General features: G+C 45.3%; 4 protein-coding genes across 5 annotated transcripts; 1 reads left to right on the top strand and 3 right to left on the bottom strand.

The window, feature by feature from the left end:
* Positions 1–5,342: 5,342 nt before the first annotated feature.
* On the bottom strand, positions 5,343–19,573 carry arhgef37 (Rho guanine nucleotide exchange factor (GEF) 37). Its single transcript, XM_079268102.1, has 14 exons — positions 19,492–19,573; positions 17,465–17,961; positions 16,265–16,394; positions 15,336–15,483; positions 15,026–15,225; positions 14,746–14,876; positions 13,697–13,801; positions 13,180–13,293; positions 12,787–12,956; positions 11,391–11,538; positions 11,160–11,288; positions 9,306–9,501; positions 8,418–8,587; positions 5,343–5,609 (listed from the first exon to the last, which is right to left on the bottom strand). The coding sequence occupies exons 2-14, from the start codon at positions 17,948–17,950 to the stop codon at positions 5,391–5,393; spliced, it is 2,346 nt and encodes a 781-aa protein (XP_079124228.1). The 5' UTR covers positions 17,951–17,961; positions 19,492–19,573; the 3' UTR covers positions 5,343–5,390.
* Positions 19,574–24,723: 5,150 nt separating this feature from the next.
* On the top strand, positions 24,724–35,678 carry elp1 (elongator acetyltransferase complex subunit 1). Its single transcript, XM_079268609.1, has 36 exons — positions 24,724–24,801; positions 25,577–25,779; positions 25,957–26,109; positions 26,272–26,353; positions 26,775–26,855; positions 26,965–27,050; positions 27,131–27,321; positions 27,488–27,611; positions 27,702–27,795; positions 27,913–28,143; positions 28,237–28,407; positions 28,677–28,755; positions 28,842–28,997; positions 29,113–29,219; positions 29,394–29,497; positions 29,583–29,636; positions 29,734–29,839; positions 30,165–30,280; positions 30,383–30,456; positions 31,077–31,155; positions 31,294–31,373; positions 31,468–31,605; positions 31,782–31,867; positions 32,083–32,231; positions 32,743–32,866; positions 33,014–33,111; positions 33,456–33,657; positions 33,749–33,810; positions 33,897–33,959; positions 34,047–34,107; positions 34,211–34,324; positions 34,562–34,661; positions 34,765–34,892; positions 34,974–35,125; positions 35,346–35,424; positions 35,524–35,678. The coding sequence occupies exons 2-36, from the start codon at positions 25,630–25,632 to the stop codon at positions 35,589–35,591; spliced, it is 3,942 nt and encodes a 1,313-aa protein (XP_079124735.1). The 5' UTR covers positions 24,724–24,801; positions 25,577–25,629; the 3' UTR covers positions 35,592–35,678.
* Positions 35,679–36,356: 678 nt separating this feature from the next.
* LOC306777081 (putative carboxypeptidase X1) lies at positions 36,357–47,857 on the bottom strand. Of its 2 annotated transcripts, XM_079268039.1 has the most exons (14): positions 47,584–47,857; positions 43,190–43,299; positions 42,857–42,996; positions 42,496–42,580; positions 41,564–41,723; positions 41,363–41,454; positions 40,724–40,847; positions 39,525–39,721; positions 39,267–39,446; positions 38,440–38,637; positions 38,267–38,363; positions 37,871–38,010; positions 37,642–37,744; positions 36,357–37,388 (listed from the first exon to the last, which is right to left on the bottom strand). In XM_079268039.1, the coding sequence occupies exons 1-14, from the start codon at positions 47,834–47,836 to the stop codon at positions 37,081–37,083; spliced, it is 2,187 nt and encodes a 728-aa protein (XP_079124165.1). In that variant the 5' UTR covers positions 47,837–47,857; the 3' UTR covers positions 36,357–37,080. The 2 variants fall into 2 exon arrangements, with proteins under 2 accessions (XP_079124165.1, XP_079124166.1); XM_079268040.1 differs by lacking the exon at positions 42,496–42,580 and having other exon boundaries at positions 47,584–47,724.
* Positions 47,858–49,002: 1,145 nt separating this feature from the next.
* Positions 49,003–54,525, bottom strand: smu1a (SMU1 DNA replication regulator and spliceosomal factor a). Its single transcript, XM_079268364.1, has 12 exons — positions 54,419–54,525; positions 53,871–54,081; positions 53,416–53,568; positions 53,123–53,233; positions 52,854–52,982; positions 52,632–52,751; positions 52,400–52,516; positions 51,904–52,031; positions 51,675–51,801; positions 51,325–51,492; positions 51,042–51,194; positions 49,003–49,900 (listed from the first exon to the last, which is right to left on the bottom strand). Exons 1-12 carry the CDS (start codon positions 54,442–54,444, stop codon positions 49,802–49,804), a joined length of 1,542 nt encoding a protein of 513 aa, XP_079124490.1. The 5' UTR covers positions 54,445–54,525; the 3' UTR covers positions 49,003–49,801.
* Between the last annotated feature and the right edge of the window lie 15,402 nt (positions 54,526–69,927).

Genomic DNA, 69,927 nt, shown 5'->3' with positions numbered 1-69,927 from the left:
TGAAAGCACAAACTAGGTGTTGAGGTTTGGCTCACCAACAGAGGTGAGGGGGGGGGGATATAATAAATACAGTCACAGCAGTTTTCCCCCATTTGTATCTGGGAAACATTTGCCTGCGAGCTGCTTTACATTCACACAGCAGGTGAACGCTGCTGAACTCATCCCGAAAAAAAACAAAAAACAAAGCTCTACAGCATATAAATGTGTTTGTGTGTGCACTCGCTGCAGCTTTTCTATTGTGCATTCATTTTGCACTCCGGTGTGTGTGTGTGTGTGTGTGTGTGTGTGTGTGTGCGTGCGTGCGTGTGTGTGAAGATGAAATAAGGTACCTGCCGTGAGCGGGTCAAACTCACATCCGCCGTGCCGGAGAAAACAAAATGACGGGAGGGACGGGAGGTGAACAAAGCCAGGAAGAGAGGAGACACTGAAGTAAACACCAGATTTTCTTTCCGATTAGCTGCGGATGATGTCGTGACAGCTAAAGAATCCAACCGGCTCGGGCAGCAGGCCGGGTCTCTGCAGAGGGACAGACCTGCAGCGAGGAGACGCGTTTACTCTGCAAACACCATCCGTCTGCAGGAATCTGACAGAAAACTAGTAAACTGCTCAGCTGTGGGTTTCTGTGCCTTGCTTAAGGGCACCACGGCGGTGGTGGTCAGTGTGGCATTCAAACTAGCGACCTGCGAGGTGTGCAGTTTTATGTAGAAAATGAAAGAATCTTTTTTACTAAAGGTTGAACTTTGAGGCCTCGTATCAGCTTCAGATAAACTTTGTAGTTTTTGCACAGAACTAAAACAGACACTGGAGTCACATGATGAAGGGATCTCTTAAAGTCCAGCATGGAGAAGAGGAACGATGACAGGAAGTTAACTGGTCTCAATGTTCATCACCTGACTGTTGTTTGGAAAACAGACTTGTTCTTTGACGGAGTAGCCAACCCATAAGGCACCAGTTGTTTTTGATTTGATTTTGAGGTCAATAGACCAAATGAGGTCAAAAGGATTGTACGTCACGTCACCGCACGTCACCTCACCGCACGTGACGTCACGTCACGTGCGGTGAGGTGACGTGAGGTGACGTCACGTGAGGTGACGTCAGGTGAGGTGACGTCAGGTGAGGTGACGTCACCGCACCTGACGTCACCTCACCTCACCTGACGTCACGTCACCTGACGTCACCTCACCTGACGTCACCTCACCTGACGTCACCTCACCTGACGTCACCTCACGTCACGTCACCTCACCTCACGTCACCTCACCTGACGTCACCTCACCTGACGTCACCTCACGTGTCGTCACCTCACGTCACCTCACCTCACCTCACGTCACCGCACCTCACGTCACCTCACCTCACGTCACCTCACCTGTCGTCACCTCACCTCACGTGTCGTCACCTCACCTCGCGTCACCCCACGTCACGTCACCTTTCCTTTATATAGGCTTTATACCACATGAACACATTGTTCAATATGTTCCGACATCATTGATCACGAGCAGTATCTTACTACAGTGGACCCTGAGGTCCATGACCTTAACTGTGAGTTCCAACATCTACCAATAGTGAAAATAACCACTAGTCACAGAGGGTTCAATTGGAAGAAAAATATTTGGAAACTAGAGCTGATCTGATCTACAAACAACAATCCCGGTGCGGTCGTTAACGTCTAAATATTGTGATATTAATGTGAGGTGACACAAAGACACTGAGCAGGTTTCTGTTTAGTTGTATTGAAGCCACACAGTCAGTTCACAGCTGGCCTGACAGGTACCGCTGCTGCACCGCGGACACGCCCATCTGCTGTGTGAATACACGGGGGTGTGTGTGTGTGTAAGACTGTGTGAGAGTTCAATTTCACAACTTTGGCAAAACTTCAAAGACTTCATGGTTAGGCAGCCCTGCGGTAGTTAAATAAGTTAAAACAAGTCAGTTACTGAACAGAACATTGTAAACAGGAATGCTGTACAGACTGCAGAACCAGATATTCAGCAGGTTGAACGTGTTACTCTTCACATGATGGTTTGACAGCAGGTTAATAAAAAAAAGAAGAAAAAAAAGCACATGTGAACTGAACAACATGAACAGAATGTACAGCTCTTATACTGACAAAGGTAAAGTACGCAAGCACTTCTCAGTCACACTGACCACACAGGCTCTCACTCAGGTCTGCTGCTCCCTCTAGTGGTGGGCGGTTCACCTACATGTCAATGGGATAACCCACCTTTGCTTCGTGCTCTCGCTCATGTTTGAATGGCTCTCAATGTTTTGAAAGTTTTCTCAGGGAAAAATAAAAATGATAGATTCTAAATTGAAGGGAGCATCGAAAAGCAGCTTCTCCCAGTTCGTTTGTCATTAATGAGGATTACAATTAAATACCAGACAGCTGGAATAGAGTGCTGCAGGTAATGAGTCCTAAAAACCCAGCGTCGAGTCAGCATTTTAGCACTTCTGGTTCCCTCGTCTCGAAGTCGTGTTTTTTTTTAAAAATGTGTTTTTGGCTAGTGCCCGAAATAAGGTGTGTGGTGAACTCAAGATAAAGAGATTTAAACGTTTTGTTCTATGACATCAAATACGTCAGATATTACCCCTCCGGTGAATTCTAAGTGTCTTAAAAAAGGCGGTCACTTCAAAGTGTCTGAATGAGACGACGAAACGTCCTCGCGGGAACACTCGTGGTGTAAATCTTTTAAAGCCTAACTTTAGCTGATTGTGTTCACGCTCCAAGAATCATAAAAGTGGTGAATTATCTTAATAAACAAAACGTGTAAGTATCATAAACGTGTGTTGAGGGTGCTGAGCGCTGAATGCTATTTTTTATCAACATTTAATGGCGGATTGTTCCTTCCGCCCTAAACTGGCCTTCGAAGCGGTGGAAGCAGGTACAACGTGGTCGTGTCGGGGGATTTTCTTTCTCGTCCTTCCTCGCGCTAACCCTGGAGGACATTTGGTATTTTGGTATATCAGTGACATCACACACACACACACACACACACACACACACACACACACCGTCCCTCCCTCTGCTAGCTGAAGCTGCACTGTACACTGGATCCAATCCATGCAGAACACCACACTTTCAGGAAACGTCTTCTGCAGTCAGGCAGACACCGCCGCGTTGGACGGAGAATAAGACAATAAAGGTTATTTACAAATTCACAGATTTAAAAGTCGCTTCATCCTTGAAAGGAGATTCAAATTCTACTCTTAAAGCAGGAAAATGATTATTTGTTTTGACACCGTCTGGCAACTACAATTAATTGGCCGCGTCTTTATCTTAAATACCAATTTAGTGGCTAAACAGGGAAATATTTTCAGATGCCTATTTTGATCTTAGTGGTGTTTGTTATGTTTTGCTGCTTAAGCTCTTCACATTTAATCCATTTTGTTTTGGAATAACGGCGGCATTATTTAGCATGCCGATCATGAACATATAAGGAATCTCTCTTAAAAGTGTTTGAAATCACTTTGACCTCACAAAAGACATGTTTGAGTTGAAATGTTAAATTATAGATTTCATACAAATGTCTAAAAGGATAAAATGATGAAGTGATTTTGGGCAGACGTGCATGTAAACTGAAACTCGACTGCGAGGCCGTAATTCTAGATCCAACATGGTGAGACTGCTGACATGACTGCTGACATCCGGATCTTTTAGCTGTAAATAAATGCAACACATAACAAGCTAATGGAGAAATGGTTGTCTTGGGATGTTGCACTTTAAAAGTTAAATGTATAGAAACAAAATGTTCCTTGAAAGGTACTTTGTTTGAGCACAGAACGTCTCTTGTCATGAAGATCTGTCGACTCTGTGGCAAACCAACAGAAGGAGCTTAAATCCTGCTGTAGCTAAATGTCTCCACAGTCCATCAGACTGGAAGAGATGCCACATCGTCAGGCGCTTGTTAAATACGGAAGAAAGTCGCTTCAGTCCTCGCCTGTACTATTTAAGATCCATCGATCAAAACCTTTCTACGCCCCAAAGAACCCTTACGGAGAGATTCAGTGTCTTACTGCACGAGGAGCTGAGCAGGAAAATGCACCGTGAGACAGGAGGAACCGTTCTCTCACATCCTTTTTCCATCGTCGCTCCGACTCTTTCACATCCCCCCCCCCCCCGTCTCCCCCACTTGGCCCTGGAGACATTTCACAGGTACACAGCGCTCTCATCATCTCAGACTCCATACAATACTGCTCCTACCTCCAGGTGAGGAGACTCCACACACACACAGTTGCTTTTAGCTCGCTAAAACACGGACTAATGAGAACATGCACGCTACCCTTTTCAATCCTTTTTGTCCCGCAGAGGATCATGGGATATCTCTTCTATCAGAGGTCAGCTCTCACCCATGATTGAAGATTGTCCTTCAGCGTCAAGGTGCAGAGCAAGCATCTGTCCAAAGTGCTCATGAGCAAGCACCGTACAGCTAACCAGCACCAGGACTGTCAGCTTCCTTCATTCTTTCCAGTGTTCCACATGTATTTATGTATTCAGCACTCTGTGGGATCATGGGATCAAGCAGAGCCATCTTAAAGCTCGACGTCGAGGTATGAAAGGTACTCCTCGCCCACGAGTGTTTCACAGGTTTACTTTCCACATCGAAACGCCACAACAGTGCAACAGTGTGACGGCCTTCTGTCGCACACGTGCTGGCGTCACACTTCATCGGTGGCTTTCTAGCGTTTGTCATCTTCACTTATACAAACGGATAAAAAGGACGCCGACGTAAACTAATAATGGCGACTTGATAAAAGTCTGACGCGTGCTTCGTCCGCTTCGTCAGCTTCGTCCGCAAGACGACAACTTTTAAAACGCTTGTTATCCGAATGGAGTTTGCGTCGATCAGTGCCGGGCTTTATAAATATGGCAGCGCCGCTACTATTCATACCATAGACAGTCTGTGGTTTATACACAGACACTGAAACACATTTAGGTTTGACCGGTCTCTGTACAGATAGACAATACTAAAATATTTGTTCCTCCATTTAACACTGTCAGTAACAGGAGAATCTCAACGATGCGCTTTTGCGCCATGTATTCACGCAAATATGAAGCAGATTCCACGTCCCGTTATTTGCAGCTCTTTGCGTTTGGTGCGAACACTACAAAGAGCAGGCCGGTAAGCCCTCACTTGTAAACAGTTACCACATTACTTCATTCCATCAAGAGTCTCGGGATAGAAGCTGTTCTGTGCTGCAAAGCCCTTCGAGGCCACTTTGTGATTCTGAGCTACATAATAAATTATTTTGACGACTTTTACTTTCCTTCTGCACAGGAAGTGGGTCGAGCTTAAGTCCGAAGATAAGCGAAAACAATCCAGCCGTCAAACTGAAGAACGATAATGGAGACGGTATGAATCCTCTGTCGCACTCTACGTGCTTCCTTTCCTTCCCTCCTAGCAGTGGGGCTGGTACGTGCCGGGTGGCCCGGCCCCCATAGGCGTGATTGTGAGGTAGTTGGAGGGCACGTAGCCTCTCTTCCCACCTCTCGACTCCACCAGGCTCCACTCAGGGTTCCCTCGTTTGTCGTGGCGCTCCAGGACGCGAACTGGCTCGCCGGCCCGGAGAGAAACTTCGTGGTTTCCTCTCGCTGTGAAGTTATACGCCGCCAGCACCTGGAAGAGAGGGATGACACATATTCCATCAACATTTAAGTAAATGTAAATATCGGATTAATCTCAGAAACCCCAGCATGAAAGGACTCAGTTTGGATCCACAATTAAGGGCGCAAGTAACACAACTCACACAAAACACACCACTTCAAGACATGACGTCAGATACATGCGCACAGGGACAAACGCGAGCACACACACAACCACACATCTTTGTAACATTCTGTGAAAAGGTTAAACCCACGAGTTCTATCTTGACAAATCCCATCACCACACACACACACACGCACACACACCTCCCTAATGAGGCCCGTGTCGGAGTGACAGAGTGCTGCAGCAGCGCTAATAGCCGGGTTTAGCCGGCTGCTCGGTGTCATTAACAAACCCTTTACCTCCGCTCACCTCTCAGCTACGACATTAGCTCTGCCCTGACGGTCTACACCAATCAGCATTTCATGAGCATTTTGCTTTGGCGGAGACGAGGAGGAGAAAGCGAAGTGGCCACGGCCGTCAGCTGCAGGTGAACACTCGCTGCAGCTGTGTGTCTGATGGAAATTAAATAAAGAGTTGAGAGGAGCGCGGTGTAGCTTAACGTTCAGTGTTAATATATGGACACGACAACATGGAGGGGCCACAAACCTGAGAGAGACTTAACCGAGTCTGCCTGCGTGTCTACAGGAGTTCATATTGTTGTTTGTTATAGTCTCTCTGTCACAGAGGAAGTTGCAGTCAAGATGAGTTTGGCACCTCAGTGCGGCTGCTGCTCTTTAAAGGTTGACGGTGATGCATCATCTCTAGTTTCATCAGCCACCAACAAAAGAACGGTATCGATTTTGAAAACTTATATTTTAGAGTGGACGAAGAGCAGAAAGGAGAGAAAAGATGCTTAAAAACATCTGGAACAGTGAAGACTGCCGGTGTGTGTGTGTGTGTTTTGTATACGAGCAGACTCAGGGTCATGAGGGATGAACGTTGGGACACACACACTTAAGTAATACACTCTCGAGTCACCCTAAAGGTGCAATGTGTAAGATCTGGACAGATTTTCAGTTTGAAACATTTACACATGAACCAACATAATCACCAGAATGTGAAGCGGTTAGAGTGTTGACGTTATGTCACAGACGTCCATGTGTTGTGTTGCAGATATCTTCTGAGTATAGCGTGCTAACCAGCTAGCCCCGAGCTAGCCCCGTCCTGTCTTGTAATACCGCTTGTCCCTCTAGAGGTGATAGTGAGTCCGTGTAGCGTCCAGTCTGTCCTCAGTCCGACATGAGAGGACGCAGAAGTAGAGCTGTCCCGAAGGCTCGTCAACAACACGTCCATGGTCCGTGTTTCTTTGTTTGTTTGTTGGATTAAATCCAAACGGGAAAATGAGTCGTCTCGTCGTCTCGTCGTCTCATCGTCTCGTCGCCTCGTCGTCCCGGCGGCTGCTTCGCCGAGAGTAGAGCGTGCAGCCGCTTCGGGAGACGTCGCTACCTTAGATTGTATGGGCCGAGTACTAGAGGTGAGGTGATGGGCCCTATTTCTTTGGAGCAGGTGGCTTTACACAACTAAATGCCTCACCCCAACCTTTACCCTGGCCTAGAGCTAACTCTGTCCTAAACCTGAGGACCAGGTCTGAACCCTCATACAGGCTTTTGAAGAAGTGATCATGTCCTCACTCTGAAGGTCTAAAGCTCAAACCGGTCCTCACAAAGACACATGTACCAGGACGCACACACACACACACACACACACACACGCGATGCCGAACGCATTGCTGCTTTCTCATCCCCTCACCTAAATCTCCCTCCCTCCCGCGTACACACCCACATAAACCATCACAAATGTACAAGCCGCTCACACTCGCATGTACTGCACATGTAAATCATTCCCACAACACACACGCGCACACACACACACACACACACAGCGCGGTATAAATTCACTTCAAGCCTTCACACAGTGACCCATTTACAAGGTTAAGCAGCCAATTACGGACCTTTCCATTAATAACACACACAAATGCCAGTGTGGCCTCTTACAGATATGGGAACACACATGATTACACTCACACATGGCTGACCAGAGGGATTCTCTCTCACATACACACACACACACACACACACACACACACACACACACACATAAACACGAGTCTGGAACGTATCATTAAGATAATGGACACACACACACGCACACACACAGTTTGGAGTCTGATGTCAGATCATTTAGAAACAAGCTGAGGTCCAAGTTACAGCCATAGACTCTAAATGGACCATAACCTGAATGAACATCATGCTGTATTGAAGAAGACTTGAAACTAGAGATTGAGACATAAACTCATGTTTACAATGTTTACTGAGGTAATAAATCAAGAGAGAAGTAGAGTCATTTTCTATAGACTTCTATACAACCAGAGGAGTCGCCCCCTGGTGGACACTAGAGAGAATGCAGCTTTAAGACATGAAGCTTTTCAGTACCAGAGGTTGCCGCTTGTCTAACAAGCAAAGCTAATTATCATGGAAGGCCGTTCAAGTTTACGAGTCTATTTCACTAACGAGGCCATAACATAAGCAGATTGTTACATTAGCAAGACAATGTTAATGTCAAAATATTTCACTTCAATATTTGGGTGGTGTAGTTTTAACATGAACTATGCATCTTGAGTCATTAGGGAGCTTTGCATCAAGATAATTACTTCCTACCTCATTAATATGCAGAGTTAAGCAGCACAGGCAGGAATATGTGTAGTGAGAGTCAAGTTTACGTCATTTAGGTACATTCAATCAATTAATCAATCAATCAACTAATTAATCAGTCAATCACCTGGAAGCAGGGCTGGCTCATGACCGTCAGTGGCCGGCTCTCTGGGGTGTAGGAGTGTCGTCTGATTGCCGTCATGCCCTCGGGCAGCATCAGGTGTGGAGAAGGAGGCGGGTCGTCTGTCGGCTGGTGATAGCGAATCAGCTTCGAGGAAGGAGCGTACCCTCGTCTGCCTGCGTGCAACATACGCAGATAAAAGGTTATTATATATGTCAGGGCTGCAACTCACAATTGTTTTCAGTATCGATTGATCTGCAGATTGTTTCAGGAAGTTAATTCATTATTTGATTTAAAAATATCAGAAAATTCGTAAAAATGGACACTTATCCAGAGCCCAAGCTGACAAGAGAGGATTACGAAATGTTTCATCAATGATCAAAAATGCTGGTTTCATTCTCTACTTTTGTAATATTTAGTCAGCAGCACTTAGAGATCTTAGTATCAATCCTAATTTATATGGAATCTTTTTGAAACGTTAAATCAAACAAAAACAAAACCCTAAAATCTCACGAACAACATCTGATAGTAACAAAAACCAAAAACCAAAACAAAAACTGTTCTTGAAGCCAATTCCATTTTCATAATATGTCCACAAACTAAAATTAGCCACCTATCTGCCAATGTGCCCAGTTTACTCATCAACTAGTACAACTGTACCTGTGTATAGTTGCAGTGACACGTAACCCCCACAAGATGGCGCCAAACAGTCACATTTAGCAAAAGCTGCATTGGAATATTTCTTTCAGCAACATCCGCAGCATCTATTATGCTTTGGTTTCTAGCAGCCACTCATTCAATTAAACTCTGGTTCATGGTTCTTACTCTCAAACTAATTAGTAAAATACCAAAAGGTCTGAACCAGTAACCCAGTAGCACCATGTTGGTTCTTACCTCCTGCGTCGACCAGCCATCTCCGTTTGTCTCCGCGGGTGTCCGCCTCACTGATGACGGCCACCAGCTCTCCACTGGCCAGGTTCAGGTCCAGGTCCCGGCTGCCCACCACCGTCCCCATCACCTGGTAGATCTTCCCAGAGCCGTGCTTATCGGTCAGCTGCTTCAGACGGCGCCGAGACGATGGACTCAGAGGCTGACCGAATAAAAAAACATGAGGAGAAAGAGAATGTGGAGTGAATAGATTCAATATTTAAATAGCCCTGAGAAAGGTGAAGAGGAGGAGAAAGGCCCGAGCAGAGTAGAAAATGGTCAATCTAGTAATGCTCAGCCTCTAACGGAATACAGAAAGCCTCAATTTAGCAGATTTATCTCATTTAACAGATGCTGCTGTTGACCAATTAAAGTCCAGTGTTTTGAGGCCTTCATATTTGTAATTTAAATCCTCTTTTAAATGAGCTCTTTGTTGACATCATGAATAAAACGTCTGAGACAGTTAAAGGCAGCAGGCTGAGTAAAGTCCTCTCAGAGAAACCGTCAAACGTTTCCCGTCGCTGGATACGTGAGTCACAATCGCCTCCTCTGTGACTGATGTGTTGTCGCGAGTGACGTAAAGCTGCAGGTATGACTCGCTGTGATGAAGTGGCACATTCTTCATCTCGTACGACATGTTTGACAGCGATGAGCAGATACTGTGCATCATCTGTCACAAGCTGTTATTCAACTAAACCTCAAAGTGATCACGACACGACTGCAACCTGTCGATTCTGTGGCTTTAAAGAACGTGACTCAGTTGAAGACGTGTAGTCGAGCAGGTGATACAGGTTAAAGACGTGTGTTTAGCTCAATGACATCAAGAAACCAAAGGAGTAATCATGACAGCAATGAAGAAGCCTGTTGAGAGTCACTGTCCTCTCAACAAATACGACACTGCTGCTACTCTAGAGTCGTGCACTCACCTGCTGGTGGTGCGAGATGAGAAGTCAGGGGATCAGGGGATCAGGGTAATTAGGGTTCATCCTCTGGGGACCATGAATGTCTATAATTATTTATGAGGGCAATCTATCTGAGCGCAGGACCGAAGTGTTCCTCGAGCCACAATGCTGGCTTGGCTTAAACTATTTTTGAAGCTTCATTCATAAAAGGTTGGCATTCAAATTCTAAATCAATGTTTGAATGCTCTGCAGGTTTATTTAATCAGTTTGTAAAGACAGTATTTCTGCACAGCTGCAGATAAAGATCAGGCCACACCAATATTACTAGTATTATTATTATACTAGCATTCATAGAGTTCAATTCCAGTGGTAAGGTAAGTATGACGGGTAAGAATATAACGGCAGTTTTGTCTGGTTTTTATTTAAAACAGGAAGCACCACGTGTAGCAGGTAGTATAAATGTAATACGAATGATAAGAATACTCTGTTGTGATCAGTGTAGAGGTAAACAACAGGTGTTAAAAACGTGTAAATGTGGCCTTTCATGCCTGGTACTTTCGCACAGGACGTTGGTGTCTCTTGGGACATTTTGTCCCTCACCTTCTGTGACACCGTTCTATGTTGGAACACGTGTGAATGTTTATCCAACATGTCAATGTCTTTTAAGCAGATAAAAGGTTTGATGCACCTGTTGTTGTATTACGGAGCTCAGGTGTCCAATGACACGTCCTCTAATGCGTTTATCGTGCTCACTGTCGTCTTGACGATATTGTTCTTTTACGGTCCGTCTACCTTTGACTTATAAAACTCGGCCTGGGCTTCAGAGGGTTAATGAGTTAAATTACCCAGCATTCCTGGTCAACAAGCCAACAAAGCACACCTGTGAAACGTCAACTGCCTCAGCTCCATCTGTACCCACCTGGGCGTAGGGAGCGTTGAGCGTGTCCTCCACACTTCGACACAAAGTCTCCAGCCTCCGCGCACCTTCAAGCACAGCACACTCCGCCCACTCCCAGAATGCACTGCGGCTGAGAGAGCTGTGAGAGAGCTGAAGAAAAAAAAAAATGAAAAGCAAAGTTTTTTTCGATGAAACATTTTGAAAAGTCTCATCTTTATCCGTGTGGATAACACATCGTGCGTATGAGATCACCTGCTGGGCGAAGCTCTGGAAGAGCTGCTCCATGTCGGAGGCGAGGTCTTTGTGCAGACAGCTGAACGTCCCCAGCATGCTCCAGATCATCTGCAGCGCCAAGCCATTAAACTGGGGGAGCTCATTGAGGAGCAACGCGTTGATTGTCCTGTGAGGAGAGGAGAGGAGAGGAGAGGAGAGGAGAGGAGAGGAGAGGAGAGGAGAGGAGAGGAGAGCTTTACAGGTAAGGTTAAGTGAGCCACACCCAACATTTGGGATTTAACTGTTGTTTAATCCTTCCATTGATCGGGCTCACCCTCATCTGAACATCAGGGTGTGATCAGATAGACCGTGATCGTTCAAATAGAGCCACTGTCTGACTCGACACGCTGACTCAGAGAAGCCTGGACTTTGTTGGTGGAGAAGTTAAGAGTCAAATAGCTGAAAGCTACAATTAAAGTGGATCAGTCGACTTAAACTGTGTGACAAAACCGGCGGTCGAACTAAAAAAAGATGCTCAAAAATCGGACAAATAAAAAGAACACAAACTCCAAACCACGGTGGAAGTCCAGCCTGTAATTAACAAACTCTCTCTCTACCTCCGTCTCTCTCTCTCTACCTCTGTCTCTCTACCTCTGTCTCTCTACCTCTGTCTCTCTCTCTCTCTCTCTACCTCTACCTCTGTCTCTCTCTCTCTACCTCTGTCTCTCTCTCTCTACCTCCGTCTCTCTCTCTCTCTACCTCTACCTCTGTCTCTCTCTCTCTCTCTCTACCTCTACCTCCGTCTCTCTCTCTACCTCTGTCTCTCTCTCTCTCTCTCTCTCTACCTCTACCTCCGTCTCTCTCTCTACCTCTGTCTCTCTACCTCCGTCTCTCTCTCTCTACCTCTGTCTCTCTCTCTCTACCTCCGTCTCTCTCTCTCTCTCTCTCTCTCTCTCTCTCTCTACCTCTCTCTCTCTCTACCTCCGTCTCTGTCTCTACCTCCGTCTCTGTCTCTACCTCCGTCTCTCTACCTCCGTCTCTACCTATGTGTCTGTCTCTACCTATGTGTCTCTCCCTCTCTCTCTACCTGTCTCTCCCTCTCTCTCTACCTGTCTCTCCCTCTGTCTCTCTCTCTCTCTCTACCTCTGTCTCTACCTATGTGTCTGTCTCTACCTATGTGTCTCTCTCTATCTCTCTACCTGTCTCTCCCTCTCTCTCTACCTCCGTCTCTCCCTCTACGTCTCTCTCTCTCTACCTCTGTCTCTACCTATGTGTCTCTCTCTCTCTCTCTCTACCGCTCTCTCTCTCTCTACCTCTGTCTCTACCTATGTGTCTCTCTCTCTCTCTCTCTCTACCGCTCTCTCTCTCTCTACCGCTCTCTCTCTCTCTACCGCTCTCTCTCTCTCTACCTATGTGTCTCTCTCTCTCTCTCTACCTGTACGTGTTGGCCACATCCTGTTCCTCGTAGCTCAGGTTGGATTTGGCTTCGATCAGCTCGTAGTCGAGCAGCTTGTCCAGCCTTTTCCTGATCAGGTTCCTCGGGCCCACCAGGAGGTCACGGAGGGCACACAGCGGCTTGTGGATCAACGTCCTCATCCTCTTCTCCTGCAATGGTGGTGATGATGATGATGATGATGATGGTTATCGTCAGACAAACGCTGTGCTGGTTAATGCAACTGTCGACTCAGACTAGCAGTGTTTTCTTGAGATACTTTCTGTATGTTTAACTTCAGTGCAAGTAAATATGCAGCACATGTGCTTGTAGTATTTGTTTTACTGAGGTGTTCAAGTAAAAAACATAAGGTATGAGAATGGCAGATAGACTCACAAATGTAGGCAGAATCCACTGTCTGAGAGCGGTCGAGATCTCCTTGTAACAAATCGGGTCCTTCTCTCCGTCCATGTCCAGGTCGAACTCCTCTGTTTTGCAGGACAGAAACCGCTGCACACCAACAAAGAAGAAGGAGGAGGAGGAGCTGTCAGGGTCTCTGTTTGTCAATAATTACAGCAAGAGGACAACAGAAGAACAGGCCTTGGATGAGTAGGAAGATAAAAGAGGATACAGTGCTGATCCTTGTTGGTTGGGAATAGAAAGAGGAAAAAGACCTCGGGGGCCTCTGAGTTTGCACAGTGTGACTCAGGAACACATGGCGACATGTTTAAGAATAAATATCCAGTTATGTTCCACTTCTCTTCTGGTCTTAAGTGACCAGAATGTCTCAGGACGGGCTGCTGCACCCTTCTAAATTTAGCGTAGATCAGAACTGTGGACAGACTCTGGATTGTACCTCATTGTGTGTCAGGCGAGAAGCCTCAGATGAAGTACTATCCACTAGTTAGCCTACCTGTAGGTGGTACAGGTACGTCTCCACGTTCTCAAGGAGCTCCAGGATCCCGTGCTCCAGAACATAGAAGAAACCTTCCAGAACGTCAAACTCCTCGTCCACCAGCTGGAGAAGAACACGCAGGGACACAAACGTTTGTTTGTCTGATCACATCTTCTCAGTCTTTATTTATGAAATACATTGAGGTCAGAATGGCTACCAATGCATACTATTGGTTACTTGTGATGTTGATGTTCAAATATGAATCATTTAAGTGTCAGTTAAACGCTTACATACAGTAAATAAAGACAGAAAATATTCTCCATATGCTTTTTATTTACTTTGGTTGCAAGATGTCAGATTTCTGGATCAGAACGTAGTTTAGGAAGCTACGATTAGATTTTTTTTAATATAATCACTTTTACCAAAGTGCAGTTATGCAACATTGGTACATTTTGTCATGATGATTTCTAGACACATCGCTCATTGACGTTCTCCTTCTGAGCTTTACAACGTTCATCATTAAAATGGGAACGGTGCTACGAATCCATTCTGTCCTCCGAAGCCGAGCAGCTCTAGTTTTATATCACAGAGTTAAAGTAAATAGCTTTCAATGACTGAATAAATGCACAGAAAATCATTTTCCTGCAGTGTGATTCCTTTATACTCTACATACAACACACCTGCAACCTACATACTGTATGAGAAATGTGAAAAATAGATCAAAAGGCAACGTAGGGAAATGCAATCCTGTGAGCAGCTATTAAAGGAGGCCACAGGAGACGTGCGCGGACGCTCCATCAGAGCTGAAAGTGGACTGACGGGTGTAGCAGGCCAGAGCAAACAGCAGCTTCAATAACGGGTCATAGAATACACCGTCCCTGCAGGTAAAGCACAGATTCATCTGTAACCGCTGCACTGCAGCTGGAGGGAGCGTGTCTACTGGAAGATGATCTATTCCTCAGAGGCCTGGGTGAGTTACCTTCAGGCCCGAGCACCATGAAACGTAACAAGGACACTGCAGCAGGGCGGTTGATATTTAAACCGGTGCCATCAAGCTCGTATCCTACCTTGGGTACTATTCCAGTCTCGTGTTTGATGTGCTGGCTGAGCCGCGCGGTCTTCTTGGCGATGCTGTGGGTGTTGAGGCGGTTGATCTTGTCCTTTATGGTCAGCGTTTCTGTCTTCTTGTATTTGTCAGCTGCAATCACAGAAAGAGGGAACGTCAACGTGGAAGAAAGAAACATGCTTTAAAGAAGCACCACTGCTCTCTCCCCGTTGTGCCACATGGGGGATTGAATGCTTGACTTTAGATGTATAATAATCTAGAATACATGAGAGTATTCTCACCAACTTCTCTGAAGCGTTTGTACTCATTGATGCGACAGTTCAGGGCGATGGAGGTGTGAGCGGTCTGCTCCAGCAGTGCGTAGGCTGGGTGGCTTCTGTCCGTGTGTTTCTGGATGGTCTGCAGGAGGAGCGGGTAGCGGGCGATGCGCTGCACCGGCATCACCAGGAAGAAAGTCAGAGAGGTGGCGTTTATTTCGGGCCTGGAGATCGAAATCAACGGCACGTTAGGTCGATTGTTTATATCCGGGTGTAATTTCATCTTTGCAGCCGTGTCAAATATATATACGCGTGAAGCAAACAGAAAACCTACGCAGAGGTCTTGATGACTCCGACGATGTCGTTCCAGAGCGCCTCCTTCTGTTTGTAGCTGTTCTCCAGCACCGTCACCTGGGTGTAGTTGGCCAGGTATTCCCTGTAGGCCACCTCGATGTCTGAGGAGAGGCTGAGGAACGAGTCACCTGTCAGGGAGGCAAAACATACAATCCATGCCGTCAGTGACAGCAGATGAAGAACCACAGACTGTGTGTGACGAACAACACGCCTGTCGTCCACTTCAGTGTCGTCATTGTCATCATGCAGACAAATTGAATCAACAGCCGAGAAACTATCAAACGTTGTTAAATCCTTCACTTTCTCTTCCTTCCTTCCAGATCACTACTTTCTACTTGCACCTGTGTTACAAGGTGCGAAAATGTTTATTTTTCCAATTTTCATATTTTTGGCTTCTGCGCCCTCACATTGACAATATCGCCTACTTATGATGAACATGCGTGTCAGGTTTGATTGTGTCCAGGTTACCTCTGACATATTGGATGTGAATGAAGACTCAAATCAAACTGTATGGAAAACGATTCGTCACAAACGTCCACCTGGGCTCACGGTGAACGGATTAGAATATGGTGGTGAAAGGTCACTGGGACCTCGTCACTCATTATGACAATTTCACACAAATATCTAACAGGATCATGGATGTAAATGACCACTTTGACTGCACCCATCACCACATGCAGAGACCTCATCAGCGTGAACTCGTTTCCCACATGAATGTGAAAACCACCTCCGATAACAAAGACGTGTGACGGTTTTGTGTGTTTCCTGTCAACACGTGTGATCAGAGCAAATGATCTCAGAAGAGAAAACCTCTGTGAAACCAGCAGCTAGCTTACCACCACTTCCTGGGGGAAGGCTGAACATGCTCATGTTGTCAGGAACTAAAGAGTGAAAGAGTGATCTCCTTACAGAGTGTCTTCAGGAAGTGAGGGTCTGCCGGCCGAACCTGCCGCTGGTCCAGCAGGCTGAGGAGTCGACTGGACACGTCCATCACATCGTCGACGTAGAGAAACATGCTGTCCAGGCAGGCTGGAGGAGGCTGTGGTGGACGGGCAGGCAGAAAGAAGGAGACGTGATTAAATATGAAGCTTTTCGACGAGACGCGATCATTTGCCTCTGCAGAAGTAGTGCAACAAATATCCACATTTATTAAATGAAATGTCTATCTTGTGCAACGTGCGATTGTGTGACGCGGAGCTGATGAAGGGCCGTTTTGTTTGTCTCTGTCGTATTCTGATGAGATGCTCGTGGTGGGCACGGCCGGAACGATCCGCACAGAAAACAAACCAGCATCTCTCCCGTCTCACAAAGCCACCATTCACTCACACGTCTACTCTATTCCTCCATCCGTCATGTTGTGCAACTTACAAACCTCCATCTTTAATGTCCATCTCATCAGCTGTTCTTCCATTCACCAGTTCATCTCCCTGAACACGTCATCAGCCCATAGTTCAGCCCTTCCACTCCTTTTTATTCCCGTTTCATTCTCTTTCCCTTCATCTCCCGTTCCCTCGCTTCCTTTTATCATTTTCATGCTCATCCACAGCTCAGTCCTTCCGGCCCATAAAGCCCGATGCCATTATGTTTTACGATTCATTTCATTACCGCCGCGATAATAAATGATTATTTAGCAGTAATAAGCAATACCTCAGACAAGTAATGAAAAGCTAACGCGACAATAAACGTGTTAATTAAAATTGACTGAAGGATCTTTTAATACAACTTGCAGTATCTAACCTGTACGAGCTTTGTGCTCATGTGGTGGTGGATGACAGGACAGACTTCATGCTCTGCTCAGTGGCTGTTTGCTGCTGTATGATTATATGCTATGAGTCCCGTAAATAGAGCCGTTAATACTGTAACGGAGCGCCACAGTAACTTTAAGGCTTTCAAGTTGCTGCCACTTTGAGACGTATAACTTATTATTGAATGAAAGAAAGGTTGTTGAAACGGCCTCTTGGCTAACTAAATAAACCAATAAAATAAAAGTCCTGCACACTATAGATCGCTTGTCGACAGCTGAGAGCACAATCAATGTGAAGACTTCCACTTCGGGCTCTCAAGACTGTTCCATACCGGTGCTGTTCTCCACTGGGCCTGGGTTGGTACCTGTAGTTGCTGCAGGTTGCTCCTGATGGTCACAGTGCTGAGCTGCAGCAGTCGGAGGTAATTCCTCTCGGACTGGACCAGCTCCTCGAGGGCCAGCGTCTGTCTCTGGGCGGCCCTCTCTTCAGCCGCCGCTTCCTCCTCTTCACACTTCTTTCTGGCCTCTTCGGCCTCCGCTGCCAACCGCTCCTCTGACACCGAGCTCTCCTCTGAGAAGCTGTCCTGTGAGGAAAGTCTTACATTTATTTCCTGGGCGGCGGTATTTGTATTCAGAGGTTCGGAGGTCTCGGCCGACGCATGGAGCTCCTCCTCGGCGCTGAACGTCTCGTCTCCGAACTGATCTCTCTCTGCGGCTCCATCGTCGTTCTCCTCCTGGAGCTTCTCCTTCCTCGGGTCTTTGTTGGCTCCGAGGGGCGACAGAGCGGATGAGGCCGGTTCACGGAGAGCCAGTGTGAAGGAGGAGGGCTGAGGCCTCCTGGGGACCTCCATGCTGGAGATCGCTGTCAAAGAGAGAAACACTCTTTAGACGATCTGGGTTTTCATGTTCAAACTCTGCATCTTATTTATAGTCACTATTATGCATCTTTTAAATCCTACGGAAGCATTGTTTGATACTGAGCAGTAAATGGAAGAAGAGGAACCCATTGTTTATTTCCCACTGTGAAGCACACCCGCTGCATGGAGGCCGTCAGCCAGTTGGTGGTTCTCCTCAGTGGGGGGTGGTCTCCTGTAGTTGGGGAGTACCTGCAGGCCTCTCCACACTGACGGGGGGGTCGTTGGCTGGAAACCTGTTCTCCAGCGTGCCAGTGTAGCTCCTCTTAGCTACCTTGATCTCCCTCGTCAGTGTCTTCCTGGCCTGGTTCTACTCCTGTAGGCCTCCTCCTCGGCCCCACGAAGCTGCCCGAGTCTTGCAGTGAACCAGGTTTATTGTTGTTGTATGTGCAGGTTTTAGTCGGCACACACAAACTGTTGTAAATGAGCCGCTTTAGCATCGAACATATCAAGAAAAACACACTTTTAAAAAGTCCAGACAGATTACTGGGACTTAAAGAGACTCCTCAGGTCAGTTGCTTTGTTTGTGCTGTTGACTTCCCACAAACACAGATGGGGGGGGGGGGGGGGGGGTATTGTCACGGACCCTCTGAGCTGGAACGCCACATGTTGGCCCACCGGGAGGCTGGCAGGCTGCTTACAGAGCGACAAATGCTGCCTGGGACAATTAGCCATTACGTGGTTCAGCTGAGCAGCCTTCAGAGTGTGTGTGTGTGTGTGTGTGTGTGTGTGTGTGTGCGTGCGGCGTTGAAGGACGGACTCTAACGACACTTTCATTTCTGACGGTACTCGAGGTTCTTCCATGCATCACGGCCACCTCTTACAATGAGAATCATGAACATGACACTCTTCAAACACTGCAATTTAAAATACCAGAGGTTCAAAGTCCAGCCCTGATAAAAATCAGATCCTGTACAGCTACCTCTGACCATGCTGCAGCTGTTGAAGGCTGATGGACTTTGTAGCGTTGTTCATGTGGTGCTTCTTATAGAAATGCTCTGCACCTTTAACATGTATTCTGTTTTATTATCTGTGTGGCTGGACTGACTGGACTGCGTTGTATTTATTTCATGTTGTTAAAGTCCTTGATTCTGATCTAATCCACAGATTTATCGTCTCCCTCCACCAAAGGCTCGAGGGTTTTAGCAGCATATGGTGCCCCAGAGTTGGGGATAACCACAAGAGCCTCCGTGCCAAACTTCAGTACCAATGGAAATAAATCTGCAGCAATAATCAAAACGACACTAAAAGCTGGCATCGAACACCTGCTTGCTCAGATTGCTCCTCAATTAAATCTGAATTGTGCGTGCTCTAAACTTTTAGTCAAAGTTCTGGACATAATCTAACAATTTAGATCTTTGTATTAAATATTTGCAGAACCACAACCGCAGCAAACTCTCCCCGTCCCGACGACGGCGTTGTGCATCACGGTGACAGAGTATCGTGACAACATTTCCATGAGCTCAGGCTATCGTTACCTTGTGCAGAACCCTGGATTCAGCTGTGGTGGACCTCGATCTCCCTCTCTCTCTCTCTGTGTCCGTGTTGTTGTGCTCTGTCCCAACTCAAGTAGAAATCTGCTGCAGAGGAGACGCTGCTGCATACACACACACACACACACACACACACGGGTGTAACTTTCTCCACTGACTCACACACAGCAGGCTGCTGCTGAGCCTCATGTGGCACGAGTGTGTGAGTGTATATTCAGGAGAGTGTGTGCGTGTGAGAGAGGAAAACACAGCGTATAAGTGTGTGAGGACAGGGGGGGGATGGGAGTGGAAAGGAGGGTGGGCCGGTTATTTTCTATAGGAAAAAGAGGGGAGGGGGAGGAAAGGGTGACCACACACACACACAGTCATGCTGCTGAATAAGCTGATTGACTGCAGCAGCTGGTGGGAAGAGGAAGTGGCGCTCACCCAGGCGCGTGCCGATTGGCTGACAGGTCTTCACAGTGGCGTGAGGAACCAATCGGACGACGCCTCGAGAGGTTTCACGAAACACTGCACAGACCAATGAAGACGGAGCGTTGAGGCGATTGAAGTTTTCCTCTCACAGGAAACAAAAGCACCGCGGGACGTCCCATCCTTATCCAGACTGCAAAGGGAATGTGTGGCTTGTCTGGTGGAAGGTAACAAAAGGAGGTTTACAGCTCACTCCTTTGGATTTCTTCAGCCGGAAGTAAAAGATGTATGGGTGTAGTTTATCTGAAACAATTAAACAAAACAATGAGAGAAGGTGCGTGGCCTTCTTTAACACAGCGTTACCGTTCACTTTCACTTCATATTAAAGACTGAGCTTCCCCTGGAGCCATCCAGCCGAGCGAATGCTTTTTAAATACCAGTCATAATACTTTGGAGGAGAATTTCACTTGGTCGCTAAAAGCATAAAAAAAATGCATCCGAACAAGACTTCAGTCGGCAGCTCCGTGCTTCAGACACAACGGTGCTTTGTGCTAAATGCTAGCATCAACATGCTGCTCTTAAAGACAATGAAACATCCTGATTAACAACCTTAAGTTTGCATGTCAACAATTGCAAATTACTGCTTGACAAACAATGTGACTGGGATCATGGGAACGTCTTACAGGTTGATGATGTCGGTAGAAAATTAAGAGATCACCAAAGTAGTTCAAATTCATCACAAGGGGGGTCATCAATGATGTGAACAAATGTCTCGGCAAACCATCCAATAGATCCATCGGCCCACCGACGTTCTACATCAGAGACAGTCCTCATGAAAGTGTCTGACGTCATAAGAAACGTATTAAGATCTGTGGATGATCCAGAGCAGCTGGGACACAGTAGAAAGACATGCTGCTGACCCATTGAGGTGACTGCAGTGGATGTGACAACAACGTTCTGAGGAACGGAGACAGAAACCCGACACTGTGGCAGCCGCCTGGTAAAATGCTGCTTTCATGATACGTAAGTGTATTTACGTGACCTGAGATCATTCACAGTGTAACTCGGAGCTGCTAGATTCTCAGAGACCGCTTCAGTCGGCTTCACTGGTTTTGGTTCCACATCACAAGCTGTCATCTCTCACAATACACCAGGACATGTTTGATGGTCGTGCAGACAGGCGATGATGCTGCGGATCCAAACAGTAACCGGGTGGAGATGTAATACTGACGGAGCAGAGCAGGGTGCAACCACAACTTCTATTATTTCTATTTCGGTCTAACTACCTGGGTAAAGGCAAATATAGAAGACAGAAAATGGCATCATGCAGCGTTTAAAGCAGCAAAAGACAACAGGAGGAAAAGACAACACAAGCTGCTGCAATGCAATTCCACTGAATTCCACTGATCTGTACCAGTGTTTCACCTTCAGATGATTTCACAGAACATTTGTGATAAAACCACGATGAGCCAAACACACGGGCTCAGACGGCCGTCTCAGTGTGCTCCCATGAGCCCTGAGAGGATCAGATGCCAGCATGAAGCCCGAGACAATGACGGGGTTCTTTGGCGGCAGGAATGCAGCGGCTAATCATCATCGTATCGGTATGTCGGGGAGGAATGCAGCGGGACGGCATTCTGTTATCAGCTGACTTGTGTTGGCCTGAAGACAACTCAAGGTGTGCTGCGGAACAATGAGGCTTCAAGCTAAACACTTCGGGCTTTACTCCAACTCTCTACAGAACCGAGAGAACCAAGAGATCTTCGTCAGAGGCTGAGCCAAAACCGGCACGGGAATGTAAACTCTTTGGCTCTGTTGTCGTTGACAGCAGAGCCGGATAAACCGGCCGTGCTGAAAATAGCATCAGATGAATATCAATGTGTGGAAATCTTGCTCAACACATGGTGTCTGCAGCTCCTTGGACTGGAGGAGCAACAGAGGGTGACTGACGGTGACTCAAGAGGAGCAGAGAGAGAGAGAGGAGTCACAGCTGGGTGGAGTGATGTCTCACGGCTACATGTAGAACCACGTTAGCTGGGATTGCAGGGTTGGTCTAGTTCCTGGCTGCTGCACAGACGTGTCACAACATAGCTTAGCTTTAGCAGTGTGCTGAAAGAGAAACTATGATTTGACCGTCTTTGATATCGGACGTGTGAGGGCGGCTATCAGGGGGCAAATCAGGGATGCAAAATGGTCACAATCAGTTCTGCTTCAGTACGTACAGAGAGAAGACTTTAAACTGGAAGTTGCAAAGTCTGATGATAACCCTGGTTCAGGAGTTCAGGTCTTCCTGCTGCAGGCCAAGTGACAGTCGGCTGAGGAAAAGACGCATCCTGTCTGCTCAGTCAGCAGAAAACATCTGTCAAATGCTGAAGTGGCTGCAATGAGTGAAGGATGAGGCACCAGATTATTAAGAGTGCAATCACAACTTTACTTTGCTGTCTTTGGTCTGAACTACAGTGGTTTACATGATGTGGCTTGTTGTGGCATCACACTGGGGAAGAGAGTGAGGACTTTATTCTAATGGGCGCTCGAGGATAAGCAACCTCTGCTGGTTCGCCTGGACTTTTAGGAAGGTGCGCCTATCCTGAAATAAATATGTTGCAGAAGAAGAAAATGCAGACATTCTGTCACTTTGCATAAGTAGATTATACAAGAAGTTATGCAAGATGTACAAAACAAGAAGAAGAAGTTTCGTCTCCCGGTGTAGTTCCACTCCGGACACAAGAAGCAGCTCAAGGAGAAGGAAACACCACGGCTCCCTCGGCTTCCTAATCACTGGAGAAGTGACATTAAACAAACGCATTCAGACTGAACATCGTTGTTGATATCACAACACTGTGTGTCTGCTGTGTAATAGCACCAGCTATCTCTCTGAGGCTTCCTGTCTGTCACCATCTGATTCAAATCTGACAAAAAAAAAACAGTATATTCATTCTATCAATATTAAATACCAATAATAAATGTATAATTGTATATAACATGTGTGCACCATGAGCATTTACATCTGTGTTGGTATTTCATTGATACCAATGGAAGCCTGAGGCTCATAACATATCTGTTATGAGCCTCAGGCTTCCATGAATGTCCATCAATTAACACCACACTTGTAGATTTGTTTATGGTTTGGAGCGTTTCCTTCGCTCGTGTGTTCATCTCTATGTGCAGGACAGAAACATAAACAGGCAAACCCTCGTGTGGGGAACGATGCGGTGTGTCTGCAGCCTTGTGTTTAGGATAAAAACCTCGAGAATGACGGAGGAATGTCATACAAACGTATTAATAACGTAATAAAAACGGCTACCTGTCTGTCAGCGGCCTCTCATCATCACCGTGGTCGACGTTGATCCCGCAGTGGTGTCTCGAGCTCTCTCTTAACGTTTCTAGCGCTGGACTCCAGCTCACCTGTTGTCGGTCAGCAGCCAGTCAAGCTCGCGGCAAGAGCAAACGAACACAACATCCGGTTAATTAAATAAAAGCCGTTTGAAAGCGGCAACATCCGTGTTTATTTCAGAGTAAAAGCTTGACAACAAATTGTTCTGCTGATCAATTTATAGATAGATAGATAGATAGATAGATAGATAGATAGATAGATAGATAGATAGATAGATAGATAGATAGATAGATGTAAACTTTATTTATCCCCAGGGGGAAATTCGTTTGTAGCAGCAGCAATTTACAGAGTAAAATATAACATATGGAATGCACAATATCTAACGTACAATAAAATAACAGAGCAGATATTGAATTGAAGGAATAGATTTATAAAAAATAAAAAATAAACTAGAATAGAATAGAAAATAGAAATGCACAGTATATACCATGCATATAGTGGTATTAATTAAATAAAATTAGCAACTAGTAAACTAAACTCAACTAAACAACCTGGACAGTAGAGCCAGGATCACCAACAACAAGCAACAGCGTGTAGCGTTGTAGTCATGTGAAGGACGACGATCTGGCCCGAGGTGTTTCATTATAAAGTCTAATGGCAGAGGGCAGGAATGTTCTCCTGTATCTGTCCTTGTGACAGCGGAGCTGCATCAGTCTGTTGGAGAAAGTGCTCCTCTGTCCCTGCAGGAGGTGGTGGAGAGGGTGGTCTGGGTTATCCAATATGGATGATAGTTTCTTCAGTGTCCTCCTCTCCACCACCTCTTCCAGATCGTCTTGTTTGCAGCCAATGATGGAGCCGGCCTTCTTAACTAGTTTGTTCAGTCTGTTGGTGTCTGCGGCTCCAATGCTGCTCCCCCAGCAGACTACAGGAGTACAGTGCACTGGCCACAACAGACTGATAGAACATCTCCAACATCTTGCTGCACACGTTGAAGGATCGAAGTTTAACCACAGCATACTGAGAAAAATGATACAATGATAGCGTGTGTGTTAAAATAGTTTCCATTCACCACATGGTTTTGCCTTTATTAAAAGCACATGAACACAAATATATAGTAACAGATACACATATATGAGAAATAAGAGAAAACGCATGAATGAAATCAAAAAACACACAAGCAGCTGTTGAATTAGAATAGAAATAAAAAGTTTGTTTTTAGGTCAGTTATAAAGAATTACATTCAAGAAGTTTTAATCCCGAATCCTATAAATCCTAAAGATACTTCGGGTCTTCGCTTTTCTCTTATTTTGCAATTTATACAAAGATGTAATACAGTCAAATAAAAGAGAAAAAGTGGGTAATGTTAGGTTTTCTTGGATGCACCTTTACTCCACAGCGCCAGGGGGTGCCACCGCCGCTGCCTCACGTCACCGCGTCAGCGGTGAAAGGTCACGAGGCTGACAGCGCCGCATGCGTGTTGTTGTGTTGTTGACTTGATGGTTGTTGATGCTGGACATTTAAAAGGTTGTATTACTTTAATCTGTTTCTCGGTGAGTTTTACAGTTTTCTTGCAATTGTATTACGTTCCAAAGCTTTCTCTGTCGATCTGTTCGGTCGGATTACTGAAGCTAGTTAGCATTTGGCTCCTTTTAGCTAGTTTAAATGTAAGCTAACACACCCAGTTCCATCTTCGGACACCCTGTAGTCTTTACTTCTAAAACCATCAGTTTGCCCTGTAAAACTGGAACAAACTCAGGAAACTGGCTAACAGGTAACTTGTAAGAAGAAAGTACTCAATTGAATATGTAGAATTGATGCGAAATATGCTAATAAACCTGTCTTTATGCCGTTTACTATTTAAATAGGGGTTTTGTTATCCAATTAGTTTATTACATATACTTAAGAGTTTGTCAGGGCTGTGTCCGATAATGGAAACGTTAAAGTAGTGGCTGTGTTAGCAACAAACAAGAGAGAATATTCAGTATGGCTCTCATTGTATTGATTAATTTGATTTCTCCCCATAACAGCAGAAAAATACAGGCTGTTTTAGTCCCCAAATCTGAAACTACTAACTTTAAATCAACAGGGCTGTGCTGAAGACCGGTGTCTGAATATCTCAATGTTGCTAATAATATATATAACATATATATATATATATATATATATATATAACAACCTTAATATAAATGATTGTTCAAGCATGTAGAGGCTCTGTTTATTAATACAGACCACACAATAGTAATGATATTGTACTGATACACCACACATATCAATGGTTTCAGTACCGAACATATAACATTTTTTGCTGTTTCGTGTGTTTTGCAGCCTTTGGGTCCAGACTCCGGCTCCGTGTGTTCTTCAGTCGGTCCTGAGGTAAAATGCGGAACTTGAAGCTGCTGAAGAGCCTGCGGAGCTCCGAGCTGCAGGGTCCCGGCTCCCCTCAGTGTGTATCTGTGCGGGCCGACACCGGCTCGCTGCTGGTCGCTTCTCACTATTCCATCACAGAGTACGACCCACGGACTGGCCAGGTGAGCTGGGGAAGACATGCTGTGCGGAGGAGACAAACGGCATACTAGCTTCATTTACTCATTTATTTTAACTTGTCTTGATGAGGGTAGTAATGTGTTTGGAGATGCAATTTTAAACAAATAACAAAGGAAAAGTGCTGCATTTCAATCAGGAATCCACTTTACTCTGACCTGCAGGTGGTCAGCGAGGCCTCGTTGACGGCTGAGGGTTTCCTCCCGGAGGACGGCAGCGGGACGGTGGTCGGGCTGCAGGACCTGGCTGAACTGGAGTCGGCATGTTTGTCCACAGCTGGCGGCGACGTCGTCCTCTTCAACTTCAAGACCTGCCAGGTTAGCAGCACAGACAGGCTGGAAAGTTGGGACCGACTTTTTCAGCGGTTTGGCAGTTAAGAGTTGGCTTTAGTGTTGAGGTTGGAGATCGTTTGAATAAGGGGTAAGGGGATGCATTATGTCGATGAGGGTCCTCATAAAATGTGTGTGATGGTTCCACAGTTAGAGTGTGTTGGCAGTGTGGACAGCGGCCTGACCTCGATGAGTTGGAGTCCTGATGAAGAGCTTGTCGTTCTCACTACTGGTCAGTATTTATACAAATGTCAAAAACATGTTGTCCATTAAGATAATTAATTCACTGTTTTAAATCTTCAATTGAATTATTTTAATCGTCCGTCTGAAAGCCCTCACTCTCGTAGTTGAAATGTCAGAACAAAGCACCCGATTTATTAAGTCTGTTCATGAAGGCTGGTCGTCTAAACTTTTATAAAGTTGCTGCTATTAAAGGTGGGCTGAGAAGCTGATCTTTATGGTTGGTCTTTATTTGTTGTTTAAAAACTGTCAAAAATGAACAAAGGTTGAGTTCTTTATGGCAAAGAGACCCTGTTGCTGTAGATATACATATAAAGCCTTAGCTACAGATCAATGCTGAGTGAGTTCATTCTTAGTTAAACATATTAAGCATTGTTACAAATGAATAAAGTGTGAATAATTTGTTCTCACAGGTCAGGAAACAATCATCATGATGACCAAAGAATTTGAGCCGATCACTGAGGTTGGAATCCACCAGGACGACTTTGGTGAAGGTACGGTGGCTCAGAGGTTCAAAACCAGAGAGTCAGGAGATGATCTGCCTCAATAACAATAACATGATGTAAAATGTATAATTGTTCCGTATTTTTGTGTGTTTTGCAGGGAAGTTCATCACGGTGGGTTGGGGAAAGAAGGAGACTCAGTTCCACGGCTCAGAGGGGAAACAGGCAGCACAGAGGAAGAGCCAGGTCAGTGTTCAACCACAGACGCCTACAAACATTTAGTCTCGTATGACAATATTCTGAATGATGTAAACATGCACCGACAGGAGGTGCAGCCGGCTGCAGCCTGGGATGACCGCACGCCGCGGGTGACGTGGCGAGGTGACGGTCAGCTGTTTGCCGTCAGTGCCGTCTGTCTCCAGACCGGCGCCAGGAAGGTCCGGGTCTGGAACAGAGAGGGGGTCCTGCAGGCCACCAGCGAGTCCATCAACGGCCTGGAGCAGGCGCTCTGCTGGAAGTCAGTCTTTTCTTTTAGTTCATTCAACTTTTCCCATCTGGAGAACTGGATCAATGTGTGAACGATTCTGCTGTATTTCCGGGATAAATAACACATTTACATGAAGGAATAAAATAAATAGTATTAGAAGTGAGAGTTTACGGTCAATCTTCTCCGGCTGTTTCAGACCCTCGGGCAGCCTGATAGCGAGCACTCAGCGCCATCCCAACAAACACAGTGTGGTTTTCATGGAGAAGAACGGACTGCTGCACGGAGACTTCACCCTCCCCTTCAGCAAAGACCAGGCCAGGGTACGACCAGCTACACCTGACCCGCATACGCACTACCGTTAGTCACGTTGACTCTTTCAAAAGCATCATAAAACACTGTGTGTGTTCCAGGTGAAGGATCTGCTGTGGAACAGTGACTCCACTGTGTTAGCGGTGTGGCTGGAGGACTTGGCTGCTGGAGAGGACGAACAAGTCGACACGTACAGTGAGTTCAACTACAGTTGGCCAATCGGTGTCTCCAATGTGACCCACCCTTTCAACAATAAGTAAATGACTCAGTACATGAATGACCCACCTGGATCTGCCCGTGCTCCCTCTGCAGTCCAGCTGTGGGTGGTGGGGAACTACCACTGGTACCTGAAGCAGAGCCTGGACTTCGGCAGAGACTCTCAGAAGGCTCCGGTCTGTGTCTGCTGGGACCCTGAGCGCCCCCTAAGGCTCCACGTGGTGACGCGCAGCTGGACCAGCGTCACCTACGACTGGGGCTGGACGACAGAGAGGAGCCCCGGGATGGACGCCACCGACAACGCCAACGTGGCCGTGATTGATGGAGGTGAGGGGCAGTGAGACGAGGGGACATGGGTCTGATGGATGTTTCCAACATGATGTTAATATTTATCCAAACCTCCCCCCCCTCTCCTCTCAGATAAAATCCTGGTGACACACTTCAGGCAGTGTGTGGTTCCTCCTCCCATGTGTTCTTTTGAGCTCCAGCTGACCTCGCCAGTCAACCAGGTGAGCTTCCTCTGCCAACCTCAGAGGACCAATCAGCTGGCAGCGTTGACTTCCGACGGACAGATCTCAGTCTACGTCCAAGGTGAGCTTTACAATGTTGTCCTTAAAGACGCGATATCAGAGATATTGGTGACCAGGGGTGCCTGCGAAGAGCCCAAAAGATATGGAAAGACAAAACCCAACCCAGACAGAGCCTGTTCACCTGCTGCCATCCTCCAACCTCCACATATAATATAGTAACAAAATGGGACTGCAAACTGCAATTTGTTGCGTAACCCTGTTGTACAATGACAATAAATGGACCTTGTAAACACGAATGTGTGTCTGTTTTGTTCTGGGCTTGAATACTAGATTCAGGAGAACAAGTTGACAAAACATCAGATGGGTTCCGCACGATGTCTCGTCCTCTGGTCCTCCAGAAAACCTTCAGGTAACCAACCTGCAGTGCTGCTGTCTTAACTTCCACTGATCAATCTGTGTCATGTTGACTTCAGTCTGAAATCTCTCCTCCTGCAGAGTGACTGTTGTGCAGGAGGAGCCTCTGGCCCTGCGGCAGCTGCTGTGGCTGCAGGACGAGCTGTTTGTGGGTGTGCGCTCCAGTCTGCTGCCAACCTCCTCCACCCTGCTGATGCTCCGCCCCGCTCATGACGCCGACGACACGCTCACTGTCAGGTCAGCGGGGCTGAACTGTGGGGTGGCAGCACCTTCAGCCCAGTTGTTGTCCTGTTAAACTTACTGATTGAATCCATTGTAATAAATGAGCCTTCCCGGGGGTTTTGTGTTGCAGGTCTGAGATAGAAGTGGACGGCGTGGTGGTCAGCATGGTTCACTGCTCCCAGACTGGCACTGTGGCGCTGCAGCTGGAGGATGGACAGATCAGGAAGCTGCGCTGGGGTGAGTCACCATCACTCTTCTTCTGCCACTGAATTATGTGTTTTGCTAAGTGCATCATTTGATCAAAACAAAAGCACTCTGCACAACATGGAGATTGTGCATTCCTACTTTCTTTTACAGGAGAAGCATTTAAAATGCAAACATACAACTTGTATTTATTTTATGTCTGTGTAGATGGTCCTGAGCTGTCAGTGGGGGGTTGGCGTGACTCCAGCAGATGTAGCATCAACTTCCCTGTTCCCTGCGTTCAGACGGCCCTCTGCAGCATCAGTGGGGAGGTAGAACCACAGATACTCAGAATAACATGGCTCAATATAAGTGAGCTTCTAGTGAACAGGCCTAAATGCATGCGTTTGTCTTCAGGAATATCTACTCGGCCTGACGGACAGATCCCACCTGTACGCTGGAGACACGGAGGTACGCTGTCAGCTTTATCTAACCAGCTCTCGCAATGTGTTTTTAGTGAGACAGGGCTGATGGGAAATGTGTTCATTGATGTCTGCTTCTCTCTCAGTTGGCCTCCAATATTTCCTCCTTCGCCGTTTGCAACGACTTCCTCCTCATCACCACACACTCTCACACCTGCCGCTGCCTCCAGCTGACCACGCTCGATGTCAAAGGTAGAGTTCATTTAGTTTGATACTTCTCCATCATGCCAACGACGGCATGTTGTTTACATTATTATTATTCTGTATTTAGTGACGAAACATCTGGGCGTTTTAGTCAGTGAAAGCTGTTTAACATTTTAGTATTTTTTTTATTCATCTGATTATCATTTCAGTCAATCTATTCCAGACTAAATATCACCTGGTTTCTTTCTCTCACACCTTGTTGTTACTTGAACTGAAGTAATTTACTCCTCACTGTGTTACCGATGTAGCCCTGATATTACGCCAGAACAGGAAACAGCTGTACAGCTGAGTTGAATGACCTTTGACCCCGCAGGGCTGCAGGCGGCCTTGGCCTCAGATGGAGGTCAGAGCGACGAGTCGCTGCGGCGGGTGGAGAGGGGGTCCAGGATCGTCACTGTGGTACCGCAAGACACCAGAGTGGTTCTGCAGGTCCGTTTAACACTCACACACACACACACACACACACGTTACTGCCTCCTGTGTAAACACCGCGGCAGTGCTGCTGATTTATTTCGGCGTGCTTGTGGTCAGATGCCTCGTGGGAACCTGGAGACGGTGCATCATCGAGCGCTGGTGTTGGCTCAGCTCAGGAGGTGGTTGGACAGGTGAGTTTGATGTTCTGCAGTCATGTTAGCTGCTTGTTGTTTTTATCATCCTCTCAGACCAACGCTGATCTTAACTGCACCAAACCCATCTGTCATCTCATATGGGCATTTCATACTTTGCTCAATGTATTTTTATTGGTTCTTAACGACGTATAAAATGCAATAAATTCCCATTCATTACATTTAACTGAACCAATGAATATATACGTTAATTATATATGATATGGGGTCAGTAATACAAAACTACAATACGATATCCGTGGCATTTCTATCTATTGGTTCAACATAGTTTCCATAGTGTGCAGCATAACATTTCTGAGCTCAACTTCTTGTAGAATAGTGAATAATTAACGTAAAATGATTCATAGTCTTTAATCCCAGTTTAACGCTTCCATTTCAGCAGTACTACTGTCCATCTATAAGCTATCGTATTTGTTTCATGTTATATCATAAGTTTTAACTAAATTTACTCTTTTATATACATATATAATACTTAAACAATACTCTTGATGTTATGTAAATGTCACACTTTGTTGCCTGATGCTTAGACTAGAAGCACAGAGGGATCAAAGTGTTAAACGTGTTCCATACTGCGTCTGTAACGTGTTTTGTTTTTTCAGTTTGCGGTTCAGAGATTCCTTTGAGTGTATGAGGAAGCTGCGGATCAACCTGAACCTCCTTTATGATCACAACCCGAAGGTACAAACAACGATGCAACGAGTAGTTCGGTTACTTCACAGCTTCTTCTCGCCTCCAGCAGGCAGTTTATTCATAAGTTAGGATTAAAGTGTAAACACAGACGCACGTTCATGACGGCTCATGTTTCACTTCCTGCAGGTTTTGCTGGAGAACATGCAGACCTTCATCACACAGCTCAGCTCCATCAGCCACATCAACCTCTTCCTCACTGAGCTCAAGTAAGACTCTTTACATTTTTTCAGTTTCATGTAAAGGTAAGACAAGTATTTTTACTCGTGTATTGTGCATTGTTTTCCCCTCCTTGGTACCCAGGGAGGAGGATACAACCAGCACCATGTACCCCCGCCCTGAGAACAGCTCGGTCCAGACTCAGCCGGTCTCTGGGCAGAAGAAGGTGGATGTAGTCTGTGATGCTTTACGGAGCGCCATGGAGTCACTGGATCCAAACAAGTCAGTGACACTGAACCTTCTTGAGAAACATGTGCTGAGAATCTCAAGCGACTTTGACTCATTCACGCCCCCTAAAGGCTTGAGACGGGACTTCGGCCTGGTTCAGAAGTCTTAAAAACAGCGTTGCAGACAGAGCAGTGGTGAGATATAAACCCATCATGTTGTCAACCTTCCAGGTTCTTTCTGTCCGTACTGACGACTCACGTGAAGAAGACGGTTCCAGAGCTGGAGGTCGCTCTGCAGAAAGTCCACGAGCTTCGAGGTGAGCAGCCCGGTGACCTGCAGGAACCCTAAACTGATACCAGGAGCTCTGTTTCACACCTGTCAACACCTGGCACCCAAAGGCCGAGAACTGGTTGAGAATACAACACGTCGAGCCATGCTCAGCTACACACACACACACACACACACACACACACAGAGGAGCAGGTGGTGTTGGAGTTGCTCATCGTGTGCTGTGCTCGTGTCTTCGTCCAGTGAACCCTCCTCATGCTCCCGGTGCTGTGAGTGCTGAAGAGGCGTTGAAGTACCTCCTCTTCCTCGTCAACGTCAACGACCTGTACGAACACTCTCTGGGAACGTACGACTTCGACCTCGTGCTCATGGTGGCCGAGAAATCCCAGAAGGTACGACGGCGCGCTGGTTCTGTTAACGAGGTTGTTTATAAAGCTCTCATTTCTGTTCACCTGTGATGTTCATGGCCTCTGCTGCTTAAAGCACCAAGAAGTGTTCAAGGAGACATTCTGTCCTCGTTAATATGCAGATGTATGCACCAAAACCGAGACGAGCTGCCAGATATCGTACAGAGTCACTCGTGAATATCAGAATCTCATTAGCTCATCAGCTCTGACGGGAGGAGAAGAGCTTCTTCCTGATTGTTGACATGTTTGTGGAGAACACAAGTCATGAAGTAAACAGATGAAGTTTAATCCAGAAAGGAGGGTGTGTACAAAATAATAACACAATACAGGATATGAAGAGAACAAGAGGTAACTTGTTCAAATTCTGAATCGATTACTTTTTTGATTTTCACAAATTTTAGATGGATTCCAACAGCCAGACACTGGATAACTCCTGAATAATGCTTTACACTCTTGTGATTATGTATTAGTTCATTATTGTCTCCAATCCCTGCAGGACCCCAAAGAGTACCTTCCCTTCTTAAACATGCTGAAGAGCCTGGAGACGAACTACCAGCGCTTCACCATCGACAAGCACCTGAAGCGCTACAGGAAGGCCCTGCATCACCTCAGCAAGTGTGGTCAGTGTGAACGCTTCCGTCCGCTCTTTCACTGGCGTGACCGACCAACACATGTTGACCTGTTCACCTGAAAGACGTGGAACAGCAGCCCGTGTGTTTGGTCTTTTTGGTTCCGTGACTCAAACTTGTGTTGTGCTTTGAGTTCAGGAGACGAACATTTCCATGAAGCTCTGCAGCTCGTGAAGGAGCAGAAGCTGTACAGTGAAGCTCTGCGACTGTACGCAGCAGACGGGCCTCAATACAAGGTACGGAAACACAAACGCAGCGACTCAAGACGATTTCAGTGCTGTCTGTTTATCTCATGTCATCAGTGTTGGCTTCACCAACGATGGGCGACTCATTATTTGGGGCATTTTCAATAAGGCTGCCCCTCTTATGCAACGAAGATTTCATTGTTTTAAGCTTTTTCACGCTGAATGACTCATTTCCAAGAAACGTTTGGGCTCATCTCTGGTAAACAGAATATTTAAAATGGTGCTTTTGTGAGATTCTTTGTGGAGGAAGTTGAGAAAATGGTCTTGGTGTGTGTGTTAGTCCACTATATCTTTAATCCGGTTAAAAGACTTTTACTTTGACCTGTGACCTCTAGGCTCTGAGCTGCTGTTACGCTGAGCACCTGATGGAGCAGCAGCAGGCGGAGCAGGCCGGCCTGCTGCTCTGGCGATGCGGAGAGCCAGTCGGCGCCCTGCAGGCCTTCGCCAGCAGCTCCAGCTGGAGGAACGCCATCTGTGCGGCGCAGCAGATCCCACTACCGCCCGACCAGCTGGCTCTGCTGGCCAGGGACCTGGCAGGTAAGACAGACAGGTAGACAGGTAGACAGGTAGACAGACAGACAGCCGGTGAGCTGGTCAGACATGGTAATAGTTTTCCTTCCTTCTGTAGAGAAGCTGACTGAGCAGCGACGATACTCTGAAGCTGCTCTGCTGTTGGACCAGTACGCCAAAGTAAGATCCTCTGCAGCAGAAAAAGTGTCTACTTATGAAGTTAAAGTTTAAATATTGTAAATAAAATCACTCTTCTTTTCCAATAGGACTGTGAGGAGGCCATCTTGGCTCTGATCACTGGCTCGGTCTGGGAGGAGGCGCTCCGATTGGTCAGTCATTGATTTTCTTTTTACTTTTGTTTCTTCATTTATTCGTTTTTTGACAAAACCACGAGGTGTTTTCTTTGTCTGCTTCAGATTTACATGCACAACCGACAGGACATCACTGAAACCAACCTCAAACCTGCTCTGTTGGAAGGTAAGGATCAGTCACACTGAGCTGCTCGGCCATGTGACAGACGGTTCTTCTTCTTCTCCTGTTTATGAAACATTTGAACGGTGATAATATCTTTTCGTGTCAGCTGTCGGCACCCAGACGGCTTTCCTGGAGGCCCAAGTAGCGACGTTCACGCGGCACAAGACCCGGCTGGCTGTGGTTCGAGAGCAGAAAGAGAAGGCGAGGCTGGACATGCTGGGTGAGAAGAAGTCAGAAATGACGTGTTTGATTTGAACAATATTTTTATGATTTTATGGAATGAAAGGAATCGGACCAGATGCACAGCAGCATCTGTAGTCTCGATATATTCCAGTCACATTATCACCACAATATGTCTAAATACGGTCAAGAGGGAAGGAATTAAGATATTCTGCCGTTAGAATAATAAGTAATTGAATGAATTAAACTGTCAGTAAGCGTCTGTGTTCTTCCTCAGATGAGGACGGTCCAGACTGCCCTGATGCGGAGCTCTACTCTGAAGCCAGCAGTGTGATGACCGGCTCCAAATACTCCCAGAGCAACTCCCGCGTCTCCTCGTAAGACCAACAAAAACACCTACAAATTGTCCGATTCTGCTGATTTTCCCCCACATGATTAATTGTGATGAATCATTTTTACCGTCCATGCTGTCGCCTGCAGGAGATCGTCAAAGAACCGGCGTAAAGCAGAGAGGAAGAAGCTGAGTCTGAAGGAAGGAAGCCCGATGGAGGACAGGGCGCTGATGTACGCTCTGGGCGAGATCCTCACCACTGTGGACAAGATGAGAGGTACGAGCGCTTCACGGCTCGTCACTATTTAACCAGCGTTGTCTGGACATATGCCAAACGGTTTCCTCCTCCTTCCTGCAGAGGAGGTGCACGGCCTGCTGAAGGCTCTGGTGCTGTTCCAGTTTGACAAACAGGCGGAGAAGCTGCAGCCGGCCTACGAGGAGGCTCTGCAGATGATGGAGGCGGCTGTTCCCGAGGTGTGGCTCGAGAGCCTGCAGAACAACCAAGCTCCGGTAAATATCGTACAATACAACGTCTCAGTAATGTGTTGTTCTTCCCCACACACACTTGGCTTTAGTATCATTTTAGGTCTGTTGCTGTAACGAATGAGTAAAATCAGGATTACACTCTTTCCATGGACGAATGAGGAATAACAATGCAGTTTTCTTCATATATCTTTCATACTTTTGTTGTATTTTTGACGTTAACTGTGGTCTCATTGGTGCGTTTCAGCTCACCGGGCCGAACTCGACGGCAAACAGCATCATGGCCTCTTTCCAGCAGCAGCAGAGACCTGCAGCCTCTCAACCAGGTCAGCAGCATGTGCAGCGCTCCAGGTCTCATGACCTCTCAGGTCACAGTGACTCTTCTGTTTCGAACGTTGTTCCTCATGCGTTTCCTCCTCTTGTAGCTGCTGAGGTCCTGATGCCGCCGAAGATGAGAAACGGTGTCAAGTGGAAGCTCGCTATTCTAATGTGAAACTAGTTTTTATTGTTTTTTTTAAACTGTAAAGTCAAATGTTAATTATATAATAAATAAAGTTTCCGTTAATGTTTCCTCTCCAAACGTCTTGATTCTCTGGAGTTCAGAAATGCAACGTTTTGGTCCCAGAATCAACCTCTAGTCTGCACCATCGGTCAACAATCACACAGGACAGTGATGGTGGTTTGGATCTGCGTCCTGCACGATGTGTTTTAATTGAAACTGTGGCAACTGCTGAAGAATCTGAGGACGTTTACATTCAGATTCTTTGAACGGTGAAGGAACCGCCCCGTCACTTTGCTGCCGGCTATGAAACGTGAATGTTTTTCAAGACCTTGACAGCCGAGTCATCACTTTTACTCCTCTATAGTCCTTCATTCTTGTAGATCCAGTGAGTCACCACACTGTAATGTAAACGTGGACAGAAGAGTGACATGAATCCAGTTAAGACGGTTTCTGAACTCAAAGGGAACTTAGTTGTGATTCTCAGATTATTTTTGATTATCTTCAATATTTCTACGACTTCTTAAAGGCATTTTTAATGGCCTGCTGTGATATAACTGTCTGGTAGCATCTTTACGGAATATTCACGACGTACTATACTGTTTTTAATGACATACGATAATATGACTTACTTCTTTCATGACATTTTACAGTTACTGAGGAAAAACGGGACTGAATTGCAGGACGAGGTGAAACAGTCTTTACTCAACAGCAGCGATTCGTTACACGGGTCAGAACACGAGGACAAAGTGGCCCAGAGAGACCGAGGAACACTGGGTTTAAATACACCGGACAGGTGCAGGTGATTAGACACAGGTGGGATCAATCAGGGGGCGGGGCAGACAATCACAGTGGCGGGAAAACACACAAAGGCAGGAAGTGAAGTGACCTAAAACGAGACGAGAGTAACGAAATAAAGTGATAAAATAATGGAAAACATAACTTAGGAGACTTTTTTTTATGACATTTCCATTGACAAACTAATGACAGTTTTTATTACACAGTTTTATGGAGTTCTGACATTTAACGGCATGGTATCACATCCAGTGTGATGACAAATGTTTTTACTTTAATGACTTAAGTGGCCAGGTTTTAAGACAATGACACATTCATAGATGTTCCTGCTCTGTATTCTGGCACAATGGATATGAATATAAACAGTGGCTATGAGTGTTTACACTGACGCTGTAGGAACACGAGCCCTTTACTTTCTGCTGCAGTGTATAAAAAGGGAACAACGCCCGGATGGGAACACGTTGACGGCTGAAAGTGAACACTTTAAATCCTCCTGGTCATTCATTTCTAATTCAGAGAGCCACCACGACACTGAGTAGCGGTACCTTCAGCTGCTCTAAGCTGTGTTCTCTTTGATAACAGCATTTTTTGGTGATAAAAGCGACATGAATCCAGGGAAGATGGGTGTCTCTGAACCCGGAGTGAACGAACCCAAGTCCAGCTTTGTTCTCCTATCTTCAGTCATCGATCACATCCTCTTCGCCCGCTTGGCAGCGGAGGCCGTCCGCCTCTGGTTGATGGCCTTGGTGGTGACACGGAGCTTACGCAGGCGTAGCTGTCGCAGCCGAAGCTGCAGGTCCTTGGGGAGTTTGCCCCCCTTGGCCAAAATGTCTCCGAGCCTCTGTCGGGGCATCTTGGTGAGGCGGAAGTCGCAGATTGTGGGGTAGTGGTCGTACATGACTTGGCAGGTGCGTGAGGACGGGTAGTAGCCCTCTGCGCTCGCCGTCACCCGGTACTCACCGGGATTCAGCAGCCGCCAGTAGTCGCCACCGGTAACTGGAAAAGAAGAGACGGCAGACATTGTTCAGATGATGGGCGGTGACTTTTTATGACAAATCATACTATGATTGTTTATGACACTTTTTAAAATGACATACTTTACTTTGACTTTTTAATTCATGAGATAATAAACTGACTTTCTTATGTTTTTTGGTGAAAAGGTATGACATTGTTGAGACTTATGTCATATTTTCTTATTCCTACGACACTTTTCCTCTGACGAGAACTAATCTCTGATGTGAGACTGTACCTGATCTAATGTGATGATCAATGTCATCAACTTTAATGATGGCGTCTGTTATACCAGCCTCTGTGTCTTTGTCACGAACGACCCCCTTTATGCCACGGTGGACCTACAACAACAACAACAAAGAGACGCTTTTGTTTTTATTGTTGCCGATACAAAACAGCAATGCACTGTAAAAAGAAAGAAGAGATCAGATCAACATCTCAGCAGAACTCGAACAAAGCAGACAGACCTGCTCCATGTAGACCAGCAGAGATTCTCTGTTGTTCTCCCACTCGACGGGAAGCTCGCTGACGTGAGGGAATTTATCGCAGGACAACTCCACCGTCACCTCGAAGCAGTTGGTGTACAGGTAGCTGAAATCATTCATACCTGCGAGGAGAGAAAAACACACAGAAATGGATATTGTGAGCCTTCCTTGATGGAGTCCCACGACGGTGTTGTTTCACGTCATTGCTGTTGGTCCGTGGGGAAATATTAGCAGTTGACTCGATGATATAAAGAGATGAAATCGGGCACTGAGATTATCACCTGATAAACTCTATCCATAAATATAACAGTGTATGAAATACTTTAAAAAGTGTATGGTTGTTCACACACAAGTTTACTTTGACAAACACGTTCTTACTTCCTGGGACGGTGTGCCAATCGGCTCCATTGATAATGTTGTTGTATCTGAGGAAGTCCTTGTTGTGGCAGGGCCGCCGGTCTGGGTTGGACATCACCTGGTTTTATATTTAAGATACAGTGAGTACATAATAATGCCCCTTTCCTGAAGTCGGCAGCAGGAAGTGGATTTACCTGATTGGTGCTGGCGTACACCGTGGCCAACCAGCGGAAGAAGCTCTCGTCAGCAGTGGGCGTGTGCTCGCGTGGCGCCCAGTCCCGGGTCATGTCGTACGGGTAGGTGACCACCAGCTCTCCGCCGTGGAAGCTAGCACCGAGAACGAACGGGACGTCCTGCATCCAGTTGATGACGGCTCGGGTCTCTGGCGCCACCTGATGTTGGAGTTGGAGATTCAGTCAGAAGATGGACTCCAATATATTTTACATGTGTATGTATGTTTTTTAAGTTTTTTTGACATTTATCTGATGTTTTCACCACATCAGACCGGTTTTACCGATAACCTCTGTTCTTCACGCAAGAGTTTCTGTCATTGGTCATCGACACACCTTCCTGTGTTGTTTTATCGTGGTGCAAATGGAATGTAAAGCACAACACGTCATGCTTAGATCACCGTGGCGTCTGAAAGGCCTCACACAGGTGATTTCACCTGATGAGACCTCTGCTTGTGACTGTGTGGTCGTGTTCAGGCTGTGTTTGATTGACATCTCCCTCACTCCCCCCCGACACGTGTCATCAGTCTACGGTCCAATCAGAAGTCTAATCAACCAGAGCAAGTGAAAACACCTGTGAGGGCCTTGAAAGGAAGGAACTCCCTGAACTATAAACAATATCAAACATTTCTTCGTGTGTTTTATTATTAATGGCATCTCAATGTTGCAGAGTTACTGTTGATGTGTTTGTTTTCCCGGCAGTAGCAGTAATAGTGCTGCTGTTTCTCAAATGAACAGAAACAGGATGAAGCGAGCGAGAGGTGGCAGTGACGTGTGCACACAACACTCACGAAGGCTTCCTCGGAGGTGTACTGCTCAGGGATGGGGAAGTAGTGGTTGATGAGTTTGGACGGGTCCGTCTCCACCTCGATGGCGTTCCACATCTCAGAGTTCAGGTCGGCAAAATTGTGGTTCATGTCGATGCCTTCGTAGCTGTAGCGACCCCAGGCCCAACCCGCCAGTTCTGAGCCCTGCACAGTAGAGAGGGGGGGTTACGAAACACTCGTCACAGAGACCACCGCACACTCTGGGTCAGAATGCACAGGCACCTTTTTGAAGGCCTTCTCGTATCCGTCAGGGTTCATGGAGGGCAGAAGGTGGATGCGGGTCTCTTTGACGAGGCGGACGATGCGCTGGTCGCCCCGCTTGTACTCCCGGCACATGTACTGCATTAGGTTGAGCAGAAGCTCTCGGCCCAGCACCTCGTTCCCGTGCATCCCCGCAATGTACCGGAACTCTGGTTCTCCTGCGGGGGGGCGGGGGGTGTTAAGAGCACTGGTTCTAATATGCATTTACCTTTTGACATGTTTCAGGCTTTTCTAGAGTCAAAACCAGCTCAAACAGATAGAAAAGTCTATTTACAATCAAAACCAAGCATCTTTTTTGAGGGTAGCCGCGTGCTACATCTTCTCATACTCTCACAGACCTGTGCTTTCAAAGTACCTCTTTTCACGGACCGCGCTGAAAGACCTGGATCTGTTTCCTGTTTGGTCCGCATGCATCGACAGGCAGCTCTGAAACCTCACACGTCCTCCTCACAACGTCTATGAGGAGGCGTGTCTCTTGACTCGGTCTGATGGTCTTACTTCAATAACTGGAGCTGGAAGCACTACTGAGGTTCTTCAATCTGATGTATTTATTTTGTTATCTAATCTCCAGTTAGACATACTGAGATATACAAAACAAGTATCAGTGGCATAGCCAACACAGCAGCATCACAAACCTCTCCACTCTGCTGCCATGTGGGCAGATCGGAGGAGGCCAAGGAAAACATTCGTAGGCTACGTCTCAGAGCCAGCGACGGGGAGCTCTGGTCTGTGGAGCGTTATGTTCCACACAGTGCTGGACTGTGTCCTTTTGCAGGGTTTGGGAAACAGCGGCAGCCGTCGCAGGAGTCCCCTCTGACCCCTTAGATCATGTGATCGCAAAGCATCTGTCCCTCATTCCAGTAAAGGACGCCTCTCGTGGAGCAGAAGCAATGTGGCAACTATGCAGTAAGTGGAAGACTGCAAGTTACGTTAAAGAAGAAAGTCTTTGAGGCTGAACTTCAATATGTCATTGAGCTTCTCTAGCTCATAACCTTTAATCCTGAACTGGTAAAAATAGTACAACAATTTCAAGCTTTTGGTTGATGAAAATTATGAAAATGAACCAAATAGATCTTCTACATTTTAGATATGATGAACCTTTGAGTGAGATTGTTCCTTTTAAACATGGTAGATGTCCGATGGTAGATGTTGCGTCTCACCCAGCTCGTGTTTCCCAGGGTTGTCAGAGATCTCCATGACGTAGAGCTTCAGACCGGTGTAACTCTTCCCGATGCTGTAGATGCGGGTGATGTCGGGACACGCCTCGTTCACAGACTTCATCAACTGGGAAACGACAACAAAGACCCACGTTTTGTGTTTTACCAGTGTGAACACGTCTCAGACCAGTCTGTGAGAAATGCTACAGAAGGACTGAGTCATGGATCACTGAACGGGCCTACTGGGGAAACAGGCCTAGAGGGCTGAGGGGCCCCGGGGGCCCCAAAATGTCTTTCAAAGAGACACATACCCACAAGGAAGACACTCAAAATAACCACAAAGAAACACAAAAAAGACTGCAAAGAGGTACAAAACAGCAGCAGAGAGACCACAAAGAAAGAAATGATGACTATAAAAACGACAAAGAGACACAAAACAACTGCAAAGCAACACAAAATGATCTCCTGTAGCAGAACATTTTCAATACATTTCAATGAGGTAACTGAAGGGGACGAATGATTGACATGAAATTATTGCGGGTGGCATCTAAGCTTTTTTATGCGGGCCAAGAAATGTCCTCGTTAAATCTCAGTGAGCAGATTGAAGAAGACGATCTTCTTGTTGAACTCCATCGCTCTGACCTTTCTCATCTCCTTGTAGTTGTGGTGCCTGAAGTCCAGTTTGTCTTTGGACTCCGTTGGCTCTGTCTGCCACGCGTAGATGTTGTTTGGATCTGTGACAGCGGTAAAGGTGTGCGTGTGACAGCGACCAATAATAGAACAAAAGTCATCACATTAAATGTCTGTTAAAAAACACTGTTCGCAGCAGTTGGCTCCCGGTACCTGGGAGTGTGCAGCCCAGCACCTCGGCTCTCAGACAGATGTGGCCCTGCGTCCCGTTCTGGTACCAGGTCTGAGGGTTGATCCGGATGTAGCGGGCCACCGTGGAGGTGTTGAAGAGGGCGAGGACGGGCGTCTCCAAGTCCTGGTTTCCCTCAAACACCTGCAGCACAAGGAGACGTGGTGAAACACAAGGAGCCTTCACAGTGTTGTGGGAGACGACGTGGTTTTAGATGCAAAAGCATGAAATCACAATGCCAGGGACTTTCAAGGACATTTAAACCAGTGTGATGCTCCATGAGGAAAGATCTTCTCATGACTGACACTTCATGGTCAGCTGTGGCACAAAGATCACTCCAATAAACAAACCCAACCAAAGTGTACAAACCTCTTTGGCATCTTGAACAAACAAAACAGTGTAAATTACACCGTCAAGACTTTCTTTTCTTATTTTCTTCTCTTAACTGACATTAAACATCAAGTGTAGGAGTGTCGACATGAAGCATTTACTTAAAAATGTACAACAGGAAGTGAAATGACCAAAAAAGGATTCAAATGAAATGTGCCAAAAGCCAGTAAAACAGCTGCACGACTTTCTCGTCTCTGACAGAATATGATATATCAATTCATACATACGAGTATTGCCAATTTAGCAACGTCCCTTAGTGTCCAACCAATTTTGTTGAAAATGTTCCAATAACTTGCTGGTGTACTTTTTCACTTTTAGGACAATTCCTAGAAAGCATTATGTGATTTAGTACAATAATTTACTGAAAAATAGAATGTTCGGTTGGTATAGGTAAGTACTCACTCATCGTATTTATAGTTTTAAGACATAACCTATATTATATCAACGCCTTGAGAGACAGAAGGAAGGAAAAGATGTCCAAAGGAGGAGAGAGATGAGGGTTCAGAAGAACAATGCGTTGACTCACAGCCTCTTCGGTCCCGTTCATAGACGGCCTCCAGACCAGAGAGTCGTTACTGAACTGCACCTTGTAGGAATGCACCACGTTCCAACTGTGTGTGAACAAGACACACGTAGTTCATATCATTCCACGGGACGCACCGAAAAACAGTGCAAAATATGATGCACCATTCGAGAAAACTTCTTTCAGCAGGAAGAGAAGACAAGGACAGAGGGAAGCCTGGTATTTATGTCTTAAAAAGTACACTGCTAACTTTTAGATTTCATTTCGAGGTCAGTGCTTGATTACAGAATATCCCCTGCTTTTTAAAGGGAACCTCTCTACAAAACTACATTTCCCAGCATCCACTCTGATCGTCAGTACTGACCTCCAGATGGAGGCACGGCCCTGCAGGATGACACCGGTGAAGCGAGTCGGCCGTCGAGCGTCCACCTCCAGCCACTGCTTCATGTCCCTGTGCTGAGCACACCAGCCTCCGTCGTAGATGTCTCCATCCTCTATCCCCGACTGCAACACACACACACACACACACATACACAATACACCAAACACCTGGTAGAACAACTGCAGCTCTTTGGGCGTTGAAACAGAGACATGCAAGCCAAACAGACTCCACACACACACACACACACACGGTGATACGTGTGCTCTGCAGGCAGCATGTCATAGATGCAGGTTTGCTGTCGGTGTGTGTTGGTACCTGGATGTTGAGCCGGCCGCGGTGCGGGCCGAGGCCTCTGCGTTTGTAGGAAGACGCTCTCAGCTGGTTGTTTTTGATCTTCAGCGACTCCAGACCCAGAGGAGGACATTCTGACAGTCAACAAGGATTTAATCACCTTTTAGAATAATGTTATAACATGACAGTAGAATAATGTTATAACATGACAGTAGAATAATGTTATAACATGACAGTAGAATAATGTTATAACATGACAGTAGAATAATGTTATAACAGTAGAATAATGTTATAACAAGACAGTAGAATATTATTATAACATGACAGTAGAATAATGTTATAACATGACAGTAGAATAATGTTATAACATGACAGTAGAATATTATTATAACATGACAGTAGAATAATGTTATAACATGACAGTAGAATAATGTTATAACATGACAGTAGAATATTATTATAACATGACAGTAGAATATTATAACATGACAGTAGAATAATGTTATAACATGACAGTAGAATAATGTTATAACATGACAGTAGAATAATGTTATAACATGTCAGTAGAATAATGTTATAACAGTAGAATAATGTTATAACAAGACAGTAGAATATTATTATAACATGACAGTAGAATAATGTTATAACATGACAGTAGAATAATGTTATAACATGACAGTAGAATATTATTATAACATGACAGTAGAATAATGTTATAACATGACAGTAGAATAATGTTATAACAGTAGAATAATGTTATAACAAGACAGTAGAATATTATTATAACATGACAGTAGAATAATGTTATAACATGACAGTAGAATAATGTTATAACATGACAGTAGAATATTATTATAACATGACAGTAGAATAATGTTATAACATGACAGTAGAATAATGTTATAACATGACAGTAGAATATTATTATAACATGACAGTAGAATATTATAACATGACAGTAGAATAATGTTATAACATGACAGTAGAATAATGTTATAACATGACAGTAGAATAATGTTATAACATGTCAGTAGAATAATGTTATAACAGTAGAATAATGTTATAACAAGACAGTAGAATATTATTATAACATGACAGTAGAATAATGTTATAACATGACAGTAGAATAATGTTATAACATGACAGTAGAATATTATTATAACATGACAGTAGAATAATGTTATAACATGACAGTAGAATAATGTTATAACATGACAGTAGAATATTATTATAACATGACAGTAGAATATTATAACATGACAGTAGAATATTATTATAACATGACAGTAGAATATTGTTATAACATGACAGTAGAATAATGTTATAACATGACAGTAGAATAATGTTATAACATGACAGTAGAATATTATTATAACATGACAGTAGAATAATGTTATAACATGACAGTAGAATAATGTTATAACATGACAGTAGAATAATGTTATAACAGTAGAATAATGTTATAACAAGACAGTAGAATAATGTTATAACAGTAGAATAATGTTATAACATGACAGTAGAATATTATTATAACATGACAGTAGAATAATGTTATAACATGACAGTAGAATATTATCACATGACAGTAGAATATTATTCTAACATGACAGTAGAATATTATTATAACATGACAGTAGAATATTATCACATGACAGTAGAATAATATTATAAGAGTAGAAGGCAGAGCGGCAAAGTAAGAAGTCATTGTTCCAGAGGTTGAGCGAGGGCTCACTGGATGTGTGATGAGAATGATCATGATGGAAATCATAAGGCTATATTCCTCAGTCCACGGTATAAAAGCAGAATAAATGAATGCTAAGTGTAGGTGGCGTTTCCGATAAAGACCCCCCCGGTTTGCCTTGTAGTCCAGCTGGATCTCTGTGACTCTTAAAACGTGTCTTTGCTGCTGTTGACCGGTGGCTTCCTGCCAAACCACACACTTCTGAGCCAGAGAGCACACGGACAAAAGCATTTATTGTGAAGCGTTCCAGCAGCAGCTGATTATTTGGGTCAACAACTGAAGATTGTTTGTTGGTTTGGGGACTAAACCTTGAAGCACACGGTGGTCCTGAAATGCAACCAGAGAAACATGTTTTGAGGGGAGAAGAGCTTCATTCACTCTCCTGTGTATCTCACTTTTAATATCCCTAAACCCCCTTTGTCACTTCCTTGCTGCCTTCTTTCGTCTCTTTGAAGGAACCACCAGGGGAAGATGGAGCCCCAAGATGCCTCATCAGAGAAACGGTCCCCACCCTGAGTCTCTTCTCCCTGGATGCTTTTGACGCACACACACACACAGAGACATAATACACCAAACAGCTGGTGTGTGTTGGTACCTGGATGTTGAGCCGGCCGCGACTGCACAGACTCAAAAGAAACTCTAACTACACTGGTACACCACACCTCCACACCTTTATGTGTGTGTGTGTGTGTGTGTGTGTGTGTGTGTGTGTGTGTGTGTGTGTGTGTGTGTGTGTGTGTGTGTGTGTGTGTGTGTGTGTGTGTGTGTGTGTGCGTGCGTGCGTGCGTGTGTGTGTGTATTACAGCATACTCTAACGTCAGAACTTGGTTTTAGGGTTATGGTTATAATAACTTTTCTTGAAGCACAGTAGATAAAGTTTGTTTGTGAGAGAGAGAGAGAGAGAGAGAGAGAGAGAGAGAGAGAGAGAGTAGCTGGAGAGAAGCAACATGGAAAAGAAGACAAAGGTGGACAAAGAAAACATCAAAGACAGGAAGAGGACAGGAGACGATGTCTGCAGTGAATAAAGATACATCTTCATCGCCAGCAGCTCCCTGATCGCCTTTCTATTTGTGTATCAAGAAGACTGGCAGCTGTTTTCAGACATCAGTGCTTTTTAGCATTCAGGTTTAGATGTAACAGTATGTGCTGACTCAGCATGGGACCAACATGAATCAGATCTGGGTCTGAACTTTGTGTTGAAACCAGCAAATAGTTTGATGTTTGTTTGATGCTTTCCTGGGTGGGTTTGTCTCAACCGACAGTTCAGTGTTCAGTGAGCTTCATGTTCATCATTCAACTTTTAGAAGTTGGTGCAGAAAGTTTTAATGGATCAAAACAAAACTCCCCTGAGACCACTTGAGTCCTGACAGAGCAAACCCCACATGTGAAAGCACTTAAAACTATTTGCCACCAACATGTGACCCTTGTCTGTCTGACATACTGTACACACCCCCCCCCCTACCACTCGCGTGTCTCTCTGTTACTTTTGAAGCAGCCACCAGAAGCTCGTTAGCGTAGCTTAGCATAAAGACTGGAGGCAAAGGGGAACAGCTAGCCTGGCTCTGCTCAAAGGTTAAAATAAACAGCTTACTGTTAGTAAAAGAACTGCTTGGTGGAGTTTTAAGTGTTGGACACAGCCAGGCTAAATGTTTCCCAGTTTCCAGTCTTGATGCTAAGCTAACCAGCTGCAGGCTGTAGCTTCAAATTCAACTGAAATACACAAGAGAGGCATCAATCTTCTGGTCTAAATCTCAGCAAGAAAGTGAAAAAAGGGTATTTTAACATTGATTGGAAGGATTATAGCTACATTTGAGATGGAGGACTACATCAGGCAGCACAAACCAGGCTTTCAAACCTCAGACTGGATTAATGTAAATGCCTGAATGACTTTTTGGCTGTTTGTGTATTTACATTACAGCCATTTGGCTGCAGCTCACAGCGTCAGTCGGTTGAACGCCACACGATTGGTTTTGAGGAGTGTGAGGGGTCTTTTGTTCTTTTGGGTTTTTTGGTTTTGAGGCATCACACATCCCATCTGGTTTTCATCAGCAGAAAACACACAGAGCTAAAATGTCTCACAGCGTTCAGGGTAGAACGTGGAACATCCTCCCCCAACCCCCCGGACACTGAGTCTCTGACCGCAGATATGCAGAGACAGCAGTCTGAACATCTCAGAGGCTTCTGGAAACCTGGAAAGATAATTGTACCGTCTGTTATTTTAACCCTGAAGTGTCACCACGAGCTGCATCTTCACCAATGAAGTCGTTGACCTTTGGAAACTTTGACACATGGGGGTCTGGTCTGAGGGACCCGAGGAACATCTCTTATTCCCAGAGTTTGGAGATCCATGTTCCAAAGGCGCAAACTAAACACATTCACCCCTCAAAGTTCTGGTTACTTTGTTCTCAGGGGAGTTTGTGTTTGTTTGCATAGTAACACATTACTGTACACACTTTACCAGCATGGCTGTTTGTTTATGGGGAAAGTAGTGTGACACAAACCAGTGAACTTTTAGTCAGCTTTTAAAACACAAACGGTAACGCAAAAAAACAAATATTGCATGAATGCTTTAGAGCTTAATTTAACCATTATTGAATGGTCACACTGAACAGTTCCACAAAAAAACAGATTGTTTTAGAAGAGTTAAAACAAACATTGAATAATATTATCCACTCACCCAATTCCAAAGGACCTTCTTCTTCTTCTCTTGTGTCTTTTCTGGTACTTTTCTTAGTAGTTGTGGTGGTTCTGGGAGGTTTAGCTGTTGACTTGCTGTACCTGGTTGTGAACAGCTCAGTGGCGTTGGTTCTGTCTGCAGGAAAAGGGCTCCGAGCTGTATGTGAATCCACAGCGGAGCTCACTGAGATAACGAAGATGAACGACCCACAATGCAGAAATAAGAGCAGCCGGAGGTGCAGAGCGACGGCCATGGTACCTCTTCCCTGCAGGAACCCCTCCGACACTGAACCTCCTGACCCGCCGCTCTGCTGAACCATCGAGTCAGCCGCAGTGCACGAACGACTTCCTGTCACACATTGAAAGAATAAAAGCTGTGTCAATATATCTACAGTATGTTTTAAGGGCAATAAATAGTAGTGAGAGAAAGAGTGTGCTTATGTTAAAACGGACAATACATTTGCAACTATTTTGATTATCTATTAACCTTTTAAGTCATTTTTGAAGCTTAAAATTCCTCAAATCATTGGATTCGAGCATCTCATCTCATCTGCGTTTGTTCGTCAGATATGATTCAACACTAAATATATTTATGTTATTCTGACAGACGGTTGGATAAATTCAGGAACTTGAAGATACCACCTTCAGCTGTGGGCAGACATTTATCGCAATTTACAAATATTTCATTGACAAAACTATTGTTCCAGACAATAATCTGATGAATCAATAATGACAATGAGCGTTGCTTGCAGCTAATCAAAAATAATTGCTTCCAATGTCAGCTGGGTGGGGCATTCACCAACCCCCCAAAAAGGGTTTTCTTCCTCTACTTTGCGATTATAAAAGGGGCAAAACATTAACAAGATTATAAGTTATTTCTTCTGCATTGCTTTTTATTATGAGATATTCAGTCTTCTTTTTAAGAGCATGTTTGAAAAATCTGACAACAGATGCTGCAGATGCAAAGTCAGCAGCTAAGACATTCAAACTCTTCAACATGCTAAGGGGGAAAAAACTGCTTTTATTTTGAAGGCGCAGTCAGCATCCTGCTGTGCGTCTTGCTGACTGACACTTGACTCCTCTGCACAGAGCTGCTGTACCGACAACCATCAGACCAGTTTATTCAGGGATCAAGCGCTTCCTCTTCCTATCACAGCAGCACGCACGGCTGGAAATTTAGGATTTTTTGAAAGTCTGAAGTCTCCAAACAACAAAGTTTAGTGAAGACTGTACAGTCTGGTGTCCTCGTTTCTTGAAACCTTCTAAAAACGTATGTTTTACATTTTCAGGTTCTCTTAACGTCACGTAAACACATTTTAAAAAGGTGATTTCTCTTCATTGTTCTGGTTAAACAGCTTTAATGGCACAGATATATGAATGGGACATTTGTAAATCCGGCATATTAAGTCTCATTCCAAACGTATTACAATGACTTTATTATTCATTTTAATGTATTATTTGGTTCTCCGTGTTGAAAGAACTAAATCATTTCAGGATACAAAATATATATAAAAGAATTTGGAGTGATGCCATAACATGTCTGTGTTGAAATTTAAAAAGAGGGAAGAAAACAAAGACATAAACAACAGAAGACTATTTAACCAGGTGTTCTTGGAGAAAAACTAAAATGCAAATAGAAAATATATTTACAAAAAAGTGGAATTTTCAAAACAAAACTGAGTAACTAGTATCTACACTCGCCTCCGCTCCCGTCTCTGAACAGCAGAACCTTAAATTATTTTACCTGAAACAATATCACGGATGAATGAATGAAATGTGAGAACCTTCCTCAATGTGTAACGAACAGTTTCTGAGTAATATTTGTAATAATCACGTCTGCGTCACATTTTGAAGAGTTTCTTTACAAAAGCGAAAGAACTCGAACCTCCGCTTACAAATTGATAAATGGCATAAAAGAAAATAATGTCGCATTAAAAAATAATAATGAGTCATTTCTGTGTTGGACAAACTGTCTCAGGTAAATAAGGTTCTACTGCGCCGACGCTCCAACACAACTGTCATTGGTTGTATTCAGCTGCACGGCTTCAATCGTAGAAAAAAACAAGATTCACCCGCACGAAGGTGAGCTGCTGAGATCGTCAACATGGATACAAGTCCACAGAGACCCCCCCCCCCCCCCCAGTGTTGTAAAGAGAACAGAACGGCAGAATGGGCGTCCAGGGCGAGAACATCCAGTCTCAGTTTGGGCTGAAACACCTTCAAGGCTTCCAGAGCTTCAGCAGGCCGTCCTCGCTGTAGGTGCTGATCAGGTTCTGGTGGGGGTGGTGGGCGATTCCGATCACATCCTTCTCGTGGATCTGGAGGACGCAAGAACAGAGCGTTTGAAATAAATGAATAAAATGATTCGATTATTTTATGATTGTTTCTAAAGTCATTTAAAGCTACGACGAGGAACTTTCAGTTTGTGTGGATTTTGGCCGTCCTTGTGGGAAATGTGTTTCCGAGCACCAGAGTCTCTTTAGAAAACCTCTGATTTTACTGCAACAGGGTCTGAAAGTCTGCCCATCTCAGTCCTGGTTCTCCCGTGCCTCCCTTCCCTCCAGCGGGTCCAGCAATACGTTCTGGGTCTCCAGCGGCGTGGTGTCGGCTCCCAGAGAGGAGAAGCTCTGCTCCTGGAAGAGGAGGAGGAGACGCTGCTGCTCCTGCTGCCGGGAGCTGAGCTCTCCTCCTCCCTCCGGAGCTCCGACTGCAGGTCCAAGGCTGTCTCTGCTGGAGGATCTGGGTCTGTCCACGGTGGACCGGTCTCTGTTGGAGGATCTGGGTCTGTCCACGGTGGACCGGTCTCTGATGGAGGATCTGGGTCTGTCCACGGTGGACCGGTCTCTGATGGAGGATCTGGGTCTGTCCACGGTGGACCGGTCTCTGATGGAGGATCTGAGTCTGTCCACGGTGGACCGGTCTCTGCTGGAGGATCTGGGTCTGTCCACGGTGGACCGGTCTCTGCTGGAGGATCTGGGTCTGTCCACGGTGGACCGGTCTCTGATGGAGGATCTGGGTCTGTCCACGGTGGACCGGTCTCTGATGGAGGATCTGGGTCTGTCCACGGTGGACCGGTCTCTGATGGAGGATCTGGGTCTGTCCACGGTGGACCGGTCTCTGATGGAGGATCTGGGTCTGTCCACGGTGGACCGGTCTCTGATGGAGGATCTGGGTCTGTCCACGGTGGACCGATCACCGCATTCAGAGTAACTATCTAGAAACAGACGATCTTCTTGCTGACGGCCTCGTTTACTGACGTAGGTCTTATGAGGCGTCATTGTTCCAGTGACGCTGTTTCATAACCAGTTGAAAGTTCCTCACAGTAACTTTAATAAGCAAGACAAAAGACCTTCAAGACTTGAATCAAAACTTTAACGTCAGACCGTTAAGCAGAAGCAGAGGAGGGAATGCGCTGAGATATTTCTGGCTCCGGCTTTGATCTGGGATCAGTGAACGTACCGTCAGCGTTCTCTCCAGCTTGCCGGTCACGGTGCTGAAGCAGTAGAGCACAAAGTCTTCGCCCACGCAGTAGATCCACTCGCCGCGGGGAGACAGGGTGCAGCACACAAAGTCACCGCCTTCCCTCTTACCGGAGCTGAAACTCCTCACGATCTACACAAGAGCATCCAAACACACAGAGCAGGCAGGCAGGGGCAGTTAATAAGAAATGATTGCTCAGTATTTAAGAGAGAACACATGACAACACTGGGCTCTGACTTCCTGCTCCAGGTGGTGGACTCACCTGTCCCTGCATGTTCATGATGACCACCGTGTTGGAGCGGTTGCACACCACAAAGTGCTCCGGGTTCTTGGGCAGCTGGATGACGTTGTTGACCGTGATGTCGGTGCCGGCCGACGTGCCCAGAGGCTTGAAGGTGTTGGTGCACTCGCTGGTCTTCATGTTCCACATCTGGAGACGGGTCGACAAGCACAGCGGGGTGAGACACTGAGTCAGACACGCGTGGCTAAGATACACAGCGCGCCCACGCTTTTTAAATTTTCCATTAAAAAAAGTCACAAAAATATAGTTTGCTGTCAATTATAGTTCTTGGAAATCTCTTTTAAGACATTCACTGTCGAGACTTCTCTCACCTTGACCGTCCCGTCCGATGAGGCGCTGATGATGTGGTGTCCGTCTGGAGTGAACGTGGCCTCGTTCACAAAGGAGGTGTGGCCGCGGAAGTCCTTCAGAGTTTTACCCGACTTCAGTCCGTGGATTCTGAAGCAAAAAACACAAGGATTTAAAAGCATGTTCACAAAGTTATCCTCAAAAAAAAGATGTGGAGTGAAGAGGAGCATAAACAGGCGACGGTGTGTTTACCTGATGATCTGGTCGAAGGAGGCGCTGAGGAGCTGACTGCTGTCTTTACAGAAACTCACGCACGTTACTCCTTTACTGTGAGCGCGCTCAAACCTCCTCAGACACTGACCGCTCTGGATCTTCCACACCTACACACACACACACAGCAAATAAGTGGATTTCATACTATTGGGGGAAAACAGCTGTTTTCTGGATTTCATTATACCGTTAACATTGGTGATAATCTGGGTTTTATTTTGAAGGTTTACCAGCACAGAGAAAGTTGCATTTATCTCTGACTTTACAGCCTTTCACACCTCATCGAAAAGGATGTTTTCATGATTTTTTACCAAACCATAAACCAGCTGCTAGTCTGATTTGTGTACAAGAGGCAGCAACTATAACCCCCGTGTGCTGAAGGAAGAAGCTGCTCATCAAACTCGCCTTAACTTTAGCTGTGAAGCAACAAAAGGACGTAGAAGCAATGAGAGAAACGGAAGCATTGTTTCTCGTCTACCTTGATCTTTCCGTCCTGAGCTCCCGTGGCCAACATCTCCGTGTCCCGACTGAAGCCCATACACAACACCGCGTCGTCCATCATCATGAAGTTATCCTGAGCCTGGTACTTCAGATCCTGTACGGCACAATGATTACAACTCAGCACAAGTCAATAAGGAATGATAACAGTAAACGTGGTGTCATATTAAACAGCACATCTGGTTTATGCGTCGTCGTTTTGCAGAAGCTACCTTTCGGATTTTGCCGGTGGTGAAGTTCCAGACCTCGATGAAGCCGTCCACAGAGCCGGTGACCAGGTACTGACCATCGGGGGAGAACCGGGAGCACTCCACGTGAGACTTCTGTCCAAACTGAGCAGGGAAGAGAAACGAGTCACGTCAGACAAAGTATTGAAATGTATCATAACTCCTGGAAGTGCAAAATCAAAACCAAATGCTTGGCTGTGTGGGTACCTTGATGTGTCTGTTGAGCTGAGTGGGGAAGCGCTCCTCCTCCACATCTTTAACGGCAGCTTTGCCCCTGAACAAATCGATCGTCATACCAGGAGGCAGGAGGCCCTGATGCTGCTGCCACTTCAGGGACTGGAGGAGGAGAATGTTGAAAAATCATCATCAGCACTGTATTTGGATGTGAGCGTAACTAGCAAGTATGGGGAATGTGAATAAAGAGGGAGGACTATGCAAATAACTCATCACCAGCTGCAGGTTTCTGGATCGCGTACCTGTCCCAGCAGAGCCATGAGACGAGAGGGCGGCACCACGCTGACCTCCCCGGCCAACGCCTGAGCGATGGCCGACCGGCGCTTCTCCTTACTGCTGCCGTCTGGGTACGCCTGGACATCAACAAACACAAATATTAATAGTAATAGAGTCTCTCTTCAATAATACTCTCTGGATCTGAACAACAAACTTAGGTATAAAACATGTGTCCCCGATGAAGAACCAGCTGAAGCGTCGGGTTCCAACTGATCCTGGACAAAGACTGCATCTTGTTACGCGTCTGGTTGGGACTCACCTCTCTGGGATCGAAGTAGGAGCGAGCCAGCAGGTTCTCCAGGTTGATGTATCTCTCCGGCTGGGTCTGCTTCAGCATGATCATGGGGTCGGTCTGCCTGAGGAGGGAACGGGCTGCACCCAACTCTCTCAGCTCGATCAGCTCCAACACCACCTGGGCGGGAAACAACACACACGTTCAGATTTAGAGGACCATGACTTCAGAGATGAAAAGGGACCACAGTCACGCGTAAACCAACAACACTGCAGACCAAGGAGGAGGTGAGAGGAGAACAACAACAACAACACAATATTAAGCAATCAAACACCTGGTGATTTAAGTTCATGAAGAGGAAGAAAACTAAATGAAAGAAGGCAATAACATGTCACTATAGATGCACTGGGACTGTAGAAGGATATCGAAATGTAAAGTTGACAATGTGTTTATCTGTAGACCACCATTCCTCCAGCCCTCACCTGTTCATAGAGGTCTATCAGGGTCTTGTCCGGCAGCTTGAGGGACTGGATGGCCTGCAGGACGGTGTCCCAGTGGCCGCTGTTTATGTCGGCCACAAAGCTCTCTATGCTGTCCACGGTGTTCAGAGACACGGTGGTCTCCTCCTGCAGGGTGACCAGAGTCCGCTGCAGGTTGTTCTCCTTCAAGTACTGCATGATCAGACGGATCACGCTGTGGGAAACACACGGTGACAGACATATGGACACACGTTTAATGTAAGATAGCTAAGTTTAAGCATTTTGTATGCAATAATCGAGGCGCCTTTGTTGGATGCTGGTGCATCATTTTAAGTAATATTAATATTGAGCAAACTGTATTCATGGGGGAGCCTGTAAGTTAGCTTAAGTTAGCTTGTTAGCTTAAGTTAGCTCAGGGCGCTAACGCTAGCGCTGCAGCGAAGGATGAGGCAGGCCTCAATAGCTAAACATGTATTAAAATGCAGAGTTTTTGGCAATATAACTACTATATGAATAATTTGGCTTGATGTGTAAGTAACTGGACCACTTACTCTGCGGATTCCACCTCCAGAGACATGATTATTTATCCCAAAACAGCAGCCACAAGACACTCTTTACTGAGTCTGCAGGAGCAGTAAAGACGAGGCACGCAAGACTGACGCAAACACGGAAGTACTGGGAGGAGCCACGGACCTTCAAAATAAAACACTCATCGTGTGGAGGTGATAAAATGAAATGAAATTAAATAAAATGAAATGAAATAATCCTTTATTAGTCCCACAGCAGGGAAATTTACAGGATTACAGCAGCATAGTGGATAGTGCAAACAAGAGACATAATAAAAAAACAAGATCAAAACAATAAATAAGTAATAAAACAGTAAATACTATTAAATAAGTAAAAAAGTAAAAAAAACCACAATAACTAAAATATTATATATACAGACAGAGTAATTGTTGTATTGCACAGTGTATTTATATTGCACAGATTGTTGTGTTGTGTGGTCTACTAGTATGAATTTGGGAGTAGTAACAAAACTGAAAATGTTATTAAATGTATATTCAATAATAATATTATCGTTATGCTTTATATAATGTGCCTACATATGCACGTTATGTGTACATTTGCTTGACTGTAGGTCAGTTCTATTCAATTGAATTAAACTCCATCCATGCCCCCTAAAATAATAAGCCTTCATGGTGGTAATAGATTAAACATTACACCTGGGATCAGTTCATCTGGAAATGGAGTCCAGGTACCAACAAGGGTCTTTGAAGAGTCCCGGATGGACACCAGCAGGATTACTGCTAGAAATGAATTGAACAAGAGAATAAATCAGAAAGACTAGTTTGTCGATTGGTGGTGTCACTGGTTTCCTCCAACCTCCTTCTATGTCAATCAAAGCACAGATAGGTTTGTGTCCTCTGGGACTCTGTCAATAAAAAGACCTACGCTGTGATATTTATGAGCATCTTCTCCGCATTAGTGTGCACAACCATCCCCGTCTGCTTGGATTGGTTTGTTTCCAGAAGGATCAACAGGGGGCGCTATCCGCCCAGCTACGACGCAGAGGCCCTCTTCCCTCTCTTCTCTCTGCCAGTGAAGGTCTTTCAAGGTTATGATGATGATGATGATGATGATGCTCCGTGCAGCACCACTTCAGTCTGCAGCCCCACAGCCTGGGTTTGGATTGTTTTGGGCAATCATGACATAATCCCACGGTGAGCCCCATCCACATTGGAAATGAATCTGGCACCAGGAACACACCAGACCTCCTTCGGTTTCATTTGCCTTCGCAGATGGACAAATATATTGGAACGCAATGAGGAGGACGGGGAGGGGAGGAGCGGCGTTTTCACACACACACACACTACCGTACCACCGCAGTCATTCTGAATATATTAACATAAGAGCAGGACAAAAGACGTCAATATAATTTTTGCCATCTCCTGGCATGACAAAGCAGAGGCTGTTTGGGGAATGCTTCCCAGTGAGGGAGACGCCGCCGCGCTGGAAGAATGACAGCGACACAAAAGGCTGTAATGTAATCACTTCATCCTTTCTGAGAAAAACAAAGACTCGTCTCAAATTATGTGAGGTGCCGTTCTCGCCGTGCAATACAGTCGCCCTCTTCCTTCACAATTAGAACACATTACCAACACAGAGACATGTCTTCTTCTCTTTGGTCTGTCAGAAAAGGAAACTTACATTTTTGGTGAGAATAAACATAAGTTCCACCTGCTCAGTGGGCGGTGGACGGTGCAATGACTTACTGTCTGGCATCAAAACACTTCCCAGCTGTGAGTCCCTCAGTGTCTTTGAGGGGAAAAAAGCAAAAGAGAAAGTATTTTAAAAGTGTGTCATTTGTTTACACTTTAAACAAAATGACCAAATCATGATATTCATGAACTAAACCCTTCTGCGAAAATGCAAGCATTTATTAGCGATTCAATGCTTCTGAATCGACTTCTCTCACAAAACAAATCAGAGAATTCTGCATTTCTGGCACGATCCTCCCAATCCCAATCTCTTGTGTTCTCATGGAAACCATTTAAAATGCTGAAGTGAAATGACCACACTGAACACTCACAGCTCTGACAATAATAACAAAGCACGGCGTTGTTTAAGAGATGAATGAATCGATCTGGTGTCAACACGGCAGAGGAGAGGATGATGAGCGGGGTGAGGAAGAAGTGAGGGGGGTGGGGGGGATCTGTCAAGACAGTAATGGAGACCGCTGCCTGTGATCTGGATTGAATCCTATGACAGATTACAGTTTGAATTGTGACACGAGGCAGCTGCCCTACTTTCTAACATGATGCTCCATCCTGGATTTGTAGTGTGCCCCAACACAACGAACTGTCAGTTGTTGTTGCATCACTATATTTGGGTTTGATTTGGCTGATAAAGAAACAGGACACACTTTAGGAAATGCTGAATGGGAGGAGATGATGGTTTGAAAGTTTCCTTTAAATACAAAATTCTGCAGTGACATGTCATAAAAAAAAGATTTCAGTGAAATGATGACTTGTTCTATTAACATACACAAATGTATTTATACAAATGGTCCCTTTGTTCTGTGTTTTTAAAAAAGGAACTAAGAACGCCTGCTGTATGTCAGCTGAGATTCCGTCACATGACTTTTTAATCTGGATAAAACAGATAAGAATAAGTTACACGTAACATAGTAAATCTTTGCGATGTCTTGGCAGCTACAGAGGGGATTACAGGTGTGCTGTTGGAGTCGAATGTTCGGGTTTTCATGAGATTTGAACAGCAAAGATGCTTTCAGCTCAGCACTGCACATTACCAAACACCGAGACGCAGATGACAAAAACAAGGTTTTATATTCATGGTTTAACTCAGATTAGATGTAAAATTCAGGATCCGCATCAGACTAGAAAAATGATAATATATGCAAGTTAAAATATGCATTCTCATAAACCGCTCCGATCCCAACATTTCCCGTCGCCGGCTGACAAAGCCTGCTGTTTGGTTTCCTTTATGTCTCTTTAAGAGCTCCGCCCTTCAGTGTTCCCCTTTGGCCGAACAAAATGAACAAAGGTTCATTCATTTGCTGCCGAGGAGCTACTCACAACTCCTTGCTAATTGCTGATTTATCCGACAGTCAGTCAGCCCTCCAGTCACAAGTGGAAGTGGGTGGGAGGTGTGTGTCTGAGAGGTATTGGTGATGGTGGTGATGGTAACTCTTGATGGATCTGTCCCTGTAGGTTGTTTGCAGCTCGGGTCTGACTATTGGCATGTCCATTATTCTCCATGGACGCACTTGAAAAGCCAAAGGGGACTCAATGAGAAACCCCAATTGAAATTCTCAATCTTCCTGACACGCAATCAGGAATAAGGAGCAACACTGAATACACTGCAGCTGCAGAACTGTGTTCAGTTTTCCGGAGAGGAGGCGCACAAAGCCACACAGAGACGAAGAATTGGGTTTCGTTCGTGCCGCGGCAGCTTGCATCGGAGCGCGATGCATTTCGGGTCATCAAGGTGATAAAGCACTGAGCTGGAAATGGGATTGTGCCTGTACGGCAGTGTACCAGGCAGCAAACGTCAACTGATATACGTTAGCCTCCGAGCGGTCTGGATGGGAGAGATACGCAGCAGGGCGCCTCTCTACCCGTGACAATGTAAATAGAAGCTATCCACTTACCGGGTGAACGCGTCTGCTTCTCCTCAGCTGAAAGGCTCCCGAGGCCGTCGTATTTACCAAAAAAACACCCACAAAGTGCTGACACAAGTGGATGCTTTTGAGCTCTCTTTTCAATTACTGGTCTATCTCTGCTTGTTCCAGTACCTCCATTCATGGAAGTCTGACATCTACAACTCGAGGAGCCTTTTGTCAGGTTGTTTGGGAATTCACCCGAGGGGGTTTTATGCACATCCATGCAACATACCAGCATCTTTTCAGCTAGAGCGGGGGTGAAAGGCGTGATTTTGGAGACTTTTGAAGGCTTTTTGGAGGGTCAAAATGATAACACCTGCATAATACCGGTGTACATGCATCGCCCTGAGCCTTTAAGGTTAAGCATCTGTGTAACAACAGCAGCTGGTTGAAACGAATGGTTCCAAACAGAAGCTGAAAGATCAATTCATGCTAAAGTAGCAAAAATAGTTCCGAAATATGACATCATGTGATATTTATGTAGAATTTAAACAAGAGTTTAAATTGCTCTGCAGCCTTTGTAGTGACAAAGGTTGGGAGACGGGTATCATGATTTGTTTGAATGTATAATGTCAGCACTACAAACTACGCGCCCGACTCCCGTGGAAGGCTCCGGTATCTTCTCCCAGAGGGCAGGAGGCTGAAGAGACTGTGAGGGGTGACTTTGCGGGTGAGGCGAGTGTCATATATGTCCTGCAGGGAGGGGAGTGAGGCACCAATGATCCTTCCAGCTGTGTTCACTATGCGCTGCAGGGCTTTCCTGTTGTGGTCAGTGCAGCTTCCGCCCCACACAGTGATGCAGTTTGTCAGGATGCTCTCAATGGTGCCTCGGTAAAAGGTGCACATGATGGGTGGTGGTGTTCTTGCCTTCTTCAGTTTGCGGAGAAAGTAGAGGCGCCTCTGGGCTTTCTTTGCCAGTGATGTTGTGTTGGCTGTCCACGAGAGGTCCTCACTGATGTCCACCCCCAGGAACCCCCAGTGAAGAACAGTGGACTGAGCACACAGCCTTGAGGGACCCCTGTGCTCAGTGTGATGCTGCTCGAGGTGTTGTTGCCGACACGTACTGCTTGTGGCCTCTCGCTGAGGAAGTCCAGCAGCCAGTTACACAGCGAGGTGTTGAGCCCCAGCTGGTCAAGTTTGAAGATGAGTTTTTGTGGGATTATGGTGTTGAATGCTGAACTTCATTTGTCATTTGTCATTTGTTTGAAGACAGGTGAGGATTCCTCACAGCTTATGAATAAATAGTAAGCAGCTCTGTTGAAGGAAAGACCGACGTGTTGGCGTCTCTTGCTCTAATCTTACGAACCAGATCAAGAGTTAAAGCCACAACCTTCTCTATCCTCATGAGAAGCACATCTCTTGTATCGTACCGTAACAATCCTCCGAGATGCAGAGTCACAAAAGGCTCTGATCATTCTATTGAGGCTCACAATTAAAACCTAATTGTGTTCGGAACAACCCATTCAACAGAGCTCACAGTGGGGAGATTCAGCAGGTTGAAATGAGGTTATTATGCAAAACACAGAAGACAAAGGGAGGCTATTTGCAGTTAATTAACGTGGTAATTTTCTTAGGATCTGTCTCATAATTGATACAGCAGAAGCAGTGCGTAGAGCATAGAGCCTCTCTGCGCACTCTCACTGGAGCGATTGTGTCGCTTGTTGGCTTGTCCGAGTATTTGTATGGCCCTCACACTCCTCCCAGGGAGTTATTGATTCCCCGTGCCTCGCTCATTAGCATGCACAGGCACGATAATACGTGAATCCATCGCCCGCCAGCCTCTGCTGAAGGGAGTGCAGTCCTAAGGGGAAGAGGGCAACATATTCAGGTCCAATTTTCCTGTCTTTTTCTCAGGATTACCATCGCATTGTTTTCTCCCGTACACAGTGCCAAGACGCCGCGCTGAGCTGCACCAACGCATGAAGTGCAAGGGAACTTGGGCACATTTGGGATACTCACCGGCAGAGACAATCCAATGATAGAATAAATTCATCCGTGGTGGCTTAATTAACGTGTGCTGTTGGAGTGGAACAAAGCTAGTGGATGGGATACAAACACTCGAACAAAGACAGGAGTGCACTTCATGAGAAAGACACACCCGAGCTAATGTACAGGGGAGATCATTTTGTATTCTGTCCCTCTTAAACCATGAAAGAGACCAAAATCTAGACACATTGAAGTATTTCACGAATGGATTCCACAACAGATTTAGCCTTTTTCCTCAAAACCCTTCCAAAATGACATACCGGTACTTGGCTTTTTTTTTGATAGCATGCAAGCGTACATGTCAAAAGTCCACTTGGCCTCCGAAGCCCCGTTGGTTTTAAAAGGAAGTCCTTGACATTTCGTTCTCTGCCAGTTGAGGCGATTTTCACTGTTCCACAGCAGCACATCTCAGCAGGGAGCCCGTTTCAAGCTGAAAGAATGGGCCGTGGATCGTCACCGTGCCCCATGGCAGCTGTCATCTATAGAGACAGGACTGGCGTGCATGGGCCCTTGTCAAATATTGGATCGGGCTGAAAATCGCTCGTGGGTTCTTCGGGGGGGGCGGGGGCGACTGCAGAAATGGAACAAGAAATCTGAAATGTCACTGCCTCTCCTCATCTGTCCTATAGCACCATTCTGTGTTTTATTACTGTTTCAACGGTTTCATTCTGTCTCTATAGGAACCGGCCTGGCTGTCACAAATGAATGGAGGTGAGGGAATAACCCATCTGGAAAGGTCACAGTCGTATAATGGCCTTTTGTTCATGTCTGCGTTTTGAATATCGGATTTATGATGCATGCTATGGAAATGATTTGAAGGAGACTAAAATGACTAAATGCCTAAAATAGCATATCATACAATTAAAATAAAGTCCCTTCCAGACTGGAACTGTGCTTATGTGCTTCATACATTAAATCAGTGGCTCCTAAAGGTTTTGGTTTGTGTCCCCTAAAAATGAAAAGCAGAACTCATGACCCTCTGTCACGGGTTATATACTGTACACTGTATGAATGTAGCATTTCTGCCAAAGAGCGGCTTTTCTTGATTTATCACAACCGGACAAAGTGAAAACATCCAGTGTTCCACAAGAGGAAAGCCAGACTATTCTCCATGACTTCATTTGTAGGCACAACACACATGTGCTGCTGACTGAAGGAGCCACGATTCTTTGCTGTATGAGGACGAATGCTCAGTGATGCAGAGAAAAACACCTGCGAACAAAAACATGGACACTTTCACACGCACACGCACGCACACACACACACACACACACTCTCTCTCTCTCTCTCTCTCGGGTGGACTGGAGTGTGAGCATCCGTCAGTCTCTCACTGCACCTTCCGTGAGCTTCAAAGAGGAAGCCGGACGTGCTCAGAAAGAGAACGCGGCGGCTCTCACGGTTTTATCCTCCACAGCTGTCTGAGGCAGACATCGCTCGGTTTGATGTGATCTCACACAACAACATCACATTACACTAAATCTAATAGCTTTCTAGCTGACTGGAAACACATTTCTTCCTCTGGTGTTGCAGCAGATTTGTAGTCGAGATCGTGCTGGACTAACTGTGCATCGTGCATGGTGGTTTTAGTTCTATTTATTGATATTAATTGAAGTCATTCTTATTTATTCCTCCCTATCAAGTATAAAAACATAGCAGTTGCTGCCTATCAAGTGAAACTCACAGGTGGATGGTGTGTTCACTTTGAACACTCGGCTCCTGGGTTATTTGACCGGACCGCTCACTGTTGTTTCAAGCTTCTGCAGCGTGAATGTTGATGACTGATTGAGAGACAGAATTGGCTCGAGGCCTCAGAAAATACGTAGAATGGTTTGAATTACGTTTTGTTGCAGAAAGTCATGAAGTGGATGCTTTTCATCTGATGTGCCTTTCAGTTTGATTCATCCATAAACAAATGAATCAAGCTTTATTCACAGATCAAGGACACTGAGTCCTAGTCGATGCATTGAGCACAAGAGGTTTTTCTATGTATTTCATGTTATCTCACATGTTCTGATTGATTTAGACTGAGGCCACAGTCACACCACCATTTATTACAGCAGGGTGTACAATGGAATGGACACTATCAGGGGATTTGTTCACATCAGCAAAGTAAATCCTTGTGGAGGGTAAAGGAAAGTAAAGTCCAGCTTCAGAGACCTTTGACAAGTAATTGCATCGACCGTGTTCCACCGTTGACCTCTGAGGGGCAGTCAGGTGGTCCACGGGGGAGGTGGCTAAACCTTTAGTCTTTATTTGAGAAACAGAACCAGTGCTCGAAGTACAAGCAGTGTTATCTCGCTCCTGGAACATATATTAACATTGCAATGAAGGAATTTCTTTGGACCATTTCTGGTGAGACAAAGCTCCTCCATGGAAGCCCACAACGCCGTCTGTGATGAAAAATATATCCTGTAAGTCATCATAATGCGAAAGCATCTCAAAATACTGAGATGTATATGTGCTATTTCAAATTTCTGACTTGTATCTCAAAATAGTGACTTAGTATCTCAACATAACGAGTATGTTTTCATCACAGTGGCGGAATGAGCTTCCATATGTTTCAGACTGAAAACACATTTTCATCCCAATTTTATTTGTGCTAATTCCACCGATCAAATGTTTTTGCACCATGTGTGTTTGTGTGTGTGTGTTTATGTGTGTGTGTGCGCGTGTGTGTGTGTGTGAGAGACGGCTCCGGTTTCAAAACTCACCAGGGACTCAAGTTGTTTTCCCTTATTTTACTCCAGACTCGCTGGTTTTGCTCCCGCTGTCTCCGTACATTCATGGAGTCATGCAGCTCACTTCTTGCTTCCTGCAGCAAACACACATCCGGTTGTGCCTCCTTCCTGCCATGCAGCCTCCAAAATGTTCTTCACAATGGTAACACATCTTTAGCAGTATAGGATTTGTATCCCCTCCATTCATGTGGTAATCCTGTCACAGTCAAAGAGTGTGGTCGGTTTATTCCTTTGTTTGGAAGAAGTCATAATCTCTGACCATGTTGTAACACTTGATGCTCATCCGGCCCAGTTCTTCTATTTACATCAGAAGGAATTGGAAAGGAGAAAGGCCTCACTTCAACATGCAACAACAAGAGAATCTTCACAACAGAAAATAAACCACTGCATAGAAATAAAGGGTGTTTTGGATGCACTTTCAATCACTGCTCTACGTTGCAGACATTTGTTGATGTTAAGATGTTGCATGTCATTACCTTTGGACACAGTGAATCAAACCTTTATCCTGGGCAGTGTCTGCCCTTTGCACTGAGCTACACAGACGTTAGCGATAACAGAGAGCTCTGTATGCACCAGCTGCTGCTCCAGGCGACTCGCTACGCTCCTTTTAGTCAATATTTATTCTGAAAATCATTACCAATCCCATTTTTATGATTCACTTCTGTAAAGAGTCGTAAGAAAGAAAAACATCCTGTTGAAGGGAGAGATTATGTCACACTCAATGTCTTTTGTGGCCGAGGAGAATGGAAGGAATGAATGATGTCAGAGAGCAGAGGTGTTCCCAAACCTCCATTCAGTGGAGTAAAAAGCGTAAACAACACTAAAGCCCACGCAAGCCAACACTGGAGAGCTGATACGACTCAAAATTCTTGTCCAGTGCAGTGTTGGTTTCTCCCTGCAGAGAGGAACAGCCAGCGCTATTACAGCCCCAGAGACCGTCATCTATCCATTTCATCTAAGATAAGCAGATAATGGATGACGCATATCCACGCCAAGACTTCCTTTTTCTCTGCACTGGTCATTGTTTGCAGTCCGATTAGCAACTTGAGATGTGAGGATGTAGTTTTAGTTAAGAGACGACGCAACGTCTGCGACCGGATCGTACGTATTTGCATTTGCAGATATTTTTTTATCGATGAATAAAAAGCTAAATCATCATCAGACGACAGTCCAGCGGCGTAAACATTGATGAGAGGTCGGGGCGAAGTTGAAAGCAAACCCTTTTGAATAAATCATATTATCACTGTTTAAATATACTGGCTTTCAAATTAGAATGAATGTCTAATAAATGATTGTTGAAGAACATGTTCAAAAAGGTCCAAGGGGAAATATCAGAAATGCGGTGAGGTAGAGGTATTGAAGAGTCGGGACCACACCAGCATCTCACCGGACACAAGTCACATGTACATTTACAGCTGTTACAGCTGTTTACTTCACTATCTAGCCTGCGAGCTGACGTGGTTTCTGTCTTGTGTTGTGCAGCAGGCCTTAAATCCGGGAGCTGGTAAACCCACGTTTCATGACATTAGTCTCCAAAGCACGCCAGCGTGGTGTGCTTCCAAGTATCTTATTATGAAAGAAGCAGTTGCAGGTTCTGAAGGGTGCCGACTGCAGAGACCGCAAGAAGGCTGCAGAAATGTCACCGCTTCCTCTCTCTGTCCCGTGGCTCTGCTGGCAGCGCTCCTCCTAAATGAACATGACATTTAGTGAAACGAAGGAGCTGTGATGAGCTATGTGATTGAAGTTGGACAATTAAATATGTCTTTTAATTTTTTTGACAAAATAGTCGCACTTGCATTTGATGGGGCTTTTCAAGCGTACACCTTCACCTGTGGCTGGAGTTTGCTCAGTTGTCACTTTTACGACTTCTTGGCCGAGCGGCTCATTCAGGCCCATGAACATGTTTCCACTCAGGGTCCACTTACTAGCTTTTCTGTCAGTGGAAATATACTTTTTACTTTGATATTTCATACAATACTAGATTTGAGATACTTTAGATTTTTATTTATGCTGCACCATATGAATATATTTGTTCATGCATAACCCCTATGGCACAAAACTGTAACATTTAAACATGAAATATTCATTTCTTTGTGTAATAATAATACTTTACGGTAATTTCATTATTTCCATCCTTGTGAAATGTTCAAGTCCAGTTCATGCGGCAAAGGAAAGAATAAATACATATTAGTTTTTAATTAGGTCAGAAAAATAGGGAAAACAATAATAAGGTACATTTTGCAATATTATTATCACACATTTACACCAGTGGACCCAAAAAAACATATTCAAGAGACTTGTGTTCATAAAGAACGGCCAAAATAGTTGCAGCAGAAGTCATCCGTACCATGCAGTGGAAACAGGGCTTTATTCCACCATTGCTTTACATCTCTTCCCACGTTGCACTGATCCCTCACATCTCAGCTTCAACTGAACATTCTCCGTGTCAAACGACAGAGGGGAGATCCACTCTTTAAAACATAGTCACGGTGACTTTTAGCAGAGTGAAAACAGCGGTGAAAACATCTTTTATTCTCTTTCATCTGCATCCTTTACGAGTCCTTATGAAGTCCTGTGCACTGAGCCTGGTGGTACTCCGGCTCACAGAAGATACTGCCGATATCTGTGGCGTTAGTCCTGTTCTCCGGGCCTGCAGAGGCACTGTAAGCAGAAGCCAGTGGCCTCGGGGCGAAACGATGTGTCCTGCTGACCAGCGTCAGTGAAATCATGACTCGGAGTGTAGAGTTTAGGTCGGTTTCCTCCACTCTGTCCTCTGTCTCCTCATATGAACCCACTCTGTTTGTATTCATAGGCAGTGTAACATTACATCACGCCGTTATTAAACATCCGGAGGATCTTCAATATATTTTCTGTTTTATCGCTTTATTTATATCCCTCATTGCCTTTTCAGTCTTATTTCTGCGTATCTTTAGATCTCTTCTTCGTGGATTTCTCTTCCTCGCTGCTGCTGCCTCTCTCCCCTCAGGGATCAATAAAGGTTTTTTAAAAATCTTATCTTGTTTCTCGGGGGAAAGTTGACTGCGCACGAGTCCTCTTTATCACTAATGTGATCAGACTCAGTCACAGTTAAATGAAATCACGCCAGGATGCAGCCTCATACAACCACAGTCTGCTGAGCAGTGACGGAGCAGAGGGCTTGGTGTTTCTCTGCCTTGCTCAAGGGCACTCTGACAGTGTAGTCCCCGAGGGTGGTGTTTCTCATCCAAATTTTAGTTTCGTCGTTTCTAATTTTTGATTCAAATGTTCAGTGCAGTTCAGTCTTGCTGTGTTAATCGCTGTCTGAGCGCCGGAACTCGAGGAGATATTAAGAGACGGATTCAGAATACACACAGCCGGGTGTCCCTGGTGGTTAAGTGCACTTATAAGAGAATCCAGTCGTATGGTATCACAGCTAGAAGTCCTGATGTGAGAAACATCTTTGACATCAGCCTTCTTAACAACCAGAACCCTTATTATCCAGTTATCAGATGGTGGGAATGCACTTTTTCTTTGCCCAACAACTTATTTTAAAATGCATTTATTCAGATCAGATTAATTTTACGTCCAGTTAAATTGTGCTACAGAAAGAAACACAATGAAATGGCACACACACACACACACACACACACACACACACACCTACACTCACACCTACACACACACACACACACACACAAATGAGATCAAGCCCTCATGCGCTCTACTTGGCTTCAATCTGACCTCCACAGCATGACATTTCTCCAGACACTCCAAAATGAATTTCTCATTAACACCCATGACATTTAGACTTTTTGGGCTCGGCTGTGTCAATAATGTATAAGTGGAGATGCGAATAACATCTGAGGCGAGTTTCAGATAAATGAACCTCCTCAAGTCAGGATGCTGCAGCATGTGAACCTGAAGTCAGACGAACCTCTTTAATAATGTAGAGTTTACTTGAGGGTTTCCTTTGTAGTTTATCATTTATCTGTGGAATTGTTAAACCGTTCACAGCCACTTTAATTTGTTAAGTGCAAAGGTTTGCAACAGCTACTCCTTTCATCCAATTCCAGAGTGGCAATTAAGCTCAGAATCTGACTTTTCTATATGATCTTAGATATTTAGTTTCTCTTTTCAGGTCGCTATTGTGTCATCTAGCTGGCAAAACAAAAAAAGAAACAGTTCAGCATTTGGGGAGGTACGCCTGTTTGCTTTCTGTCAGATGAAAAGACCAACACTGGTCCCATGTCTGTGCGTTTACTGTGGAGCTGAGGCTATCGCCTGTTGTGCTGTGAATGGCTCAGGTCCGTCCGACATCCAGGACATCAAACAATACGCCTCATCCAATCACTACGCTCTGCTGCTGCCAATAGAATGGAGCCAGGATGACGTCTTTTTGCAGGCCAGCCAGTGAAGTTAGCGTCGCAAGAAGGCCGATGGGATTTTTCCGTTGAATTGTGGTTTATTGCAGAAAATAATCTCTGTGGCAAACACAAGCTAATGGTAATTTCAGGTTTTGTTCAGCAAAATAATCTTCACAAATGAACACCAGTTGAAGTGTGATTACAATCTGAAAGGTCTGAAATGTTTTTGAAACCCCTCACATCCAATCCTGGATAAAGTCGAGCTGTCAAATGACGAGTATAACACGGTCTTCTCTTCTTTCATTGGTTAGCAACAAAAAGCAGGCAAGCTACACCTACAGAGGTTCAGATAAGCTTTCAGATTTGATCCATGTGGACAGCTTTACTAGACCACACCATGTGACTCAAAACCCGCTGAGAGTGAAACATACAATATTCATGAGAGGAATACACCAGGCCATTAGATGACACTTTGAACCAGAAAAGGCAAAAACAAAAGCTGCAGACACAAATGGTCTCCTTCGGCTTCAGCTTCAGCATCTGAAAGGATGAGATCTCATCTTCTCGCCTCTTTTTATCGACGATCAAACTCTTGAAGTCGGCCTCTCCGCCGCCGGGCTGCAAAAACAGGACAAACACAATCGCAGGGGACTCAGGGGAATTTTGGGGCAGATTCGACAAGATATTAAAGGTCATCTCATTTTGCTCTGATGAACTCACTCCCTCGTCTTTTATTCGTGACGTGGTGTGGCTCCGGCTTATGTAGCTGATCTACTTCGCCTCTATTCACCCGCCCGCACTCTCAGGTCAAACGCTCTCGGTCTTCTGTCCCACGCACACGATGTAAGACCCTTGGTGACCGAGCCTTTGAGGCAGTGGCCCCGTGGTGACCGAGCCTTTGAGGCAGTGGCCCAGAGGCTCTGGAATGCTCTGCCTGCAACTCTGCGCCTCGCAGATACTGTGGATACTTTTAAAAGCCAGCTCAAAACCCACCTGTTTAGGCTGGCGTTTGAGTAAAAGTAAACCCATGTCCTAGACCTGCTCTTAAAATATGTTTTACATTTTAATTTTATTTTTAATTTTTTAATTTTCTCTGTGTATGTCATTTATTGACCCTAGGGTCACATTGTGTTTTTTTATGCTTTTAAATGTCTGTTCTGTTAAGCACTTTGTGATACTACTGTCTGTGAAAAGCGCTATATAAATAAAATTCATTCATTCATTCATTTTATACTCTCGAAAGGCAATCCATCTTTTCATTCTACTTTCCTGCGAGCTCTGTCTCACACACTCAGGCGTACACTTTTAATCAACCTTCCGCCTTGTGACTCTAATGGTCGGATGTGTCGGGTTTGCTCCCCCCGCCCTTTTTAAAGCGTTACAGTGATATCCCTCCTCTCATTCCCCGAAGTGAAATATAATTAGTTTAAGTCCAAATAATGAGCATTTGTGTCGAGGAAATCCCTCTCAAAGCTCCAGCGCAATCAGTCCAGGCTGTGAGTTCACTGCACATCTACTCCATTACGCGTGAAGACTCCTACATAGACCTATGTCCTAACATCCAGCTTGATGAAAGGCTCCTCACGATGAAAGGGCGCAATTTATACGAAGGACTCGGAGTCAATCTTCGGACAAAAATCAATAACATTTTGAAGGCTGTGCTTTAGTTTGTGGCATATAACATGCGTTTAATATGGTTTATCTTCAGTACTGGGCAGGAACATTTCTGCAGGTAATTGACACAATTAAAACAAAGTGGTGGTAGAAGGGGGCGTCCTGACAGTCAAATTGTTAAGGCCCATTTCACGTCACCTGGTTTCTCTCCACATCTTTAAAGAAAAATCCTAAAAAACTAAAATAACGAATCCATAGTATTTGAACATATTTTCTAAGAGGTTATGGTCACTACCTTATCATGTTCCTTCAGCCAAATATGATGTGATGGCCAATAGAAAGAATGCTAATTATCTTGTGTTTTTGTTTATGAGTGTACAGAGGAATGTTTTTGGGATTGGGAAGCACTGATGGTAAGCCTGTTGCTGGCAATACGATGCATTAGTTCTCTATTGCACACTGTGTTTCCTTGGGGTCCTGGGCAATACACCTTTCCATGACATCGTTTCATCCCCTGGAAATGCTGGAATGTGCACGTCGTTTGCTAACAGCAGGTTATTTTCGAGTGTAACATGCAACGTGGACCTCAAGAGCTCACACTCAACGAAACATCGTCCATGTGTGAAGTTGATCAGATGAACGGTTGTTGAGAACAAACCAAAGACATGACAGCTCCTTCCATTTCAGTCAGATGACGCACCAACAAGTTTGTTCTGCAAGCGCAGATATGGATTACTGTCAAGACCTGTTCACAGATACTGTGGCTTATTTATCTTCTGTATTTGTTTCTTGACATATCTTAAGAAACCATGGTTGAAAAGCAACATCATTTTAAATCTTGTACGTCATTGTGTCCCTTGGGGAGACCTCCGTGACACTCCACCTTCAGACACACTTAATGGGAGTGTTTTTCTGCCGCTCTGGCATATCCATTAGGCTAGTACCAGTGTGTGTGTGTGTGTGTGTGTGACCTTGTTAGAGACAGCATGTTGTGATGCTTCTTCAGCCGACAGCCTCCCCCCCCGAGGCGGGTCCCTCCCCAAGGATCGCCAGTCAGCCTCGGCTTCCTCTGCTTCCCCGCGCCCCCTGTCGAGACTCTCATCCTGTATGACAATAAAATAATGGCTGTTGAATAGCTAGTTGATAGCGTAATCACATGTTGCCACGCGGCTGGTCTCTGGTGGCCACGTCAGAGA

The sequence above is a fragment of the Melanostigma gelatinosum genome, assembly GCF_949748355.1.
Source record: "Melanostigma gelatinosum genome assembly, chromosome: 5".
Classification (NCBI taxonomy): domain Eukaryota; kingdom Metazoa; phylum Chordata; class Actinopteri; order Perciformes; family Zoarcidae; genus Melanostigma; species Melanostigma gelatinosum.
Note: the sequence above shows the minus strand (reverse complement) of the source record. Positions and strands in the feature narration are given on the sequence as shown.

What these genes read in the sequence shown, in the direction of transcription:
- arhgef37 (XM_079268102.1), bottom strand. Translation starts at nt 17,950, where the DNA reads ATGGAGGTCCCCAGGAGGCCTCAGCCCTCCTCCTTCACACTGGCTCTC. An exon ending in CAAACGCTTCAGAGAAGTTG is followed by an intron (nt 14,877 to 15,025) that starts GTGAGAATACTC and finishes CTGTGATTGCAG; the next exon opens with CTGACAAATACAAGAAGACA. An exon ending in AGACTGGAATAGTACCCAAG is followed by an intron (nt 13,802 to 14,745) that starts GTAGGATACGAG and finishes GTTCTTCTCCAG; the next exon opens with CTGGTGGACGAGGAGTTTGA.
- elp1 (XM_079268609.1), top strand. Translation starts at nt 25,630, where the DNA reads ATGCGGAACTTGAAGCTGCTGAAGAGCCTGCGGAGCTCCGAGCTGCAG. An exon ending in GAGTCACTGGATCCAAACAA is followed by an intron (nt 31,606 to 31,781) that starts GTCAGTGACACT and finishes TCAACCTTCCAG; the next exon opens with GTTCTTTCTGTCCGTACTGA. An exon ending in GCTGGCCAGGGACCTGGCAG is followed by an intron (nt 33,658 to 33,748) that starts GTAAGACAGACA and finishes TTCCTTCTGTAG; the next exon opens with AGAAGCTGACTGAGCAGCGA.
- LOC306777081 (XM_079268039.1), bottom strand. Translation starts at nt 47,836, where the DNA reads ATGGCCGTCGCTCTGCACCTCCGGCTGCTCTTATTTCTGCATTGTGGG. An exon ending in AGAAGGTCCTTTGGAATTGG is followed by an intron (nt 43,300 to 47,583) that starts GTGAGTGGATAA and finishes GTTGACTGTCAG; the next exon opens with AATGTCCTCCTCTGGGTCTG. An exon ending in ACGAGAAGGCCTTCAAAAAG is followed by an intron (nt 39,447 to 39,524) that starts GTGCCTGTGCAT and finishes TCTACTGTGCAG; the next exon opens with GGCTCAGAACTGGCGGGTTG.
- smu1a (XM_079268364.1), bottom strand. Translation starts at nt 54,444, where the DNA reads ATGTCTCTGGAGGTGGAATCCGCAGA. An exon ending in TCATGGCTCTGCTGGGACAG is followed by an intron (nt 52,983 to 53,122) that starts GTACGCGATCCA and finishes CTCCTCCTCCAG; the next exon opens with TCCCTGAAGTGGCAGCAGCA. An exon ending in AGCTCAACAGACACATCAAG is followed by an intron (nt 52,752 to 52,853) that starts GTACCCACACAG and finishes TTCCCTGCTCAG; the next exon opens with TTTGGACAGAAGTCTCACGT.